This window comes from Caretta caretta, chromosome 8 (genome assembly GCF_965140235.1).
Source record: "Caretta caretta isolate rCarCar2 chromosome 8, rCarCar1.hap1, whole genome shotgun sequence".
NCBI classification, from domain to species: domain Eukaryota; kingdom Metazoa; phylum Chordata; order Testudines; family Cheloniidae; genus Caretta; species Caretta caretta.
Genome location: NC_134213.1, coordinates 40,708,980 through 40,781,068, shown reverse-complemented (window position 1 = coordinate 40,781,068; position 72,089 = coordinate 40,708,980).

Here is a 72,089-nt window from a genome sequence, read left to right as displayed (position 1 = left end):
AGATCCGGCGGGCCTGGGGTAGAGGGTGGGTGGGGTGCGCCCTCGCGCAGGGCTCGGCTGAGATAAGCCCGAGCAGCGGGCATCAAAATGGCCTTCACCTCCTGAAGTATGCGCCGGGGGGTACGAGGTCTGGAGAGCCCCATGCGCCAAGCGAGAGTCAGGGGATCCAGCCAGTCTCCTCGGTCATAGTCCAGGAGGTCTCCGACTCTCATGACTTCCGCCAGGACCAAACTCTGGCGCACTGAGCGGGACTCCGCCGCCTGCACACAGAGCTGGGGGTTGTGTAACAGGGGCTCCACGAGGAGATCTGCTCCCACGGTGGCCGCCACGGACCTGGTCGTTGAAAACAGTTTCCAGGTCTGGAGGAGGTCCTGGTAGAAGACCGGCAGCCCGGAGAGGTCTCGCGGAAAACCTCTCGGACAAAGATAAAAGAGCTGCCGGTCGTATCGGCGCCCTTGGAAGCGGCGCAGGAAGGCGTGCGCCAATATGCTCCACGTCGAACTACCTGCACTATAAAGGAGCCTCTGCAGGGCCTGGAGGCGGAAGACACGGACCTGAGTGTGCAGACACTTCAGGCCCTGCCCTCCTTCCTTCAGGGGTAGATGAAGAACCCCAACAGGGGTTCCTGACCAAAAGAACTCTAGAATCGATGTCCGGAGGTTGGTCAGGAAACCCGGGGCCGGGACCAGGGTGTTGAGCCGGTACCAGAGCATGGACAGGATTAATTGGTTAAGCACCAGTGCTCTCCCTCGGAGGGAGAGACATCAGAGTAGCCTCGTCCATTTCCACAGCCGCTCTATCACCCCGCCTTCTAAATTTTGCCAGTTCTCCGGCGGAGAAGGGTGCGTGGCAGAAAGGTAAATGCCTAGGTAGAGCAGTCAACCCGCTCTCCACCGGATGATCTGAAGTGCGGGTGGGAGGGAGCTCACCTGCCGCCAGTCCCCCACCGCCAAGCCAGAGCTCTTGACCCAGTTGACTCGGGCGGAGGAGGCTGCTGAATAGATGGCCTGGCAAGCCTTCACCTGCGCCAAGTCGCCCGGGTCCTGGACCACGAGGAGCACGTCATCGGCGTACGCCGACAGGACCAGCCGCAGCTCCGGCTCCCGCAGCACCAACCCTGTCAACCTCCTGCGGAGGAGACAGAGGAAGGGCTCTATTGCCAGAGCGTTCAGCTGGCCCGAGAGGGGGCACCCCTGCCGTACTCCTCGCCCGAAGCTGACCGGTTAGGTCAGGGTCCAGTTGAGCCTAACCAGACACTCCGCGGAAGCCTACAACACCCAGAGAAAACTCACAAACTGAGGTCTCAATCCAAACGCCTGCAGAGTGCCCAGGAGGTACCCATGGTCCACTCTATCGAATGCCTTCTCCTGATCAAGAGACAGGAGGGCGAACGACAGACTGTCTCTATGTCCGAGTTCCAAAAGATCTCGGACTAGAAATAGGTTGTCAAAAATGCTGCGACCCGGGACAGTATAGGTCTGGTCTGGGTGGATCACTTCCGCCATCACAGACCCTAGCTGCAGCGAGATTGCTTTCGCTATGATTTTGTAGTCCGTGCTAAGGAGTGAGACGGGATGCCAGTTTCGTAAATCGCGGAGGTCCCCCTTCTTCGGCAACAAGGCGAGCACTGTTCGCCTGCACGAAAGAGGGAGGACCATGCCCTGCAAAGACTCAGCCCAGACAGTGGCTAGGTCTGGGCCAAGGATGTCCCAGAATGCGCGGTAGAACTCCACGGTCAGCCCGTCCATGCCCAGAGATTTATTGGTGGGCATGCGACGGAGGGCTTCCAAGAACTCGGCCAGGGTGAGAGGCAGCTCTAGTCGGTCTCCGTTGCCCATGCTGACTGTGGGGAGTTCCTCCCAGAGCACCCTGCAAGCGCCCACATCGGTCGGATCCGGGGACAAAAGGCTTGTGTAGAAGTCACGGGCCCTCCCACACATCTCCACCGGATCCGTGAGAGGGGCGCCGTCTTCTGCTAGAAGGCAGGTGACGTGTTTCTTGGCCCCCCTCATTTTCTCCAGGGTGTAGAATAAACGGGAGCCGCAATCCATCTCCCGAAGGAGGCGGATGCAGGATCGAACAAAGGCACCTCGGGCCCGATGGTCCTCGAGGGCCCGGAGCTCCTCCCGCTTCTCCCGCAGCTCAGCTCCGCAGAGGAACGGGTCCTCGGTGCTGGCAGCCAGACACCTCTCCATCTCTAAGACCTCCCATTCCAACTGCTCTATCGCTGCATTTCTCCGTCGGCTGGTGCCCCGGGTGTAGTCACGGCAGAAGAGCTTGGCGCGCACCTTCCCTAGATCCCACCATCACCGCGCCGAGGGAAAGGCACGCCGCTGCTCTTGCCAGGCCAGCCAAAACTCCCGGAAGGACGTCACGAAGCCCTCATCCTCCAACAGGCTGTTGTTAAAGTGCCAATAGGCCAGCCCCGGCCCCTCTGCATGGAGGGAGGCTGTTATGGTGGCTAGATGATGGTCAGAAAATGGGGCCGGCTGAATGTTGGAGGAGTGGGCCTGTGAAAGATGGAAACGGGATAAATAAATAAGGTCCAACCGAGAGTGGTGTGACCGATGGGCCTCCACCTGGACAAAGGTGAACGTGGAAGTGTCACCTGGGCGGTGGTCACGCCAGACGTCTACTAGGGAGTGATGTTCGGCTATTTCTCGGAGAATATTCACAGCGGCCGGGCTCAGCTCAGCCCCTGAGTGGTCCCGTTCCTCGAGGGTGGTGTTAAAGTCCCCTCCCAGGACTAAGCACTCATGAGAATCTAGGGTGCTGAGGAAGTCGGACACCCGCTGATAGAATTGCGGCCGCTTCGGGCTCGTTGTCGGGGCATAGATGTTAACGAGGTTGACCATGAGCCCCTCCATACGGACTCGGAGATGCAGCAGGTGGCCCGGCACGGCCTCAGTGACCCTTAGCACCTCGGGCCGTAGGTTGGGGGAGAACAGGGTCGCCACTCCAGCTTGTCGAATCGTGAAGTGGCTGAAGTAGACCCTGTCCCCCCACTCCAGCTGCCAGCTGTCCTCGGCGGTTGGATCCGTATGGGTCTCCTGCAGGAAAACCAGAGTACCCCCCTTCCTGAAGGTAAGAGAGCACCTGGGACCTGCGGAGAGCCATCCTACAGCCCCTGGTGTTCAAAGTTGCAATAATGAGGGGCGTCATGCGGAGGGCTGGGTGGGTGGGGGTTCCTTGTTGGCGGGGGTGTTCGCAGCCCTCAGCGGGTCACGCAACAATCCGTGACCCATCCCGTAAGTGAGTAAATCGTCACGGAAGCTGTGGGCCCGCCCGTAGGCCGCGGCGCCGTGCCTTCCTTTCCCTTTACCCTCTTTTAAAAGGGCCCTTGTTGCTTTGAGGATTTGATCAAAGTCCCCCCATCGCTGGAGAGCTAGCTGTACCCTGTTGCGGGAGCCACGGATGTCTTCTAAAAACTCTCGCAACACTTTTCACAGCTCATGGGGGGGTGGGGTTGCAATTTCCGAGTCATTCCCTGGTGGGGCTCTTGGTGCAGCCTCGTGGTCCGCTAAGGCGGGCAGGCAGGGTGCAGACCACCGACGGGGCGTCTGACAGGCCAAAGTTATTAGGTCCGTCTCAAGCCTTGGGGTAAAAGAGGATGGCGGAGGGAAAATTGCAGCTCCTAATGGGTCACGGCAGGAAAATGCAAAGGCTGCTCCTTGGGGGGGATCCGCAAAAAACGGGAAAGAAATAACCCCAGGAGCGGCAATAGCATTGCAGGAGGAGGTGGATTGGGCAGGGACGGGGTGGGGGTGGGGGCGGGGGCAGAGGCTCGGCTCTGGGCTTCGGGAGGCAAGCAACTGAGAGGTGGTGCCTCCCGAACAGATTCGAGGGTTAAGGGGGTGGGGATGCTAAGTGCAGGCTCTGTGGTGGATTTGGCAGCCATGGCATCAGGTGGTGGACCACCTTCTGCAGGGTGCTCGCCCGGGAAGGCGGTTAGGGGGAGGGAGCATGGGGAAAGGGGGACTGGGGTAAGGTTGCCCAGCTCGAGGCCAGCTGGCAGTAGGTCATTCTCTCCCTGGGTGACCGGGGTCAAACCTAGGGCCTTGATCTCCTCATACATGGAGAAGAGGTCGTCTTCTGCCACCCCTGGGGTCTCCCTCTGGCGCCCGCTACCACGGTCGCTTTGGGGTTTGCAGGGGGTTTGGGTGATATTCAGGCAGAAGGGGCTTCCTCAGGGGTCTCAAAGGGGAGGGTCTCCCATGGAGGGGAGATTCTACCTTCCAGTGCTATTTTGTCTTCCATTCCCGACACCGGCGGATGGATCTCTCTCGTGGGCATAGCGGAAGGCTCAGTGTCAGTGCCTCCCTTCCTGGTCTTCGGGGGGGTCTCCACATCAGATGGCTGCAGCGGAGCTCAAGCCTTCCGCCTGCCTCGCTTTCCCTGGACTAGGGTCCAGCCCTCCATAGCATCGTCCGGGGGCTGGTTAGCAGGGGTCGTGTCGGGGGGCAGAGGCGATGGTTCAGGGGCTCGGGGGGGTAACGGTGAGGCAGCATGGGGGGGGCAGTTCTCCTTGGGGCAGGCCCTCTCCTATGCCCGGTAATATCTTTGCTGCACCCTCCTCCATAGGCTCTGCTGGATTGTTAACAGCAAGGGCGGGGCTCCCTCACTCATCTGGGCGTTGTAGGGGAGGTGTCTCTTGGGCCCGGGCAGGAGCAGTGGTGGATTGAGCAGGAGGAGAGGTGGTTGAGCAGATCTCGGGTGTCCAGAGGCATCGGCAACGAATGAGCCGATGTCCTGCCGGGTCTCGGGGCTCTCGGGTGTCCCTCCCCGCCAGGCCAAGGGGCAGTCTCTTCGGACATGCCCCGCTGATAGGCAGAGGTAGCATCGGGCCTCTCCTGTGGAATAGTAGACCCGATAGTGGGCTCCCTGGTAGGGGACTAGGAAGGACCCCTCGAGCGCCTCTCCGTCACGCACTGCCGGCAGCGGTAAAAGCTGCACTTGCCGGAGGAACGAAAGGACGTGACGGAGGGTGGGGTCCTTGCAGCCCAACGGGAGAGGGCTGATGACGGAAACGGGTTTCCCCAGGGTGGAGAGAGCGGGTAACAGGGCAGCATTGGGTAGAAAAGGAAGGACGGAGGTCCGGACTAGGCGGACACCCGGGTCTTCTAGCGGCTCCAGGGGGACAAACATCCCACCCCTCCACTGCCAGGCCCTTCTCCACTGCTTCCTGGGCGGCAGCCTCCAATGCTAAGAAAAAGACGACCTTCCCGTACATTTTGAAGGCAGCCACAATAACCGTGGGTCCTACCACCCTCACCAACGCCTGCACGTATGTCTCCACGTGGGGCGAGGCGGGCACCAGGAGGCGACGGACACCATGCTTCCTGGTCATGGTGGGAAAGGGGCCCCGGCCGCTATTGATGGTAGCGGAAGCAGTGGGTGGGCGAGATGACGAGGTGGCAGGCATACGCCCTGGGGGCCGGGGGAGGGATGCTCGCAGAGCTGGTGGAGGGAACAGCGGGGAGGGACGCCATGGTCGATGACGAGGCCACAGCGGTGGGGGCAGCCTCTGCCATGGAGGGCTTCGTGGTTGTAGCGGAGCCCTTCCCCTTCTTCGCACCCTGGCCTTTCTGGCTAACCGGGGGGGCTTTCCTAGAATCTGGGGGGGCGGTGGGCAGAGCAGTGGCAATAGTCACCCCAGTGCCTCCGGCTGCCGATGCCCCAGCGGGGCCGGTGGCAGGTGTTTTGGCAGCAGTGGGGGGGGAAGGCTTGGGGCTTGGGCAGGGGGGTAGGTGGGGGAGGGGCAACTGGGGTTGTTAGAGGGGCCTCACCCCTCTCATTCCCCGCCATCATGAGCAGGGAGAGACGGGGAGACACCAGAAGGAGGAGAGGGAGGGGGAAGCAGATTAACCATTTCTCCCTGTTAGGCTGCAGGCGGAGGGGGGAAAATGGATTGGACTGGACAGGGGGAGGAAACAGGAATTGGGGTCAGGTAGTAGGGGCAAACTGTGGGGTGGACAGTTCGGGGGGGGGGGAGGACGTGAACCCACGTGCGTTTGTCCAAAGAGTCTCATTTAGTCGGCTGTTGTTTCTGGTCTGGAAGGTGGAATCAGGGCGAGCAGCTGAATCCAGAGGCAGATGGCAAGTTGCCAGCAAGGACGGACGGCGGGGGGGCCGTGACGGTTATAGTAGTGTGGGGGGGGCACCGATGGATCGGGGGGCAGCTCCATGCCACAACCCCTGTGCCCCTACAAACGCAGTCAAGACACAGTCAAACCTCCCCCTACACGAGAGTACAGTTCAAAAGTTACTCGGTCTTACGGCCCCCTCCGCGATGGTTCGTAGCTTCCCTGGGCTATTTCTCTGTTGGCTGTCTTCTCTCCTGGGCTTTGTGGAGCATTCCAGAAATGCCAAACAGATAAGAGAAGTTCCTCTTGGCCGGTACGGGTCCAAACAAACAGCAAACGGTTGGGTCTGGGGGCTTCCACTCCCCTCCTCTGGGGAGTGGGTCGGCAGTCTTCCCCCCGGGGGTTTCAGTTGGAGCAGTAGCAGCGTCCGAGGACAGGCGTGGGGTGGCTGGCAGCCGACCAGCACTCGAATGGCAGCAGAAAAACAGCAAAAAAAACACAAAAATGAAGGAAAAGCGTCTGGCTCGGTTGCGGGGGAGGAAGCTGAAGCAGGGGCAAAAAGTAAGAAAAGCCCAGGCCAGGGGGCTATAGGAGAGTAATAGAAGGCAGATATATAAGCCCCAGGCTAAGCAGGTCCCTTTTCCCTGGGTAAGGGAGCAGGGAAGGTTCAGGAACCTTCTGGAGACAATTAAGACGGGCTGATTAGAACACCTGCAGCCAATCAAGAAGCTGCTAGAATCAATTAAGGCAGGCTAATCAGGGCACCTGGGTTTTAAAAAGGAGCTCACTTCAGTTTGTGTTGTGTGTGTGAGGAGCTGGGAGCAAGAGGCACTAGGAGCTGAGAGTGAGAACGCGGACTGTTGGAGGACTGAGGTGTACAAGCATTATCAGGCACCAGGAGGAAGGTCCTATGGTGAGGATAAAGAAGGTGTTAGGAGGAGGCCATGGGGAAGTAGCCAGGGGAGTTGTAGCTGTTAAACAGCTGTTCCAGGAGGCACACTAGACAGCTGCATTCCACAGTGCCCTGGGCTGGCACCTGGAGTAGAGGGCCGGCCCGGGTTCCCCCCAAATCCTCCCAACTCCTGGCCAGACACTAGAGGAGTCAACCTGGACTGTGAATTCAGAAAAACGGCCAAGCTGAGGGCTGCAGTGATGCTCCAAGGCGAGCAAATCCGCCAAACTGCAGAGGCAAAGATTGTAACTTGCTAACATTAAGCTGTAGTCACTAGAAAGCCTGGTTTGTTTGGTTTTTAACCAGACCTGTCCCTTTTTCTCTTGCTTAGGATCACTTTAAGGCTCTGCTCTTTGATAATAAATTTATTCTTGTTCTATTCAAAACTGAGTGCTGGGGGTCGGAGTGAAGTGTGAGTCTTCAGCTCACCTGCCAGGTTGATGTGTGCCCTATCTCTATGCAGGCAGTGAACCTACTCATTTCTGTAAGTGTCCAGAGAGAGGAACTGGACACTGCAGGGTGACATCTTGGGGAACTCAGGAGCTGGGGTTCACTGCCTTGTTCATAGTAAGGCAAGGCTTAGACTGACAGAGTGCTGCAGAGTTTGCTGGCAAGGTGACAGTGTGGCATGGTTGGGAGCTGACACAGCTTAGCCGCAGCAAACTCTCCCTTGCTGAGGCAGAGGGGTAACACTGGGGTTCACAGTTCTGGGTCTCCTGAGGTTGAGACCAGGGCTGATGGCCGAGCTAGCTGCTTGGCTTCATCAGAGAATAGAATCTCAGAACACAGCCCTTCAAAGGCATTTGATTTCTGGAAAGCAAATCAAGGTCCACTCTCCCTATCATTATTCTTTTCCCCATTCTATGCTGTAATTTGCTGTTTGTTGTTGCCAGCAGGGTGTTGCTGTGTGACTCTCAGTTCAGCCACACATGTGTAAGTATTATGGCCAGAAGCTCCAGAGGAAAAGAGCTCTCTACTTCCTCTGTAAGTGAAAAGGGAAAAGTGCTGCCATAGGGAGTGCTGCCATAGTCTGTGCCATTTGGATAGACTACCAACCCACAATTCACTAGTGACACTTGAAGGGTCACCATAGCTACACATGATCCTGGATTTTTGGGTGTAGTGGGCTACTAAAGCAGCTTAAAGAAAGGAATGTTCTTACTTTGTGGTAAAGAGCTTATTTCCAAGTAGCTAGGATTCGGGTCAAGAGTTCTAAGTACAGAAAAGGCAGTAGCATTCAATAGCTATTTCTGTTCTTATCTGGGTAAAACAAATTGATGAGAATCATATCATATGATAATGCATTCTGCTAGCATCTCAGAGGATGTTAGAGAGCAGCCACTCAACTTATACATTTAAAAAACAACAAATCTGGATAACTTGCGTCTAAGAGTTTTAAAAGAGCTGGTTGCAGAGCTTGTTGGACATCAATCCCTGAACTTACTGAAAGTTTCCCAGTATCACCACTAGTGGCACTCGTTATGGGGATGAATGGTTATGAAAACCAATACCCCAGTAAAAGAAAAAAGGTTGTCCCAATCCCATAGGACCAAGCCCCAGACCCAGGTCAATATACAAATCAGATCTTACCCACAAATCACGCTGTTGCCAGTCCTTTAGAACCTTAAAATCTAAAGGTTTATTCATAAAAGGAAAAAGATATAGTTGAGAGCTAAAATTGGTTAAATGGAATCAATTACATACAGTAATGGCAAAGTTCTTGGTTTAGGCTTGTAGCAGTGATGGAATAAACTGCAGGTTCAAATAAAGTCTCTGGAGTACATCCACAGCTGGGATGGGTCATTCAGTCCTTTGTTCAGAGCTTTGGTTTGTAGCAAGGTTCCTCCAGAGGTCAGAAGCAGGATTGAAGACAAGATGGAAGGTTTTTTAGGGCCTTTTATATTCTCTGCCCATGGAAGGACAACCATTTGTTCTTACTGTGGAAAATCACAGCAGCAAGACAGAGTCTGGAGTCACATGGGCAAGTCACATGTCCATGCGTTACTCAGTTTGCAGGCTGATGCCATTGTTTACATGTTAGTTTGAAAGTTCCCAGGAAAGCTCAGATGTGCATTGGCATCTCCCAAAGTTCATTGTCAGTTAAGTGTTTCTTGATTGGGCACTTGCTGAGAGTAGTCCTTTCTCAAGAAGCTGACCAAGTGCTTCACTGAGGCTACTTAGAATCAAAACACATTGAGATACAAGTACATAGTCAATATTCATAACTTTAACTACAAAAATGATAGACACATACAGATAGCATAACCATAATCAGCAAATCATAACCTGTCCATAGACACCTTACTGGACCTCCTTTGTATAAGCTTTGGTGCAACTATAGGACCTTGGTTGCAACAATGATCTATGCGGTCACAGTTCATGTCAATAACATCACAATTAGAAATCTCACATTGGTACTTTCTTTGCATTTTGTGAAATCTACAGTGAAATTGTTCTTAAAATGAGCATGTGCTGGATCATCATCTGAGACTGCTATAACATGAAATATATGGCAGAATGCAGGTAAAACAGAGCAGGAGACATACAATTCTCTCCCAAGGAGTTCAGTCACAAATTTAATTAACGCATTATTTTTTTAATGAGCATCATCAGCATGAATGCATGTCCTCTGGAATGGTGGCCGAATCATGAAGGGCCATACAATTGTTTAGCATATCTGGCAGGTAAATACCTTGCAATGCCAGCTAAAAAAGTGCCTGTTCTCACTTTCTGGTGTCATGGTAAATAAGAAGAGTGCAGCATTGTCTCCTGTAAATGTAAACAAACTTGTTTGTCTTAGCGATTGGCTGAAGAAGAAGTAGGACTGAGTGGACTTGTAGGCTCTGAAGTTTTACATTGTTTTGTATTTGTGTACATTTGTAAGTTTCACTTTCATGACAAAGAGATTGCACTACAGTACTTGTATGAGGTGAAATGAAAAATACTATTTCTTTTGTTTATCATTTTGCAGTGCAAATATTTTTAATACAAAATAATATACGCTTTGATTTCAATTACAACACAGAATATAATGTATATGAAAATGTAGAAATACATCCAAAATGTTTAATAAATTTCAATTGGTATTCTATTGTTTAACAGTGCAATTAAAACTGTGATTAATCACGATTAATTTTTTTAATCATGATTAATTTTTTTGAGTTAATCTCATGAGTTAACTGTGATTAATCAACAGCCCTACTGCATACATTTAGGAACAAAGAATTCAAGCCACACTTACCAGATGGGGGACTCTGAAAAAGATTTGGGGTAAGGAGGGGTGGATAATCAGCTGAACATGAGCTCCCAGTGTGACGTTATGGCCAGAAGGGATAATGTGATCTTTGGGTACATAAATAGGGGAATCTTGAGTAGGAGCAAAGAGGTTATTTTACCTCTGTATCTGACACTGGTTCAACTGCTGCTGGAATACTGTTTCTGGTTCTGGTGTCCACAATTCAAAGGATGTTTATAAATTGGAGAGGAGTCAGAGAAGAGCCATGAGAATGATTAAAGGATTAGAAAATCTGTCGTATAGTGATAGACTCAGGGAACTCAATCTATTTAGCTTAACAAAGAGAGGGGTAATGGGTGACCTGATTAGTCTGTAAGTGCCTACATGGAGAACAAATATTTGACAACGGGCTCTTCAATCTGGAGAGAAAGGTTTAACATGATCCAATGGCCTGAACCTAGACACTTTCATACTGCAACTATGGTGTACATTTTTAATAGTGAGGGTAGTCAAACATTGGAACAATTGACCAAAGGTTGTGGTGGATGCCAATTTTTGAATCAAGATTGGATGTTTTTCTAAGAGATCTGCTCTAGGAAGTATGTGGGGGCAGTTCTCTGGCCTGTGGTATACACAAGGTAAGACTAGATGATCACAATGGTCCCTCCGGGCCTTGGAATCGATGAATCATGGCTCCCCACCCAAGGGGACATGGGTGATAATGCAGAGTGAAGACTGCAGCAAGGGATAGTAGCAGAGCTGAATGGACTCCAGGGAACTCCTGCCTACTGAGCACCTCAGTCAAGCTGAATCATTAGCTGGGTCAGGTGGTGACATCTGTAGGCAGGACCAGCTGCCTTGGGACTGGAGATAGAGCCCCAGAGACATTTAGATGCTGCTCTTTCTTATCCCAGCCATGAATGGGGATTGATGGATGGGTGAGGAGGGGCAGCCAAGGGGCTAGCACCTGTGGGACACTCACTGATGGATGGGAAGGGAGTTACACAGACTGAGGCCAACATTATTGGAATCAGGAGGGGAACAACAGATAAGAATGGCCATAATGGGGCAGACCAAAGGTCCATCTAGCCCAGTATCCTGTCTTCCAAAAGTGGCCAATGCCAGATGCCCCAGAGGGAATGAACAGAACAGGTAAACGTCAAGTGTTCCATCTCCTGTCACCCATTCCCAAGCTTCTGGAAAACAGAGGCTAAGGGGACCATCCCTGCCCATCCTGGCTAATAGCGATAGATGGACCTATCCTCCATGAACTTATCTAGTTCTTTTTTGAACCCCATTATAGATTTGGCCTTTACAACGTCCCCTGGCAATGAGTTGACTATGCATTGTGTGAAGAAGTACTTCCTTTTATTTGTTTTAAACTTGCTGCCTATTAATTTCATTCGGTTGCCCCTAGTTCTTGTGTTATGAGAAGGAATAAATAACACTTCCTTATTTACTTTCTCCACACCAATCATGATTTTATAGACCTCTATCATATCCCCCCTTAGTCTTCTCTTTTCCAAGCTGAAAAGTCCCATTCTTATTAATCTCTCCTCATATGGATGCTGTTCCATACCCCTAATCATTTTTCTTGCCCATTTCTGAACCTTTTCCAATTCCAATATATCTTTTCGGAGATGGGCGACCACATCTGGAAGCAGTATTCAAGATGTGGGTGTACCATGGATTTATATAGAGGCAATATGATATTTTCTGTCTTATTATCAATCCCTTTCTTAATCATTCCCAACATTCTGTTCACTTTTTTCACTGCTGCTGCACATTGAGTGGATGTTTTCAGAGAACTATTCACAGTGACTCCAAGATCTCTTTCTTGAGTGGTGACAGCTAATTTAGACCCCGTCATTTTATATGTATACTTGGAATTATGTTTTCCAATGTGCATTACTTTGCATTTATCAATATTGAATTTCATCCGACATTTTGTTGTCCAGTCACCCAGTTTTGAGAGGTCCTTTTGTAGTTCTTTGCAGTCTGCTTGGGACTTAACTATTCTGAGTAGTTTTGTATCATCTGCAAATATTGCCACCTCACTGTTTATCCCCTTGTCATGGTTCCTTCCCCACCCTGAATTCTAGGTACAGATGTGGGGACCTGCATGAAAACCTCCTAAGCTTACTTTTACCAGCTTAGGTTAAAACTTCCCCAAGGTACAAATTAATTTTATCCTTTGTCCTTGGAATAACCACTGCCACCACCAAACTCTAACTGGGTTTACTGGGAAACATAGTTTGGACACATCTTTCCCCCCAAAATCCTCCCAACCCTTGCATCCCACTTCCTGGGAAAGGTTTGGTAAAAATCCTCACCAATTTGCATAGGTGACCGCAGACCCAAACCCTTGGATCTGAGAACAATGAGAAAGCATTCAGTTTTCTTACAAGAAGACTTTTAATAGAAATAGAAGTAAATAGGAGTAAAGGAATCACCCCTGTAACATCAGGATGGTAGGTACCTTACAGGGTAATTAGATTCAAAACATAGAGAATCCCTCTTGGCAAAACCTTAAGTTACAAAAAAGACACACAGACAGAAATAGTCATTCTATTCAGCACAATTCTTTTCTCAGCCATTTAAAGAAATCATAATCTAACACATACCTAGCTAGATTACTTACTAAAGTTCTAAGACTCCATTCCTGGTCTATCCCCAGCAAAAGCAGCATACAGACAGACACAGACCCTTTGTTTCTCTCCCTCCTCCCAGCTTTTGAAAGTATCTTGTCTCCTCATTGGTCATTTTGGTCAGGTGCCAGCGAGGTTACCTTCAGCTTCTTAACCCTTGACAGGTGAGAGGATTTTTCCTCTGGCCAGGAGGGATTTTAAATGGGTTTACCCTTCCTTTTACATTTATGACACCGCTTTTCCATATAATTTATGAATATGTTGAATAGGATTGGGCCAAGTACAGACCCCTGGGGGACAACACTATTTACCTCCCTCCATTTGGAAAACTGACCATTTATTCCTACCTTGACATTCCTTTCTGGTGTTATCTGGACTGGTGATCTGCTAGGTCACTCCAATCCTTGACTCTGGGAGCCAGCCTTACTCTGCTCTGCTGTGAGAACTCCCACTCCTGGCTGTTCAAGTGTAGCCTCTGGCATGTAAGCTGCTCCCAGCTACTTGCAACCAGATGACACTAGCCAATATCTCCAGTCCCAGACACAACCCTAGGAACCTCCATGTTGCAGTGTCCAGTTATGCCCGCTGGACACTGCAAGCTTATATGAGTTCATCAATTTAACAAAGAAATTGATATGTACCAGGTTTGTTATTCCAACGGAAGCCTCTGGCACACTTCAAACCAAATGCACTGCTTCAGTTAGAATAAACAAACAAATTTATTATCTATAAAGATAGATTTTAAGTGATTATAAGTCAAAGCATAACAAGTCAGATTTGGGCAAATGAAATCAATGCAAAATGCATTCTAAGCAGATCTTAACACTTTCAATGCCATTACAAACTTAGGAATTGGCTACAATTGCAAGTTAGAGTGCATTAAAGCAGACCTGGGTGCCCTAACTCATGACGCGTCCACTCTGGCAAGGCACATAGAGCACTCGGACTCCGCAGCTGGAGCGCTACTGGTCATCCACCTCCATGAGAAACATAATGCTTGCTGCGTCCTGGCTGGAGCACCACGGTGCCAGTGTGGACGCCCTGGTCTATTAATGCACTCTGATCTGCCTCCAGAAGTGTCCCACAATGCCTGTTCTAGCCACTCTGGACTCTACTTTGAACTCTACTGTCCTGCCTTCAGGTGACCAACCATCAGACCCACCCTTTAAATTCTCTGGGAATTTTGAAATTCCCCTTCCTGTTTGCCCAGCCAGGCATGGAGTGCTCTGAGCGAATTTTTCCAGGTGACCATGCCTCCACGCACCAGGCCATCCCCAGTATGCAGCAATGGCGAGGTGCTGGACCTCATCAGTGTTTGGGGGGAGGAAGCTGTCCAGTCCCAGCTGCACTCCAGGCACAGGAATTACGATCCCCCTCCCCGCCCCCTCCCTGCAGCCCTTGTCCCAAAACTCTTTCCTTTGTTCCTCCATGTCACCGCCAACCTGCTTTCCCCAACATCCAGGTTCTTATTGCCACTAGCTGCCTCCAACACCTATAGCTTCACCACACAGCCCTGCAAACTACAACCTTTACCCACTGCACTCAACCCCCATCACCATGCATTTTAGCCAGCCTGAAGTGCAGCACTCATTGCACGGCACTCCAGACAGGAAGGTTGAGTATGACAACAGGACATACGCAAATCTGTGATTGTCCTGTTCCCCACCCCACCTCCTTCCTTCGTCCCACAAAACACATGCCCTTTCTGTTTCCCAAGCAGTTGTGTTTCTTTTCAATAATTGAATTTTCTTTTCAATAAATAAATTTTTTGGCTTTGAAAACATTCTTTATTATTGCATTAAATAAAAGATACTGTAGCCCAGGAAAGCAACAGGCACTGCAAGTCAGTGCATCATACGTAGCAAACACAGATTCCTATTAATGTTGGAACCACTGCACTTCACTCCTGTGCAGGGCACCAAACATTACTGGTGGCTTTCAGCCTCAAATTGCTCCCCCAAGGCATCCCTAATCCTTGCAGCCCCACACTGGGCCCCTCTAATAGCCCTGCTCTCTGGCCATTCAAATTCAGCCTCCAGGTATTGAACCTCCGAGGTCCATGCCTGAGTGAATCTTTCACCCTTTCCTTCAAATGTTATGGAGGGTACAGCAAGCGGATATAACCATGGGGATGTTGTCATTGGCCAGGTCCAGCTTCCGATACAGACAGTGCCAGTGGCCCTTTGAATGGCCAAAAGCACACTCCACAGTCATTCTGCACCAGCTCAGCATGTTGTTGAACCGCTCCTTGCTGCTGTAAAGGCTCCCTGTGTACGGTTTCATGAGCCACAGCATTAAAGGGTAAGCGGGGCTCCAAGGATCACAATGGAAATTTCGACCTCCCCTATGGTGATCTTCTGGTCTGGGAAGAAAGTCCCGGCTTGCAGCTTCCTGAACAAGCCTGTGTTCCGAAAGATGCGTGAGTCATGCACCTTTCTGGACCAGCCTGTGTTAATGTCAATGAAACGCCCATGGTGGTCCACAGGTGCCTGGAGAACCATAGAGAAATCCCCCTTCCGATTTATGTACTCAGAGGCCAGGTGGGTTGGTGCCAGAATTGGAATATGGGTCCCATCTATTGCCCCTCCTCAGTTAGCGGAATCCATTTGTGCAAAGCCAGCCACAATGTCATGCACGTTACCCAGAGTCACGGTTCTTCTGAGCAGGATGCGATTAATGGCCCTTCAAACTTGCATCAACGTGATTCCAGCAGTTGACTTTCCCACTCCAAACTGGTTAGCGACCAATTGGTAGCTGTCTGGAGTTGCCAGCTTCCAGACTGCAATAGCCACCCGCTTCTCCACCAGCAGGGCAGCTCTCAATCTTGTGTCCTTGAGCCGCAGGGTGGGGGCAAGCTCAACACCCAGTCCCATGAAAGTGGCTTTTCTCATCCAAAAGTTCTTCAGCCACTGCTTACCATCCCAGACTTCCATGACAATGTGATCCCACCACTCAGTGCTTGTTTCCCAAGCCCAAAACCAGTGTTCCACTGTGGTGAGCATGTCCGTGAATGCCACAAGCAACCTCGTGTCATATGCGTTATGCGAGTCAACATCATCGTCAGACTCCTTATTGTCAGTTTGTAGCTTAAGGAGTAACTCGACTGCAATTTGTGACGTGCTGGCGAGACTCATCAGCATATTCCTCAGCAGTTCGGGCTGCATTCCCGGAGACCGAAAGGGAAGACAGAGCACGCAGCACAAAAAACATTGAAAGATGGCACCAACTGTGGACGGAAACACAGGAATTGCTGGGATGCGAAGTGATGCATCACAGGGAATTGGGACAGGACCCAGAATGCCCCAGACCCTCCTGCTCCCTTCCCACAAGCCACAGTGCCAGAATGGGAAGAGGTGCTCTGTGGGATAGCTGCCCATAATGCACCGCTCCCAATGCCACTGCGAGCGCTGCAAATGTGGCCATGTCAGTGTGCTTGCAGCTGACAGTGTCAACACACTGCAGTGCTTTCCCTGCTATGATCTCCGAGGACAGGTTTAACTCACAGTGCTCTACATCTGCAAGTGTAGCTATGCCTGTAGATGCTTCTCACCACAGGCTGGCTAGTTGCACTGCAGTCAGACTCCCCTTTGGTCAGCGCTTCAGTCGCTTGGTGGTGGTGGTGTCTGTAGATGTAGGTGGAAGAGAAAGAGAGCATAGCAAATGTCTCTCCCTTTTATCATGTCCTTTCTTCCCTCATGGCTTTCCCCCCATCACTTCAGAGTCAGGTGAGCATTACTTCATCACAGTTCCAAAATTACCAAAGGAAGGGGGGTGATTCCCTCGAGAGTCTAACAGATTCTTTGTTGCTGCCTAGGCCAGCATCTTTTGTTCTTGTGAAGCTGGGCTGGGTTTCTCCCATACCTGCCCTGATGAGGTGTGAACTGCCTCTTTGCTCTCAGAAAGTTTTTGTCTGGGCTTGCTTTAAGCCATGAGGATATGTTTTCAGTCTCATAATTACATGCATGAAATTATAAGCTATAACATTACTATAACATTATTGTAACAATTACTGTAACATTACTATAACAATGATGCTCAGTGCATCATAAGCCATCCAAAGACACCCAACATGACAAACTTTGCATTGGATACCACACAATCATTTTAAAGGGATGAACATGGGGGTTCTCAGTGTTCCCCTGAGCTACACAGTGTCACACCTAGCCTTTGTTTCCAATCTTTTAATCAGTTACCAATCCATGAGAGGACTTTCCCACTTATCCCATGACAGCTTACTTTGCTTAAGAGTCTTTGGTGAGGGACCTTGTCAAAGGCTTTCTGAAAATCTAAGTACACTATATCCACTAGATTCCCCTTGTCCACATGCTTGTTGAACCCCACAAAGAATTCTAGTAGATTGATGAAGCATGATTTCCCTTTACAAAAACCATTTTGACTCTTCCCCAACAAATTATGTTCATCTATGTGTCTGGAAATTTTGTTTTTTACTATAGTTTCAACCAGCTTGCGTGGTACTGAAGTCAGGCTTACTGGTCTGTAATTCCTGGGATCACCTCTAAAGCCCTTTTTAAAAAGTGGTGTCACATTAGCTATGCTCCAGTCATTTGGTACAGAAGCTGATTTAAATGATAGGTTACATACCACAGTCAGTAGTTCTGCAATTTCACATTTGATTCCTTCAGAATTCTTCGGTGAATACCATCTGGTCCTGGTGACTTATTGCAGTTTAGTTTATCAATTTGTTCCAAAACTTCCTCTAATGATACCTCAATCTGGTACATTTCCTCAGATATGTCACCTAAAAAGAATGGCTCAGGTTTGGGAATCTCCCTCATATCCTCAGCCGTGAAGACCAATACAAAGAATTCATTTAATTTCTCCGCAATGGCCTTATCATCCTTAAGTGCTCCTTTAGCATCTCGTTCATCCAATGGCCCCACTGGTTATTTCCTGCTTCTGATGTACTTAAAAAAAACTTTTGCTATTACTTTTTGAGTCTTTGGCTAACAGTTCTTCAAATTCTTTTTTGGCCTTCCTAATTATATTTTTACACTTCATTTGCCAGAGTTTATGCTCCTTTTTATTTTCCTCACTAGGATTTAACTTCCACTTTTTAAAGGATGACTTTTTGCCTCTCGATGATTCTTTTACTTTGTTGTTTAGAATATCATAGAATCATAGAATCATAGAATATCAGGGTTGGAAGGGATCTCGGGAGGTCATCTAGTCCAACCCCCTGTTCAAAGCAGGACGAATCACCAACTAAATCATCCCAGCCAGGGCTTTGTCAAGCCTGACCTTAAAAATATCTAAGGAAGGAGATTCCGCCACCTCCCTAGGTAAGGCATTCCAGTGTTTCACCACCCTCCTAGTGAAAAAGTTTTTCCTAATATCCAACCCAAACCTCCCCCAATGCAACTTGAGACCATTAATCCTTGTTCTGTCATCAGCTACCACTGAGAACAGTCTAGATCTATTCTTTTTGGAACCCCCTTTCAGGTAGTTGAAAGCAGCTATCAAATCCCCCCTCATTCTTCTCTTCTGCAGGCTAAACAATCCCAGTTCCCTCAGCCTCTCCTCATAAGTCATGTGTTCCAGTCCCCTAATCATTTTTGTTGCCCTCCACTGGACTCTTTCCAATTTTTCCACATCCTTCTTGGAGTGTGGGGCCCAAAACTGGACACAGTACTCCAGATGAGGCCTCACCAATGTTGAATAGAGGGGAACGATCACGTCTCTCGATCTGCTGGCAATGCCCCTACCTATACATCCCAAAATGCCATTGGCCTTCTTGGCAACAAGGGCACACTGTTGACTCATATCCAGCTTCTCGTCCACTGTAATCCCTAGGTTCTTTTCTGCAGAACTGCTGCCGAGCCATTCGGTCCCTAGTCTGTAGCGGTGCAGGGGATTCTTCCATCCTAAATGAAGGACTCTGAACTTGTCCTTGTTGAACCTCATCAGATTTCTTCTGGCCCAATCTTCTAATTTGTCTAGGGCCCTCTGTATCCTATCCTTACCCTCCAGCGTATCTACCTCTCCTCCCAGTTAAGTGTCATCTGCAAACTTTCTGAGGGTACAATCCACACTATCCTCCAGATCATTAATGAAGATATTGAACAAAACCAGCCCAAGGACTGACCCTTGGGGCACTCCACTTGATACCGGCTGCCAACTAGACATGGAGCCATTGATCACTACCTATTGAGTCTGACAATCTAGCCAACTTTCTATCCACCTTATAGTCCATTCATCCAGCCCATACTTCTTTAACTTGCTGGCAAGAATACTGTGGGAGACTGTGTCAAAAGCTTTGCTAAAGTCAAGGAACAACACCTCCACCGCTTTCCCCTCATCCACAGACCCACTTATCTTGTCATAGAAGGCAATTAGATTAGTCAGGCATGACTTGCCCTTGGTGAATCCATGCTGACTGTTCCTGATCACTTTCCTCTCCTCTAAGTGCTTCAGAATTGATTCCTTGAGGACCTGCTCCATGATTTTTCCAGGAAGTGAGGTGAGGCTGACTGGCCTGTAGTTCCCAGGATCCTCCTTCTTCCCTTTTTTAAAGATGGGCACTACAGTAGCCTTTTTCCAGTCTTCCGGGGCCTCCCCAAATTGCCATGAGTTTTCAGAGATAATGGCCAATGGCTCTGCAATCACATCCACCAACTCCTTTAGCGCTCTCGGATGCAGCGCATCTGGCTCCACATGCTTGTGCTCGTCTAGCTTTTCTAAATAGTCCCGAACCACTTCTTTCTCCACAGAGGGCTGGTCACCTTCTCCCCATGCTGTGCTGCCCAGTGCAGTAGTCTGGGAGCTGACCTTGTTCGTGAGGACAGAGGCAAAAAAAGCACTGAGTACATTAGCTTTTTCCACATCCTCTGTCACTAGGTTGCCTCCCTCATTCAGTAAGCGGCCCACACTTTCCTTGACTTTCTTCTTGTTGCTAACATACCTGAAGAAACCCTTCTTATTACTCTTAACATCTCTCTCTATCTGCAACTCCTGGTGTGATTTGGCCTTCCTGATTTCATTCCTGCATGCCCGAGTAATATTTTTATACTCATCCCTGGTCATTTGTCCAATCTTCCACTTCTTGTAAGCTTCTTTTTTGTGTTTAAGATCCGCAAGGATTTCACTGTTAAGCCAAGCTGGTCGCCTGCCATATTTACTGTTCTTTCGACACATCGGGATGGTTTGTCCCTGTAACCTCAATAGGGATTCTTTGAAATACAGCCAGCTCTCCTTGGCTCCTTTCCCCCTCATGTTATTCCCCCAGGGGATCCTACCCATCAGTTCCCTGAGGGAGTCAAAGTCTGCTTTTCTGAATTCCAGGGTCTGTATTCTGCTGCTCTCCTTTCTTCCCTATGTCAGGATCCTGAACTCGACCATCTCAGGGTCACTGACTCATAGAATCATAGAATCATAGAATATAAGGGTTGGAAGGGACCCCAGAAGGTCATCTAGTCCAACCCCCTGCTCAAAGCAGGACCAATTCCCAGTTAAATCATCCCAGCCAGGGCTTTGTCAAGCCTGACCTTAAAAACCTCTAAGGAAGGAGATTCTACCACCTCCCTAGGTAACGCATTCCAGTGTTTCACCACCCTCATAGTGAAAAAGTTTTTCCTAATATCCAATCTAAACCTCCCCCACTGTAACTTGAGACCATTACTCCTCGTTCTGTCATCTGATACCATTGAGAACAGTCTAGAGCCATCCTCTTTGGAACCCCCTTTCAGGTAGTTGAAAACAGCTATCAAATCCCCCCTCATTCTTCTCTTCTGCAAACTAAACAATCCCAGCTCCCTCAGCCTCTCCTCATAACTCATATGTTCCAGACCCCTAATCATTTTTGTTGCCCTTCGCTGGACTCTCTCCAATTTATCCACATCCTTCTTGTGGTGTGCGGCCCAAAACTGGACACAGTACTCCAGATGAGGCCTCACCAATGTCGAATAGAGGGGAACGATCACGTCCCTCGATCTGCTCGCTATGCCCCTACTTATACATCCCAAAATGCCATTGGCCTTCTTGGCAACTAGGGCACACTGCTGACTCATATCCAGCTTCTCGTCCACTGTCACCCCTAGGTCCTTTTCCGCAGAACTGCTGCCTAGCCATTCGGTCCCTAGTCTGTAGCTGTGCATTGGGTTCTTCCGTCCTAAGTGCAGGACCCTGCACTTATCCTTATTGAACCTCATCAGATTTCTTTTGGCCCAATCCTCCAATTTGTCTAGGTCCCTCTGTATCCTATCCCTCCCCTCCAGCGTATCTACCACTCCTCCCAGTTTAGTATGGGAACTCCAAGGTTCCCATCCACTTTTGCTTCCGCTACTAATTCTTCCTGGTTTGTGAGCAGCAGGTCAAGAAGAGCTCTGCCCCTAGTTGGTTCCTCCAGCACTTGCACCAGGAAATTGTCCCCTACCCTTTCCAAAAACTTCCTGGATTGTCTGTGCACTACTGTATTGCTCTCCCAGCAGATATCAGGGTGATTGAAGTCTCCCATGAGAACCAGGGTCTGCAATCTAGTAACTTCTGCGAGTTGCCAGAAGAAAGCCTCGTCCACCTTATCCCCCTGGTCTGGTGGTCTATAGTAGACTCCCACCACGACATCACCCTTGTTGCTCACACTTCTAAACTTAATCCAGTGACACTCAGGTTTTTCTGCAGTTTCATACTTGAGATCTGAGCAGTCATACTGCTCCCTAACATACAGTGCAACTTCCCCACCTTTTTTGCCCTGCCTGTCCTTCCTGAACAGTTTATATCCATCCATGACAGTACTCCAGTCATGTGAGTTATCACCAAGTCTCTGTTATTCCAATCACATCATAATTCCTTGACTGTGCCAGGACTTCCAGTTCTCCCTGCTTGTTTCCCAGGCTTCTTGCATTTGTGTATAGGCACTTGAGATAACTTGCTGATCGTCTCTCTTTCTCAGTATGAGGCAGGAGCCCTGCCCTCTCGCGCGCTCCTGCTTCCTCCCGGTATCCCACTTCCCCGCTTTCCTGAGGGCTTTGGTTTCCTTCCCCCGGTGAACCTAGTTTAAAGCCCTCCTCACTAGGTTAGCCAGCCTGCTTGCAAAGATGCTCTTCCCACTCTTCGTTAGGTGGAGCCCGTGTCTGCCTAGCACTCCTCCTTCTTGGAACACCATCCCATGGTCAAAGAATCCAAAGCCTTCTCTCTGACACCAGCTGCGTAGCCATTCATTAACTTCTACGATTCGACGGTGTCTACCCTGGCCTTTTCCTTCCACGGGGAGGATGGACGAGAACACCACTTGCGCCTCAAACTCCTTTATCCTTCTTCCCAGAGCCACGTAGTCCGCAGTGATTCACTCAAGGTCATTCTTGGCAGTATCATTGGTGCCCACGTGGAGAAGCAGGAAGGGGTACGATCTGAGGGCTTGATGAGTCTCGGCAGTCTCTCTGTCACATCGTGAATCCTAGCTCCTGGCAAGCAGCAGAGTTCTCAGTTTTCCCGGTCAGGGTGGCAGATAGATGACTCAGTCCCCCTGAGGAGAGAGTCCCTGACCACCACCACCTACCTCCTTCTCTTGGGAGTGGTGGTCATGGAACCCCCAACCCTAGAACAGTGCATCTCATGCCTTCCAATTGGTGGAGCCTCCTTCTGTTCCCTTCCCTCAGATATAGCATCTAGTCCACTCTCCGCATTAGTACCTGTGGAGAGATCATGAAAACGGTTACTTACTGTATCTGCGTTGCTGGTACATGGATGCTCCCCTTTCCTTTTCTGGAGGTCACATGCTGCCAAATTTCTTCACCGTCCTCCTGTCCCCACAATGCAGCCTGCTTTGAATCGTCAGAACGTTGTGCCTGTAGAAGCATATCTTGAGGTCTGTTCAGGAAATCTTCAGTTTCTCTTATGCAACGCAGGGTTGATACCTGTTGCTCCAGACCTTGAACCTTCTCTTCCAATATGGAGACCAGCTTGCACTTTGTACAGACAAAGTCGCTTCTGTCCTGTGGAAGAAAGACAAACATGGCACATCCAGTGCAGGCCACAACAGCTGAACACCCCCCATCCATATTACCTTCCTTCTACGAGCTTCCTCAGGAGTTGTAGTAACTACTCAGAGAAGCCGGCAAGATGTAAGCCTCAGCGGGCTCTCCCCAGGCAGATCCCGGCAAACTCCCTCTGTTAGCTGCTCTGCTGTTCGCTGCTCAGCTGGTTCGCTGCTGACTGGCTTTTTATACAGTCAGGCCCACTCAAGGCTCACCTGGAACAAAGCACTCCCAATTCATACTTTTCATGGTGGCATTTTTTTGGTTCTCTTACTTTGCTTTTTAATTTGGGGTATACATTTAAGTTGAGCCTCTATTATGGTATCTTTAAAAAGTTTCCATGCAGCTTGCAGGCATTTCAGTTTTTGCGCTGTACCTTTTAATTTCTGTTTAACTAACTTCCTCATTATTGTGTAGTCCCCCTTTCAGAAATTAAATGCTCCAGGGTTGGGCTGTTGTGGTGTTTTCCCTGCCACAAGGATGTTAAATGTAATTATATTTTGGTCACTATTACCAAGCGGTCCAGCTGTATGCAACTCTTGGACCAGATCCTGTGCTCCATTTAGGACTAAATCAAGAGTTGCCTCTCCTCTTGTGGATTCCAGGACTAGCTGCTCCGAGAAGCAGTCATTTAAGGTGTCAAAAAACTTTGTCTCTGCATCCCGACCTGAGGTGGCATGTTCCCAGTTAATACGGGGATAGTTGAAATCCCCCATTATTATTGAGTTTTTTAGTTTAATCTCTAATCTAAATTAAGCATTTAATTTTTAGTTTAATCTCTAATCTAATCTCCCTGAGCATTTCACACTCACTATCACCATCCTGGTCAGCTGGTGGGTAATACATCCCTACTGCTATATTTTTATTATTAGAGCATGGAATTACTATCCATAGAGATTCTATGGTACAATTTGGTACATTTAAGATTTTTACACTTTCCTTCACATATAGTGTCACTCCTCCACCAGCACAACCTGATCTGTCCTTCCTATATAGTTTGTACCCTGGCATTACTGTGTCCCACTGGTTACTCTCATTCCACCCAGTTTCTATTATATCAATATCCTCATTTAATATGAGGCACTCTAATTCACCCATCTTATTATTTAGACTTCTAGCATTTGTATATTAACACTTTAAAAATGTGTCACTTTTTAGCTGTCTGCCATTACATGATGTAACTGAATGGCATTCTTTTTCATTTGACTGTTTCTCATCAGATTCTACCAGTATTTTATCATCTTCCATCTTCTCCTCTTTACTCGGACATAGAGAATCTCCATTAATAGATCCTTCCCTAAGGGATGCCTCTGGCCATACCAGGTGCTCCTCCACACCTGTTGGCTTTCCCTCAGCCCTTACTTTAAAAACTGCTCTATGACCTTTTAAAGTTTAAGTGCCAGCAATCTGGTTCCATGCATTGGTATAGATGGAGCCCATCCTTCCTGTGTAGTCTCCCCCTTTCCCAAAAGTTTCCCAAGTTCCTAATAAATCTAAACCTCTACTTCCTACACCATCATCTCATCCATGCCTAACTTTCCCTGAGCGTGGAAATAAAAGTATTTCAGAGAATGCTACCATGGAGGTCCTGGACTTCAATCTCTTACCTAGCAGCCTAAATTTGACTTCCAGGATCTCTCTCCTATCCTTCCCTATGTCTCTAGTACCTACATGTACCATGACTACTGGCTCCTCCCAGCACTACACATAAGTCTCTCTAGATGTCTTGAGAGATCTGCAACCTTTGCACCAGGCAGGCAAGTCACCATGTGGTTCTCCTGGTCATCACAAACCTGGCTATCTGGATGTTTAGGAGTGGGCTTTTTAAAGCCCTGGTCTTCCTGAGTAGCCCCACCCCCTGGTTAAGGGTTGATGGGTGCTAAAGGGCTTCGGGATCTAAATCTTGTTAAGATGCTCTCAGCCGTGCCTAGCAGGCTACTAGACTCCGCACATGGTCCCCCAAACAAACAGACCACACGGTACATTTCAGTCAAGCAGCAAGCACACCACAAACACAAACACACACACTACAGACAGCAAACTTCCCCAAGGATCACATAATCACTCCTCCTTCCCTTGGAGAACTCCCTCACAAAACTCCCCAGTTAGCCACTCCTGTTCGTTAGTTCGGAGGGACTATTCTACTCTTAATTTGCATCTCTAGTCTGTGTTTTCCCATGTCTGACTCTGTTCCCTTCATGAAGATCCCCTTGTCTGTGCACAGCTTGCCATGCTGGTGAGTGGGAAGTTTTGCCTCTTGGGGCACCAGGGAGGGGGGCTCTGAGTTGGGCTCAAGCTGGTTTAGCTATTAGTCAAGAGGGACCCTAGACATAGAATCATAGAATATAAGGGTTGGAAGGGACCCCAGAAGGTCATCTAGTCCAACCCCCTGCTCGAAGCAGGACCAAATCCCAGTTAAATCATCCCAGCCAGGACACACTGAACCCAGCCCTGAGCGCAGCTGTTACCCACCCGGCAGAAGGGTTACACATGCCTTTGTCACCCCTGAGTCAGGGTGCTGCTGCTGCTTGCTCAGACTGGCACAAGCTGTGGATCTCTGCACACATTTCATTGGCTTCTGGTGCATTTTCAGGTGCAGTTCATACAGCTGTTTGACCTATAATCTCCCTAAAGCTTGGGTCTTGTTTACCCAAGAGACTCAATTCCCTCCTTGCACTCTGCTCTACAACTTCTTCTGGGATGTGGTGTTCAAGTTAACACCACATGTCACCTCCCGGTACCCAGTGTGAAATGGGGATAAGGGGACTGCCTGGCCTCCCAGGAGATGAGAGCACCACTAGATGTTGGGCTGGAAGGGTCAGCATGAACTGGTTACTGATAGAAAGGAGGAGACAGGGTGAGTTGGCAGAGCTGCTCACTGTCCAGCCTCACTGCCATTTAGTGTCATTACAGCAGCTACTTAAGTGTCCGACAGCACTGGATTTAACTCCTTTGGCCTTCGCCCATTGCAGCCTCCCCACAACTGCTTTCTCGGCATTCAAGATGAACTCTCATTCTCTTGCTCTCATACCCAGCCTCAGCAGATTCCTCAGCTGCAGCCCCCATGGCCAGCTGTACCTGTCTGTATAATCTTAAGTCACTCCCCATTAGCTGAGCTGGTGCTCTCACATGAGCTGACAAGGAGGCAGCCAAAGGTTAATGTTCTTGTGGTTTCCGTGCCAAAGCCGGTACTCCCTAAATAACACTGAATTACAATATACACAGCTAGTGACTTTCAGACCCAGCTGTCTGGACTCACTCCAGGGCTGCCTCCCTGCAGTTAGCATTTCGGAGATCCTGAGCTCTCATCCTCCTTTCCCTGAGGGCGAGGTCCGTCCATGTCTTTTCTTCATTGCTCATTGAGGGTGGGGATACCCTTCCCTTCCTCTGCCTCCCTCAGGGGGGGCTCCTGGGCCTCTGTGAAAATGGCTGGACCAGCCCCCTAGTAACTCACGGGAAGCACTGACTGTCCAGATTGCTGCTAGGTAACCAAGCAACCAAAACTGCATCATTCCAGAGATTCCTAGGCTACAGAGAGAACAACTTTATTCAAGAAAGTGAAGTAGCAACTCCAGCCGAAGAAACCACCTCCCAACTACTTCTTGCTGACAGATAACTGGTCAGGGAAGCGCCCAAGTGTCTGTCAAAAAGACCACAGGAGGAAAGAGCCGTTATTTTGCTCTCCTGCCCTAGCCTGCTCTTCCCTACACAATGGTGGGGAAGTTGTAACTGCTATTATTTCTATCGCTGTTTTATTTTATTAGGTATGAGCTGCTGCTGCCTTCTCCCAGCCGTAGGCAGCCAGAGGATCATCCTTCCAGATAGGAGGAGAACGAGGGCTGGTGGGGCCGCCATGGCACTGGGCTCTGTCCATGAGAACACGGTGACTTCGGTGTCAGAGACTTCGGTGGATGGGAAGCAATTGTAAGGGCCACCGCTGCATGCTCTGTGTTTCTAGTTGCTCACTAGCTTTTAGTCTGACTTGTTTGCTTGTGACAGTTCTACTGCTTGGGGCATTTGGGGGCCCTCTGTGTTTCTTCAGCTTTACACAGCTGTGGCTCTACTGAAACCACTGCAGTAACAGCAATGTCAAACCGAAGCAATGATGTGCTGAACCAGGCGCCTTGCTCCTTTTGGGAACATGGGCTGGCATCTGTCTTGAGGGTTTTAGTTGTCTCACAGATGGGTGGGAAATTTCTCCATTCTTGAGAATATCTCCTCTTTATTGTAATTAATTGAGCTAGTTTTGCCTCTTGCTCTGGTGTGATTTTTAATTTGTTGTTTGCGGAAGAGCTATGAAGGCCCTAATGCAGAGAGGGGCTCGGGAAGGCCCCAAACAAGCATCCAGAGAAATTGCTTTCTGGACTTAACTATGCAGCACTACCAAGAGGAGGCTCATGCCATGCCTTCCAGATAGTGAGGATAGCCCAAAAACATCCCAGGGGCAGGAGATTCCAGCACTCTAGCTGCCTCATCAACTAGAGAGAGGCTCCAGCATACATTGTTGTTGATTATTATAACCCCGGAGGTAACAATGGAATTTAAAATAGGTACTATCACTCCTTGTTAGGATAAAATAGATAAAAAATTCAATGCATTTGAAGGAGAAATAAAAATAGTGTCTGATAGCACAAATATTCCTGCATGTGAGACCGCAAGCTCTAAACCTCTCACAGTCACCTTGATTAAGAACCATCTTAATTTACACAGAGATTGAAGCTCTAGAAAATGTATCCAAAAATGGAATCCTCTGAGTATTAAATCTAATTGCAGGGGCTTGGAGGGATTTATATGTAGGTGCCTTTTTATTTTTATTTTTTTGCCCCCTCCCCTTTAGATCACAAATCCAAAACTACTCTAAGAGTTAGTAAAGTTTCTCAGATCCTAGTAAAGCGTATGAATCCTCACTTCAATTCAGGTCTGAAATTGGCCACACTCTGAATATATTAAAAGTCTGATCCTGCCTTTCTTGAGTTTAAGGGGAGTTTCCCATTGACTTCAATAGGAGCAAGATCAATTATTTCTTTGGTTTCTTGAGTGAGAATTAGATTATGTTGCATATTAATTTGGTTTGCAATGAGCCTTGACTATAATTTTCTCCCAGCAAAAGAGGATTCATATATTTCCATAAATTCCCATATGTTCCATATATTCATAGACATTATCTACATTTCCAGATCTGGCCAGACAAAAGTTGGTTCCCTTTATGGATGAATTATTTTTCAGTGGTGATGATGTTTCTAATTTTTTAAAACAAGATTACACATTTGAACAAATGAGCCAAAAAATTCTTTTAGGTGAAGCAGTCTTTTTTTAGTGGTAAAAGTACCTTAAAAAAGTAGAAGATTGTTTGGAAAGTTTGGGAAAAGTATAGGAATAACTTTCAGTCATCTTATATTTTACTTAAGTTCTAGAATGTTATTCTTGCTTTCTGTATCTGAGCTGTTCTTTGAAACGTCTGAATGCATCTTATCATTGGTGTTCTACTTAATCTTTGATTGGCTAAATGTTTGTATTGCCAGAGACCTAATAGTACCTTTTGGCTTTGAATGGTTCTTCCCGGGACATACAAAAGCGGTATTGGACAAGCCTCGGCTGATGTAAACCAGCCTTGGTCCACTGATTAGTGGTACCCCTTGTAACATTCTATACCTTGGGGGACTGCCCTGTAACCTCCATATTCCTCATTTATATATAATTGTGATCTTGCATATAAAGCATACCATGCAAGGTATCAGGGGAAAGGTTATGATCTGCTGAAAGTCATTTCTCTATCCATATATGTATATCATTAATGCATGTGAAGTTATGAGAATTGTGCAGCATGGTTGTCAGTAAAACATGCATAAACTGCAGAATCGGCCAGATATTAGCTCCCCAGAGACAACAGCAAGGAAAGTAAGCAACGCCTGGGCGGGTGTCAAACAACCATCAACAGCCATTGTCCAGCAAGGGAGTTACAATTCAAGGACTCACCTGCATAAGGCCACACCAGGGGAATTGCTCAACTTTGCCTGGGGACTTAGCAATGCCCACCAGACATGCCCAGGGCCGGTGCAACCACTAGGCAAACTAGAGGGCTGCTTACGGTGCCAAGTGGTTGGGAGGGCCAAAAAGCGTGCTCGAGGGAGGCAGTGGAGTGGAGGTGAGCTGGGGCAGGGGGGCGCGGGGAGGGTGGCCCGCAACAAGTAATGGGGGGGTGCCAGGGAACCGCTTCCCGCCCCAGCTCACCTCCTCCCCTGACCACGCTGCCCCTGCTCTAATTCTCCTCCCTTCCCAGGCTTGCTGTGCCAAACAGCTGATGGGCGCCACAAGCCTGGGAGGCGGGAGAAGTGGAATGGTGCCGGCATGCTCAGGGGAGAAGGCGGAGTGGAGGTGAACTGGGGCAGGGAGCTGCCGTGGGGGGGCTGCCCGGGGGGGCACTGCAGGGCTGGGAGCTGCCACAGGGGAGGCTACCTGGGTGGAGTGGGAAGTGGGGAGCTGCCACAGGGCTCCCTGGGCTGGAGTGGGAATGCAAGGTAGAAGTTTCACCTAGGGCGCAAAATATCCTTGCACTGGTCCAGGACATGCCTCTACTTGTGTTCTCAAAGCACATGGGATAAGAGTATTAAACAGAACACAGAGGACCCATGCTTCTCCTTTCTCCTTCCCCCACCTATGCTGCAAGCAACAAGGACACTCAGAAGACTGAAGACTCCAACAGAGAACACTGACCCAGGTTTCAAGGGTGAGATCTGTGTACTATGAACTGGATGTGACATTCCCCTCTGGTGTTATCTGGACCGGTGATCTGCTCCAATCCTTGACTCTTGGAGCCAGCCTTATGCCGCTCTGCTGTGAAAATCTCCATTCCTGGGCTGTTCACATATGGCCTATAGCATGTAAGCTGCTCCCAACTACTTGCAAGCGAATAACACTAGCCAATATCTCTGGTCCCAGACACAACCCTAGGAACCTCCGTCTTGCAGTGTCCAGTTATGCCTGTGGAACACTGCAAGCTTATATGAGTTTGTCAGTTTAACAAAAAGAAAAGGAGTACTTGTGGCACCTTAGAGACTAACCAATTTATTTGAGCATGAGCTTTCGTGAGCTACAGCTCACTTCATCGGATGCATACCGTGGAAACTGCAGCAGACTTTATATACACACAGAGAATATGAAACAATACCTCCTCCCACCCCACTGTCCTGCTGGTAATAGCTTATCTAAAGTGATCATCAGGTTGGGCCATTTCCAGCACAAATCCAGGTTTTCTCACCCTCCACCCCCCCCCCCACAAATTCACTCTCCTGCTGGTGATAGCCCATCCAAAGTGACAACTCTTTGCACAATGTGCATGATAATCAAGTTGGGCCATTTCCTGCACAAATCCAGGTTCTCTCACCCCCTCACCCCCCTCCCAAAAACCACACACACAAACTCACTATCCTGCTGGTAATAGCTCATCCAAAGTGACCACTCTCCCTACAATGTGCATGATAATCAAGGTGGGCCATTTCCAGCACAAATCCAGGTTTTCTCACACACCCCCCCACCCCCATACACACACAAACTCACTCTTCTGCTGGTAATAGTTGTTCGTGTCTTGTGTTGGAGAGCTGCCGAGCAGCCTCTTGTTCATATTCCGACCTATTCACGATGACAACAGCACCTCCTTTGTCAGCCTTTTTGATTATGATGTCAGAGTTGTTTCTGAGGCTGTGGATGGCATTTCTCAGCCATGCGGAACGAAATGCCATCCAGCGAGAAACTGCTGAATTGGAATTCATTTGCAAATTGGATACTATTAATTTAGGCTTAAATAGAGACTGGGAGTGGCTAAGTCATTATGCAACGTAGCCTATTTCCCCTTGTTTTTTCCTACCCTCCCCCCCAGATGTTCTGGTTTAACTTGGATTTAAACTTGGAGAGTGGTCAGTTTGGATGAGCTATTACCAGCAGGAGAGTGAGTTTGTGTGTGTATGGGGGTGGGGTGTGTGTGAGAAAACCTGGATTTGTGCTGGAAATGGCCCACCTTGATTATCATGCACATTGTAGGGAGAGTGGTCACTTTGGATGAGCTATTACCAGCAGGATAGTGAGTTTGTGTGTGTGGTTTTTGGGAGGGGGGTGAGGGGGTGAGAGAACCTGGATTTGTGCAGGAAATGGCCCAACTTGATTATCATGCACATTGTGTAAAGAGTTGTCACTTTGGATGGGCTATCACCAGCAGGAGAGTGAATTTGTGGGGGCGGGGGGTGGAGGGTGAGAAAACCTGGATTTGTGCTGGAAATGGCCCAACCTGATGATCACTTTAGATAAGCTATTACCAGCAGGACAGTGGGGTGGGAGGAGGTATTGTTTCATATTCTCTGTGTGTATATAAAGTCTGCTGCAGTTTCCACGGTATGCATCCGATGAAGTGAGCTGTAGCTCACGAAAGCTCATGCTCAAATAAATTGGTTAGTCTCTAAGGTGCCACAAGTACTCCTTTTCTTTTTGCGAATACAGACTAACATGGCTGTTACTCTGAAACCTGTCAGTTTAACAAAGAAATTGATATGTACCAGGCTTGTTATCCCAAGGGGAGTCTCTGACATGCTTCAAACCAAACACAATTCTTAAAGTAGAATAAACACACAGGTTTATTAACTACAAAGATAAATTTTAAGTGATTATAAGTCAAAGCATAACAAGTCAGATTTGGTCAAATGAAATAAAAGCAAAACATATTCTAAGCTGATTTTAACACTTTCAATGCCCTTACAAACTTAGATGCTTCTCACCACAGGCTGGTTGGTTGCTCTTCAGCCAGGCTCTCCCCTTTGATCAGCACTTCAGTCTCTTTTTGTGGGGTCTGTAGATGTAGGTGGAAGAGAGAGGAAGAGCATGGCAAACATCTCTCCCTTTTATCATGTTCTTTCTTCCCTCTTGGCTTTCCCCCCCCTTCAGAGTCAGGTGAGTATTACCTCATCACAGTCCCAAACTGGCCAGAGGAAGGGGGGTGACTCACTTGAGAGTCCAACAGATCCTTTTGTTGCTGTCTAGGCCAGCATCCTTTGTTCCTGTGAGGCTGGGCTGGGTTTGTCCCATACCTGCCCTGATGAGGTGTGAACTGCTTCTCTGCTCTTGGAGAGTTTTTGCCTAGGCTTATTTTAAGACAGGAGGATACATTTTCAGCCTCATAACTACATACATTAAATTATAACATATAAGATTACTGTAACAACAACACTCAGTGCATCATGAGCCTTCCAAAGACACCTGACATGACAAACATTGCATTTGCACACAATCATTTTACAAGGATGAACATGGGGGTGCTCCCCTGAGGTACAGAGCGTCACACTGGAATATCCAGTGGGGTGAGAAAAACTGCTTAATCAAGATGTTGCCCAGTCTAAAAGGGTTGAGAGTTTAGACTTTGTGCTTATATTTTCTTTTCTTTTGGTAACCACTCCTACTTTTTTTTCTATCACTTATAATCACTTAAAATCTATCTTCTGTCATCAATAAACTTGTTTAACTGTTTATCTTTGCCTGTGAGTTTGCTTGAATTGTTTGGTAAGGATGTTTGCTCAGGTTTACACCCTGGGCTGGTAAATATCCACTTTCCATCGATGAAGTGGTGAACCAATTAATACATTTGCACTGCTCATCTTGAGCAGTGCAAGACAGTATATTTCTGAGGTACAAGGCTGGAAGCGGGGGGGATTTGTCTGGTGCCTTTCTCTGTGTGATTCATGAGTGGCTCTGGGAGCATTCGTACAATCTAGCTGGATGTGGGGCTCCACATGTGGTAGTGATGAGTGATAACAGCACCAGGAGGGTCATGCTGCTTGTCATTAGCAAAGCATTGTGAGAGACAGCCCAGGCTGGAGAGTTAAGGGGGCATAGCAGTCCCACAGTCCCAGGCTACACCCCAAGGATTGTGCCATACCCTTCACCTCAGCTTCAGGGGAGCTATGCCAAGGTGACCAGGCAGCTAGGGCTGTGGCCCACAAAAGGTACTAGAATGGGATGGAATGAATATTGTATCAGCACTAATAGAAAGCTAAACAAAGACAAATAGTAAATAGGTTCTCCAGGACCTTTTGGCTTTCTTGGGGAGAAGCTGCACTGTGAGGTGCACAAACACACATGTGCAGGCAAGTGGAACCAGTCTAAAACTAACTGTGTCAACAGGAAGCTTAAAGGACAACCCATAAGGACATCCTGCCCCTTGTACTGATGAGTTTGCTGCCTTCTTTTGCAGAGCCCACAGTGGGAAGGAGCTCTGGGGCTCACAGTTTCTCCGAGACACCCAGGTACTGTCCATGGTGTGACGTTATTGAAATGAACTGGGACCATATAGATCATTGTTGCAACCAAAGTCCTGTAGTGACACCAAATCTTATATAAAGGGGGTCAAATAAGGTGTCTAAGACTAGGTTATGGCTTGCTGGTTATGATTATGCTATATGTATATGTGTATCATTTTATAGTTGAAGTTATGAATATTGGCTCTGTACTATCTGTATTTCAAACTTATGTTATGCTTCTGGGTGACACCCCAGACAAGTTGGTGTCAGCTCTGCCTAGCCTGCTTGATGGCCCATTAAAGACCATCAGCTGTACAATTGACCCTTAGTACGGAAGAATCCCATGCACCACTACTAGGGACTGGTATGGCTAGGGACTAGACTAGGGACCGAATGGCTCGGCAGCAGTTCTGCAGAAAAGGACCTAGGGGTTACAGTGGACGAGAAGCTGGATATGAGTCAACAGTGTGCCCTTGTTGCCAAGAAGGCCAATGGCATTTTGGGATGTATATGTAGGGGCATTGCCAGCAGATCGAGGGACGTGATTGTTCCCCTCTATTCGACATTGGTGAGGCCTCATCTGGAGTACTGTGTCCAGTTTTGGGCCCCACACTCCAAGAAGGATGTGGAAAAATTGGAAGTAGTCCAGTGGAGGGCAACAAAAATGATTAGGGGGCTGGAACACATAACTTATGAGGAGAGGCTGAGGGAACTGGGATTGTTTAGTCTGCAGAAGAGAAGAATGAGGGGGGATTTGATAGCTGCTTTCAACTACCTGAAAGGGGGTTCCAAAGAGGATGGATCGAGACTGTTCTCAGTGGTAGCAGATGACAGAATGAGGAGTAATGGTCTCAAGTTGCAGAGGGGGAGATTTAGGTTGGATATTAGGAAAAACTTTTTCACTAGGAGGGTGGTGAAACACTGGAATGCGTTATCTAGGGAGGTGGTGAAATCTGCTTCCTAAGAGGTTTTTAAGGTGAGGCTTGACAAAGCCCTGGCTGGGATGATTTAGTTGGGGATTGGTCCTGCTTTGAGCAGAGGGTTGGACTAGATGACCTCCTGAGGTCCCTTCCAACCCTGATATTCTATGATTCTGTGACCCACTGAGGGAAGGCAGATACACCTTGTGACTCAGCAAGGCATGCAGGGACATGCCTATGGACAGAACTCTGAGGTTTTTCCATGCCATGTGATGTACAGCTTGTCTTTGGAACAAAGAAAGAAAGACCACATGGCAAGAGAATATAAAAAGCTGCTGCAGCTCCTCCATCTTGTCTTCAATCTTGCTTCTTACCTCTGGAGGGACTTTGCTACACTGATGCTTTGAACAAAGGATTGATGACCCATCCCAGCTGTGGATGTATTCCAGAGACTTGATTTGAACCTGCAGTTTATTCCATCACTGCTACAAGCCTGAACCAAAAACTTTGCCATGACTGTGTGTAATTGATTCCATTTAACCAATTCTAGCTCTCATCTATATCTTTTTCCTTTTATGAATAAACCTTTAAATTTTAGATTCTAAAGGATTGGCAAGAGCATGATTTGTGGGTAAGATCTGATTTGTATATTGACATGGGTCTGGGGCTTGGTCCTTTGGGATCGACAGAACCTTTTTTCTTTTACTGGGGTACTGGTTTTCATAACCATCTGTCACCATAATGGGTGGCACTGGTGGTGATACTGGGAAACTGGAGTGTCTAAGGGAATTGCTTGTGTGACTTGTGGTTAGCCAGTGGGTAAAACCAAAGTCGTCTCTGTTTGGTTGGTCTGGTTTGCCTTGGTGTGCACAGAAACCCCAGCCTTGGGCTGTAACTGCCCTGCTTTAAGCAATTTGTCCTGAATTGGCACTCTCAGTTGGGTCCCACCATAACCAGCATCGTTACACATGGCCAAAAGCTTTTGTGTCTAGAAGGGCAATTCTGAGGCAGTTTGTCAGGGCCAGGCCTTACAGCCGTTGTCTGTACTATCTAGGAAGGCTGGTCAGAAAACAACAATTCTGTTTTGCAAAATATTCTGAAGTTTCAAAGTTTGTTTTCATTCCACTGAAGAATTAAAAGGAGAACTTTCAAAATCTGAGAGAGCGGGAAAGACTCTGAGTCAGGGTCTCTCGCTGGTCTGATATATCTTTCTGACCAAACTGTCAGCAACCCAATATGTTTCTGTGAAACATGTAATTTTTTATGGGGAAAAGTTTTTCAAGAATATTTTGTCCAGCTCTGCATCCTCTATTGGGTTACTGCACAGTACTCTGCATGAAGCTACCCGAATGCTGCTCTGAAAGCACAGCTGGAGCAGCTGCCTCCAGACGTGGCAGGATTAGCTGCAGGGAAGTCTATTACATCAGTTCTCAAATAACTGCACAGATTCCAGGTGCAATACAATCCAATTGACTTTGGCCTTATCTAGACAAGAAAAGTTGCACTGGATTAACTAATCAATTTTAAATTGATCTACTTAACCAAGAGCAAACCACTAATATGAATGCATGTACGCAAGTTTAACCCTGGCTTAAATTGGTTTAGCATTGAACCCTACGTCCACTTTCTGCCATGATGCTGCTTATACCAAGAATCCACTTCTACTGCAGCCAGCACCAACCTTCTCATTCCTCTTCAAACTATACTCCACTCAGCAAATCAATCAGTGATAGCCCTATCCATTAAGCTGTTGCAATTTATTAATAACAAAGATACTTGCTGCACTGTGTCACAGAAATGCCTTGCAATGCCTTGCCTTGTTCTTTGCAAACAACTCTGACCACATACCTGACAAAGTCACTACACCGAACACATGTCTTGCAGGGTATTAATCCAGCAGGATAAGACATAAGGTGTCTGCAGTAGGCTTGTAACTTATCAAGACTCTCACAATCATTGTGACAAGTATGTGTGGGTAATATTTAAGGAATAATGTAGCTATACTGAAAGTATACTTTATGGTATTGATATAAAAATTAGTCACTAGGTGATAATATGTCTCGGTGGTGGCTAATTCATATAGGAGGGAGTTGTCACCCTTCCCTAATTAGTCGGCGAAGTAATGCATGATTCAGTTGTCCAGCCTTGCTCCATCCCAAGACTATTGATGCAAAACCATCAGAGACAACTGCAAACAATTAAAACCACTTGAAGGTAAGAAAAAAACATTGCAACAGATAGATGTTCATCCTGTCTATCAATCCAGACAGAAGATTATTTCAGTGTAATAGAGTAGGAGGAGGAAAGACCTTCTGCATCCTTTCAATGAGAAGACATCTTGGGGTGGGGGATCTCATGGAAAATTGGATCCTGGTTCCTGTGAGCTAGCTAGCTCTGCAATAGACTGAACTTTGGGGAGAAAACTAACTGTATTAGATAGGAAAGGTAACTATTAAGTCTCTACTCAGGTTTGCATTTTGTGATTTTTGTTTTGTATGGTAACCATGTGTTTCCACCACCCTCTCTTGTTTCTAGTTAACTCTCCATTCTGTCTTAATGAACCCTACTTTTATTTTATTACAAGGGCTCCCAAGTGCTATATGATTTTACAGGAGGGATGACTTGAGGTAAAACTGGTAAACTGGGGTACATTGTGCCTTTGGGAAAGAGGATCTGAGAATTCTGTGAGAAGCCAGTGTCAGGGGCTGGAAATCACAAGGGAATGATTCAAAGAGTCTCAGAGTCTGAGGTACACCTATTGTTAACCTGCAAGGCAAAGACAGCACTGACACAGACCAGAGGGGAGTGCTTGAGTGGCTGAAAGGCTGGTGGTCCTGTTGGGATCCTGGAAGTGGGTGGGCGGAAGCCTAAGCGGAGGATCCAAAAGGTCCAGTATCTCTGAAAGGCTGGCGGTGTCAAGCAGTTGACTGTGAGGGTGGGTTGCGGACTGCCCATGGGCACAGAGCGAGCTGTTCAGTATTGGGGCTGAAGGTCAGAGATCAAGCCAGGGCCAGGCCAAGTCAAAATCACAAAGTCAAAGTCTGCTATTAAATTGAGAGTGTGAGGTGAGAATCAGGGTCAAGGCAGGCCAGTATCTTTCACCTGGGTCAGCAATGGTCTTAAGCCAGAGGCAGTAAACCAGGATCAGAGTCAGAAGCCAAGCCTAGGTCAATAACCAGGAGTCAGAGATCAAGGCAAGAAGCAGCGAGCAGGATCTAGCCTGAAGCACACCAGAGTTCTGCATTACTCAGACAACTCCCAGAAATGGCTTCTTGGTTCATATGGGAAGTGCCAGCCAATCAGGGAATTGTGGAGAGCTGTCTCTCATGCCCCTTAAGGTGAGACTTCCTGCAGAACTTAGCATCTCAGTTTCTCTGGGGGGCAACCTTACCTGAGTCCCTGGTGGCAGTGAGAAAGTGGTGCCTGCCTTGGCCCCTGGTTCTAAGGCTGTAGATTCTTACATCACCCCCTCCTCAGGCCACCCTCTTCAGGGTGGAACCAGGTGGGCTTCTCTGGATGAGCCTCATGAAACTCTTCCTAGGTCAGGGGCATGGATATGGGAAGTATGTTTGCAACAGTGCTCTGTGGGTCCATATCCTTCCCAGTCTACTAAGTAGTACAGGCATCCTTGGGTGCATTTGAAATCAATGATGGCATGCACCTTGTATTCTTCATGGTCCTGGACCTTGACCAATAGAGGTGAAGTAGTGATTCAGTCAGGGATGGAGTTATCAACGTAGGGTTTTAGGAGGGATATGTGGAGCATGGAGTATCTTGAGGGATCAAGGAAGCTATAATTTGAAAGTGACTGGGTTGACTTTCTGGAATATCCGGAAGGGTCCCAGGAACTGGCAGGCCAGCTTGCTGGAGGGTCTACTGGATGGAGGACACTTCAAAGCAAGCCAAACTTTCTGGCCTACAGAGAGGGCCAGGACCTTCTGGTGCCACTGGTCAGTGTACCACTAGTACACTCTCTTTGCGTTCTCTAGATGGTCCTTAAGTTCCTTCTGATATGATGGATTTGTTGGACCCAGTTTATGGTGGCTGGGTTCAGTGATGCTGCTGGTAGCACAAGTTGGAATCGGGGTTGGAACCTATAATTTGCAAATAGGGAACTTGGTCCTGTTAAGGCATGATCCTCATTGTAGCAGGAAAACTAAGCAAGTGATAAGAGGTTTTACCAGTTATCCTGGTGATAGCTAGTGAATCATCTGAGGCACTGTTCCAGTACTTCATTCACCCTCTGGTATGCAGTGGAGGTAGAGGCATGGATGTTCAATAGTTGTGGGTCTCAGTCAGGTCCTGAAACCCATGAAGATGAATTGCATGTCTTATCAAGAGTTGCCTGGTAACTTCAGCAGAGGGTAGGCAGCTGTAGAGGATGAAGTGGGCCATTTTCATCACATGGTCCTTGACTGTCAGTGTGACCATCAGAGTCTGGAAGCTCCAGGATGAACTCCAGTGAAATCAATGTCTAGGCCTTGCTTGGTGTTTCTAGGAGTACCAAGGGGCTTGGCTCAAGGTGTATTGGGGCAGGCACAAAGCTTACATGAATCCACAAAGGCTTGAATTTCAGCCCTCATAAGGGGCCAGTAGAAAAAGTGGGAGGCTGTGCAGGAGGTCTTACAATAACCCAACGTCCTGCCAGTAGTGCATCATGACAAAGATTTAGTATCTTGAGGCAGGGACACCACGGATGAACATACATGCCCACACTGAAATATGGGCAAGCAGGTCCTCCTTTGAGGTGGGCTGAATGAGGGAGATCATACCTTGGTGAACTACCACATTGAGATTACTGGGTTTGAGGAGTTATGATAGTTTAGCAGGTGGTTCCTCACCTTTCTGTTAATACTCTCCTTTTCATGAGAAGGCATTGACCTTTCTATTTCAGGATTCAGGTTGGCAGGTGGTGGTGAACTTGAACTAAGAGAATAACAAAAGGCCCATTTTAGCTGCCTTTGATTTAAAGCTTAAGCCTTGTGGAGATACTTGAGGTTTTTATGGTCTGTGAATGGTGCCAAGCCCCCCTGAGGTAGTGTCACCATTCCTTAAACATGGTTTTAATTGTGAGCAGCTCCTACTTCTGAGTGCATTCTACACCAAAAAATTAAAAATTCTGCGCACAATATTTTAAAATTCTGCAAACTTTATTTGTCAAATAAATGTGGAGGCCCCAGCATGGAACTGGGGAGCACAGACCACTGGCTGCACAGAGGTGGGAGATCACTGTGCAGCTCCCCCCAGGACACAGATTTAGCAGTGAGGCTGCACCCAACCTTGACACAGCGCAAGGACCAGGCCTGCCTCAGAAACACCCCAGGGCCCTGCCCCTCCATGCCAGGTGTGGGCAGGCAGGCTCAGCAAGGCATGATCCAAGTGTGGAGGGGCTTAGTGTGGGTGGATCCAGGTGTGGGTTGAGAGGGCTCTATGTGGGGCAATCTGGGTGGGGGCAGCTCAGTGGGGGATCTGAGTACAGGGGGGATCTGGATGCACAAGAGCTTGTTGGGGGGTTCTAGATGCAATAGTAATGGGACTGTGCGGGGTGGGGTTGAGGTGAAGGTGGTTGGGGCTCAGTGGGAAGAGGGGTCTGGGTGTGGGGGGGACAGAGCTTGGAAGAGGGGTCTGGGTGTGTGGGGCTCAGTGGGTGGTCCAGATGCTGGGAGGGTGGGGCTCATCGTGGGGGTGAGGGTTGGTGGAAGGGTCTGGGTATGAGAGGGTTTGGATGCATAGGGGTTGGGTGGATGGGGGAGCACTCCCTGTACAGTGATCCCTCCCCTGCAGCTGAGGAGCGATGGGTGCAGGAATCAGGGAGGGGGTGGAGTTTGTAGCGATTTCTGCAGCTGGGTGAGAAATCTGGGGGTGAGTCTGATTCATCCCCAGGTGCCATGCAGGGGAAGAGGAAGTTCCATCCTCCTTGGCCCAGGTGGGACTAGCAGCAGAGCCCGGCGCAGGGTAGGATCCACGAGCCGGGTTTTCCCCAGTCCTGCCCCTCGCCTTTCAGTGATTTACCTCTCTGGTGGCTGCCCTGGGCACCCAAAAGAAATCTTCAGGGGACATAAATTCTGTGCACGTACAGTGGCGCAGAATTCCCCCAGGAGTAAGCAGCTTATTATTTAGTATTGCATAATTTCTTTCCACTCGGGTGAGCTTGTGGGAGTAAAGTGTGCTGGTGGCAAGACTTGCTGGGATATGAGCTTCTGCAAGAGTACTGCCCCAAGGGCCAAATTGCACACATCAGTCTCCACCATGAAGATTGGATTGGGTTGGGGTGCACTAGGATGGGGGCCATTGTGAAAGCAGACTTGACCTGTATTAAGGCATGCTGGCCTTCCAGTGACTGAGTGAACTGGAGAGTCTTACATAGGAGTGAAGTCTGGGGAGCTATTTTTCCTGAGAAGTTAGCAATAAACCTCCAATAAAAATTGGCAAAACCCAGGAAGTGTTGTAATTCATGGGGGTTCTGGGGAACTACCATGTATCAGATTGCTACTGTCTTTTGGAGATCCATCTGAATGCCCCCTAGGGAGATGATGTAGCCCAAAAATTCAATGAAATAGTGGTCAAAGAAACATATTTCCAATTTGGCATAGTGCCCATGATTCCTCAGCCTTTCTAGAACATATCAGACATGATGATAGTGTTATTCTCTGAAAATACTAGAATATCATCAAGAACACATGATGACATTGAACCAGTATGTTTCTGAACATTTTGGTCAAAGTGTTGGAAAGTTGTGGGGACACTGGTTAAGCCAAATAGCATTATTAAATATTCAGTGTCCACACTGGGTATGAACGTTGGTTTTTCACTAAACCCCAGATCTTATACGCACCAAATTTGTAAGCTCCCTGAAGGTCTAGTTTTGTCAACATGCACGAATGGCCAGCATCATCTATCAGTTCTGGGCTAAGTGGCAGAGAATACCAGTTGCAGATTATGACCTGATTTAGGACTTGATAGTCCACACAAAGGCACAACAACTGATCCTTCTTCCATCCAGTTCTGGTTGGGATCTGGTTTATATTCATATCCAAGGGCTGCAAATCTATGGGACAATCATAATCCCAGTGTAGGGAGAGGATGCCCTCATTTTCCCCCTCAAAAGCATTGGCATTTCTTGGAGAGATGGGGTTGTGGGCTCAAGGGAATTTCTTTCTGACAGGTCCCACCTTTCCTGGGTTTCCCCACAGGTGGAAATGTCCCTTTCTGAGAAACAGAGATTGGCTCACTTGGGGGTTGCAGGCAGGTTTCTTGGCAATAAGTGGAAGAGAAGTTGATGATCTTCCTCCTCCAGAAGATATGCGTGTAGTACTACTCCAACCATGGTATACTAAGTATTGGTGGGAAGGGCAGAGAGTAGATCACATTGAAGTATGGTAACTCATGGTGCTCTCCCACTCTGGTCTCTAAGAAAACAGCTTCATGAGTTTTTGGATCAGATGACAGAGGTGACCCATCAGTTGGCCCAAAACTTCACTGGGCCTGGTAGAAACACAGGGGAATTTGTTGGATCTGGGCTGCCTTTCCAACTATAAAATTATAGGTGGTGCTGGAGTCAGTCATGACTGATAGCAGGGGAATTGACTTTCATCCCCATAGGACAGTGGTCTCCAACCTTTTTATGCACAAGATCACTTTTAGAATTTAAGTTCAATCCAGGATCTACCACACCCCTTCCCCAATGCCCCGCCCAGGTCACTCCATCCCCCCTCCCTCTGTCACTCACTCTTCCCCACCCTGACTCACTTTCACTGGGCTGGGGCAGGGGGTGGGGGTAGAAGGGATGTGGGCTCTGGCTTGGGGCCAAGGGGTTTGGAGTGTGGGAGGGGGCTCCAGCCTGAGCCTGGGGCAGGGGGTTGGGGTGCAGGAGAAGGTGAGGGGTGGAAGCTCTGGGAGGGAGTTTGGGTGCAGGAGGGGGCTCTGAGCTGGGGCAGAGTGTTGGGTTGCAGGAGGGGGTATGGGGTGCTGGGTCCAGGAGAGGGCTCAGGGCTGGGACATGGGGTTGGGATGCGGGAGGGGGTGCACGCTTTGGGAGGGAGTTTGGGTGTGGCAGGGTGTTCAGGGCTGAGGCAGAGGGTTGGGGTGCAGGCTCTTGGAGGAGATCAGAGTTGGGGCAGGGGTGCAGGAGGGGTGCAGGCACTGGTAGGGAGTTTGGGTGCAGGAGAGGGCTCAGGACTTGAGCAGGGGGTTGGAGTGTGGGAGGGGGCACGGGGTGTGGGCTCCAGAAGCAGCCAGCCAGTCCCTGTAGCCCCTAGGCAGGGGGGACAGGTGGCTCCGCATGCAGCCTCTGCCTGCAGGTACTCTTCCCTCTAAGCTGTGCGCGTGTGCGTGCGCACACAGATCCTAAATCCCACGCACATGGCAAAACACTGCATGCAAAAAAATGTGCACAGAAGCCCAACAATTTGCACAGAAGAAATTTTTTGCACACACAGCCCGTCAAAAAATAATGGGAACATTGTAGCTGCAGGGGCAGTACCTGCAGGCAATTGGCCAGTTTCCAGCCAATGGGAGCTGAAGAGTCATCGCCCAGGGCGGGAGCAGTACACAGAGACCCCTTGTCCGCCCTCCACCCTACCTAGAGGTCGCAGGCAGGGACGTGCTGTCCGCTTCCAGGAGAGGCACAGGGCCATGGCAGGCAGGGAACCTGCATTAGCCTCACTGCACTCCTGGACTTTTAGCAGCCAATTTCCCGGTTTGGCTTCAGGAGCCTCCGGGAGATTGAGCCCAATTCTGGGAGACTCCCGGTGAACAGGGAGGGTTGGCAACCCTAGTTGCACGGCATGGGTCTGTGACTGAGCCCACTACTCATGCAGGGCAAGCACTTCATCCATGGCCTGTGCTCACTAGACCTGCAGTGGGAGGTTCTCCGTCTGTAAGCAAGCAGCTCATTCCTGGGAATTTGGGGCCCCTGGGAAATGCGAGTGGAAGATGCACCTGCCCCTTCCATCGTCTGTTGAGGGATTGCTGGAAGGGGTAAGTCTGAGGTTGTCTGAACAATCTGTTAGGGTCGGGCCATCGGTGGCCCGCGAGCACAGTGTGTTGTTCAGTATTGGGGCTGAAGGTCACAGGTCAATCCAGGGCCAGGCAAGGTCAAAACTACAAAGTCAAAATCTTACCAGATTGAGAGTGTGAGGTGAGAATCGGGGTCAGGCCAGGTCAGCATCTTTCACTGGGGTTAGCAATGGTCTTAAGCTGCTGACAGTAAACCTGGATCAGGGTTGTGAGCCAAGCCTAGGATGAGAACTGAGAGTCTAGGATCAAGGCATGTTACAGCGAGGAGTGGCTAGCGGCGCCTAAAACAGAAGCACACCAGAGTTTTGCATTGCTCAGATGACTCCCCAAAATGGCTTCCTGGTTTATATGGGGAATACCTGCCAATCAGGGAATTGTGGAGAGCTGTTGCTCATACCCCTTAGGGAGCAACTTCCTGCAGGGCTTTGTCTCTCAGTTCCTCTTGGTGGCAACTCTACCTGAACCCCTGGTGGTGATGAGGAAGTAGTACCTCCTGCAGACCCTGGCTCTAGGCCTTGGGTTCTTACAAAGATACCTTGTTATCACAAGCAAAGACTCTGTCTCTGGAGCCAAGGGGTTACGAGAGGACCCGAGATTCACCAGCTTCCTCCACAACATGTGTGCATGGTGCTTCTGTGTTTGGCTGTTCCCTGTGTCTGACTTCTTAGGTCTTATGCTGCTTAGATCAAGGACTGTGTCTTATTTCTATGTTCTATTTGGAGCCAAGCATCCTCCAATGCTTAGCTAATAATAATAATACTAAATCTGTAAGGTGTGGGGTGGAAATATTAAAATCCACCAATGTCAAAGGTGTCTCAGGAATTCTAAAAGTCACCAGAATTAAGGCCCAACTGATCCCAGATCCTCTAGGAAAGAGATGCAAGAAAAAGACATGGACAGTGTGACTTCATGAGGGGGCTCAAAAATCTAAGATTTAAAACAACTTTCCTAGAAAGGGAATAGCGAGAGGCAGCTAAACCAGATCACGCACAGAGTCAGACAGGACTTGGAGGAAAACATAATGGCCAAACAAGCAATGTGAGCTAATGGTATAGTCAAGGGAGTTTAGCAGAGTAAGAGGAGTCTCTATAAATATATCAGAGGGAAAAGAGAAAGTGGTAGTAAACAAGGAGCGGGGTAGGGGGCAGAGAATCAATGACCACTAAAAATCATTGAGAAACCGAGGTTTTTTCATCTTTAAAAGAAAAGAAGTTTGGGCACCCAAGGAGTACCGCTAGTTGCTATAGGCTCCCCAGGGGGAGCTGGGCAGGTGGTGACTGGCCTCTCCAGCAGCTGCCTCCTGAGTGAGCTCTGAGGTTGGGCTCTTATACTTCCTGTCCAGCCTCTGACTCTCTGGGGGGCGGGCTTGGAGCACTCTGGCTCCACCCACTCTGGTGTCCGGTGGAGCTCATCCCCGACTAGGGCACCAGGGGACGACACCACCTCCCTACAAACAGGCAAATGAATATTTGGACAGCTGAGTTTATACAAAACAATGGGCCTGAATAACGTACCCTTAAATGTGAAGAGAATCAGCAAGTCAGCTACAGCTACTTCATAGCGTTTAAGGCTGGATGGGACCATTACACCTTCTCATCTGACCTCCTGCACCTCACAGGCCATTACATTGCGCCCAGCTACCCCTGTATTGAGCCCAGTGACTTTAATTAGACCAAAGCATTTCAGTCCTCAGGAGACAGAACTATTGAGAGCCCCAGGCAGTGAACAGGTGGGACTGAGGGGCTCCAGTGCCCAAGGCCCCTGCACTGGCAGGGAACTGATTAGGTAAGGAGTGTTCAGATGACCCCAGCAAGCAAATCTCAACCCATGCTGTGAAGGAAAGTGACCCCCCACACACAGATCCCTGCCAGTCTGACCTCGGGGAAATGCCTTCCCAACCCCAAATTGGGCAATAAGTGTGACCATGTGAGCAAGACCCACCAGCCAGGCACCTAGAAAAAGGTGCACCACTTCAGAGCACTGGTACATCCCAATCAGTGTTCCATCTCCAGCGGTGGCCAATCTCTGATGCTCAGAGGAAGGCAAAAATAAGCTACTGACACATCTAGCCAAGTATGCATCAGGGAAAAAAATCCTTCCTGACCCCAGCAGGTGACTGCCTGAAGCCTTAGGACATGAGACCGGATTATAGTCAGTCTTAGTGCAGATCTGCAAGTGTTCTGAGCATGTTGTTAGCAATGTAGGCAAACCTGTTCCCCCTGTGGCCCAGGAAGGAAGGGGATGAACAGGAGCACACACAGATTCGCAGGCCCCTAGAAGGAGCACAGACGACACCCAGCCCAACTCCCTGCATGCACAGAATCTCTCATAAAAATTGGACGAATGAATATCTTTCATACAAGAAAGAATCTCTTTTTAAAGCCCACAAGTGCTGGTGAGTCTGCTTCTTCCCCAGGTAATCTGTTCCAGTGTTTAGCTACCCTCCCTGCGAGAAAACTCCATCATATTTCAAGGTTGAATTTGTCCGATGTTAGCTGCCAGCCATAGGATCTTGTTCTGCCTTTGCCAGAAAGGTTGAATCTCCCCTCCCACACACACACACACTATCAGATCTCTTTCCCATGTGTCAGCGCCAAGACACAGCAATCGTGTCACCTCTCACCCTTTCTTTGATAAGCTGAATAAAGTGAGCTGCTTAAGTCTCCCATTGTATGGCTTATTTTCCAGCCCCTGGATCATCTTTGTAGCCCTCCTTTGAATTCTCTCCAGTATTTCCACTTCCTTCTTGATGTGCCGACACTAGAACTGGACACAGTACACTAGTAAAAAGAAAAGGAGTACTTGTGGCACCTTAGAGACTAAACAATTTATTTGAGCATGAGCTTTCGTGAGCTACAGCTCACTTCATCGGATGCATACCGTGGAATGTTTCCATACAGTTTCCACGGTATGCATCTGATGAAGTGAGCTGTAGCTCACGAAAGCTCATGCTCAAATAAATTGGTTAGTCTCTAAGGTGCCACAAGTACTCCTTTTCTTTTTGCGAATACAGACTAACACGGCTGTTACTCTGAAACCAGTACACTAGTAGAGGTCTTACCAATGTTACATACAGAGGCAAGATCAGTTCCCCACTTCTACCTGCAATTCCCCTTTTCATTCATCTGAGGATCACATTAGCCCTTTTTGCCACAGCATCGCATCGAGAGCTCATACTGAGGTGGTTATCTACAGTGACCACTAAGTCCTTCTCTGAGTCACTGTTTTCCAAGACAGTCTCCCATCCTGTGGCTGTAACCTGCATTCTTGGTTCTCAGATGTATTATCTTGCATTTGTTTGAGTAAAAACATATTTTGTTGGATTGCAACCATTTAACTAGGTGATTCAGATCATTTGGTAATGGTAACCTGTCCTCCTTATTATGTACTACCCGTATGAATATTTATGTCATCCACAAACTTCAGCAGCAAAGATTTTACCTCCTTGTATAGATTGTTAATAAAATTATTGAACAGCGTTGGACCAAGAACTGCTCCCTGGTGGACTCTGCTAGCAATAGTTCTGCTCATTCATATCTCCTCAACAACTATATTCTGAGATCTGTCAATGACCCAGTTTTTAATCCATAGAATGTGTGCCATGTTAATTCCATATAATGAAATCAAACTTTTTTAATCAAAATGTCATGTGGTATTAAGTCAGATACCTTTGTGAAATTCAAGTATATTAGATCAGACCTGTCATCTTGTCAAAAAAAGACAGCAAGTTTATTTGTCAAGATCTACCCTCCAGGAAATTATGCTGACTGATATTAATTATATTTTTAGCCTCTAATTCTTTGTTGATAGAGCCCCAACTTAACCATTCAATATTTTATCTTGGCTTGACATCAGGCTAACATATGTCCCTGCATTGTCTGTTTTACCCTTTTTAAAATATAGAAATAAATATTGACAATTCCTTTTGAAAAGACATGAAGAATGAGAGGAACTAAAAGATTGGGAAAAAAACAAATGTAGTAATAATCTTCACATAGAGAAAGAAAAGTGATCCTGACAACTACCATCCAGTTAGTCTAACTTCAGTCATTAGTAAAATAATGGTACAAATACTAAGAAAGAAAATCTCTAAACACGTAGAAGATAATGGAACCCCAATGAATAAACAGCATTAGGAAATAAGGACACATCATAGCAGAGAAACTGGCTTTAAAAAAATAAGAGCATGTAATTGGCTGCAATCCTGCAAAGACTTGAGCATGTGAATAACTTCAGTCATGAATAATCGCAATGAAATTCAGTGAGACTAGTTTCAGAGTAACAGCCATGTTAGTCTGTATTCACAAAAAGAAAAGGAGTACTTGTGGCACCTTAGAGACTAACCAATTTATTTGAGCTACAGCTCACTTCATCGGATGCAACATCCGATGAAGTGAGCTGTAGCTCACCAAAGCTCATGCTCAAATAAATTGGTTAGTCTCTAAGGTGCCACAAGTACTCCTTTTCTTTCAGTGAGACTAATCACTCGGGTAAAGTTACTTGTGTGTAAGTGTTTGCAGGCTTGAAGCATCTGTGGATAAAGGGAACGCCTTTCTGCAGATGTAATATATATGTGTCTAGATTGAGCTATACTGATGTACACCAGCTGAGGCTCTAGCCCTTCACAGTGTCATGCAAATGTACCGTATTTGTAAAATTAATTCAAAACTTAAAAGGACGATATCTGTACAGCTTCCCTAAGTGAGGCCTAAAAGGGAAGGGGGAAATGATAACTGTCTATGTGTATCTGAATGATGTAAACATGGAAGAGGAGGAATAATTTAGCATGGTACACAGTGGTGTAATGTGCTGTGCTGTACTGGGATGAAAGCAGAAAAAGGAAATGTATGTGAATTACAATGTCAGAAAAACCTCTGCAGCTGAGCTAGACCGGACACTGGTGCTGGGAGCCCCATCCCTGGAGACATTTCAGACTAGACTAGACAAATCATTAGGGAATGCAGAATGGGAGAAAGCCTCCCTAGGCAAGTCTGATAACCCAACCTCCTATGGTTCAGTGGTAGGTGGATTTTAATTCCCGATGCTCCCATTCATTCAGGACAGTCACATGACATCAGCTGCTCTAGTGGAGAACATAAGAACGGCCATATCCGGTCAGACCAAAGAGCCATTTAGCCCAATATCCTGTCTTCCGACAGTGGCCAATGCCAGGTGCCCCAGAGGAAATGAACAGAACAGGTAATCATCAAGTGATCCATCCCCTGTTGCCCATTCCCAGCTTTTGGCAAACAGAGGCTAGGGACACCATCCCTGTCCATCCTGGCTAATAGCCATTGATGGACCTATCCTCCATGAATTTATATAGTTCTTTTTTGAACCCTGTTATAATCTTCACCTTCAAAACATCCTCTGGCAAGGAGTTCCACAAGTTGACTGTGCATTGTGTGAAAAAACACTTCTTTTTGTTTCCTTTAAATCTGCCACCTATTAATTTCATTTGGTGGCCCCCTAGTTCTTGTGTTATGAGAAGGAGTAAATAACACTCCCTTATTTACTTTCTCCACACAAGTCATGATTTTATAGACCTCTATCATATCCCCCCTTAGTTGTCTCTTTTCCAAGCTGAAAAGTCCCACTCTTATTAATCTCTCCTCATAGAGGAGGAGAGCTGTTCCATATCCCTAGTCATTTTTGTTGCCCTTTTCTGAACTTTTTTCAATTCCAATACATCTTTTTTGAGATGGGCGACCACATCTGCACACAGTATTCAAGATGTGGGTGTACCATGGATTTATGATATTTTCTGTCTTATTATCTATCCCTTCCTTAATGATTCCTAACATGCTGTACGCTTTTTTGACTGCCGCTGTATATTGAGTGGATGTTTTCAGAGAACTATCCACAATGACTCCAAGATCTCTTTCTTCAGTGGTAACAGCTAATTTAGACCCCATCATTTTATATGTATAATTAGGATTATGTTTTCCAATGTGCATTACTTTGCATTTATCAATATTGAATTTCATCTGCCATTTTGTTGCCCAGTCATCCAGTTCTGAGAGATCCTTTTGTAGCTCTTTGCAGTCTGCTTGGGACTTAACGATTTTGAGTAGTTTTGTATCATTTGCAAATTTTGCCACCTCACTGTTCACCCCCATTTCCAGATGATTTATGAAAATGTTGACCAGCACAGATCCCAATACAGATCCTTGGTGGACCCCACTATTTACTGCTCTCCAATCTGAAAACTGACCATTTATTCCTACTCTTTTTTTCCTATCTTTTAACTAGTTACCAATCCATGAGAGGACCTTTCCTCTTATGCCATGACAGCTTACTTTGCTTAAGAGCTTTTGGTGAGGGACCTTGTCAAAGGCTTTCTGAAAATCTAAGTACACTATATCCACTGGATCCCTCTTGTCCACATGCTTGTTGACCCCTACAAAGAATTCTAGTAGATTGGTGAGGCATGATTTTTCTTTACAAAAACCATGTTGACTCTGCTCCAACAAATTATGTTCATATATGTGTCAAACAATTTTGTCCTTTACTATAGTTTCAACCAGTTTGCCAGGTACTGAAGTCAGGCTTACCAGCCTGTAATTGCTGGGATCACCTCTGGAGCCCTTTTTCAATATTGGCCTCACATTAGCTATCCTCCAGTCATTTGGTACAGAAGCTGATTTAAATGATAGGTTACAGACTACAGTTAATAGTTCTGCAATTTCACATTTGAGTTCCTTCATAACTCTTGGGTGAATACCAATTTAGTCCTGGTGACTTATTACTGTTTAGTTTATCAATTTGTTCCAAAACCTCCTCTAATGACACCTCAATCTGGTACATTTCCTCAGATATGTCACCTAAAAAGAATGGCTCAGGTTTGGGAATCTCCCTCACATCCTCAGCTTTGAAGACCGATGCAAATAATTCATTTAGTTTCTCCGCAATGGCCTTATCCTCCTTGAGTGTTCTTTTAGCATCTCAATCATCCAGTGGCCTCACTGGTTGTTTAGCAGGTTTCCTGCTTCTGATGTTCTTCTGATGTACTTACTGATGTACAGACGTACTGATGTAAGTCTGATGTACTTACTTCTGATGTACTTTTGCTATTCCTTTTTGAGTCTTTGGCTAACTGTTCTTCAAATTCTTTTCAGCCTTCCTAATTATATTTTTATACTTCATTTGCCAGAGTTTATGTTTCTTTCTATTTTCCTCACTAGCATTTAACTTCCACTTTTTAAAGGATTTCTTTTTGCCTCTCACTGCTTCTTTTACTTTGTTGTTTAGCCACGGTGGCACTTTTTTTATTCTCTTACTTTGCTTTTTAATTTGGGGTATACATTTAAGTTGAGCCTCTATTATGGAATCTTTAAAAAGTTTCCATGCAGCTTGCAGGCATTTCAGTTTTTGCGCTATACCTTTTAATTTCTGTTTAATTAATTTCCTCATTATTGTGTAGTCCCCCTTTCAGAAATTAAATGCTCCAGGGTTGGGCTGTTGTGGTGTTTTCCTTGCCACAAGGATGTTAAATGTAATTATATTATGGTCACCATTACCAAGCGATCCAGCTATATTCAACTCTTGGACTAGGTCCTGTGCTCCATTTAGGACTAAATCAAGAATTGCCTCTCCTCTTGTGGATTCCAGGACTAGCTGCTCCAAGTAGCAGTCATTTAAGGTGTCAAAAAACTTTATCTCTGCATCCCGACCTGAGGTGACATGTTCCCAGTCAATATGGGGATAGCTGAAATCCCCCATTATTACTGAGTTTTTTAGTTTAATCTCTAATCTAATCTCCCTGTGCATTTCACAGTCACTATCACCATCCTGGTCAGCTGGTTGGTAATATATCCCTACTGCTGTATTTTTATCATTAGAGCATGGAATTACTATCCATAGAGATTCTATGGTACAATTTGGTACATTTAAGATTTTTACTCCATTTGATTCTACGCTTTCTTTCACATATAGCGTTACTCCCCCACCAGCAGAACCTTTTCTATCCTTCCTATATATTTTGTACCCTGGTATTACTGTGTCCCATTGATTATCCTCATTCCACCAAGTTTCTGTGATACCTATTATATCAATATCCTCATTTAATATGAGGCTCTCTAGTTCACTCATCTTATTATTTAGACTTCTAGCATTTGTATATAAGCACTTTAAAAACTGAATGTGCCTTTTTTCATTTGACTGTTTCTCATCAGATCCTACCTGTATTTTTTCATCTTCCATCCTCTCCTCCTTACTAGCACATAGAGAATCTCCATTAATAGATCCTCCCCTAAGGGATGCCTCTGGCCATACCATGTACTCCTATGCACCTGTTGGCTTTCCCCCAGCCCTTAGTTTAAAAGAGCTCGGGGGAGAAATTCTAGAACTCAAGGTACATGAAACACTGGTGATCATGTTGCAGCATAAATGTGACTTAAGACTAAAGTAGAAATGAAGGGGGGAAGAGAGGACTGAAACAGAAGAAGAGGATGGAATGGATAAAGAGCCCAAAACAGTGAGAAAAGAGGAGATGTAGGAGCATAGTGGGTATTGTCCTGGGAAGCAACTAGCAGATGAGATTTTGGAGCTAAGACTGCAGGCCCCCATGCTCTCCTATGTGGAATACACTCAATGGTGGATTAGCCACGGGGCTGATGGGGTCCCCAGAAAATTTGGGGTCCCCAGAAAAATGGACACTCCTGCACCTCAAGCCCAGTCCTTGGCAGAAGCTCCAGGTAGCGGGGCAAGCCCCAGCTCCTGGACCCTGGTTGCAGCCCCAGGACTGGAGGAGCTCTAGCTCCCTGCCACAGCCTCAGGGCTGGGGGAGCTCTCACTCCTGACTGCGGCCCTGGGCCGTAAAGGGTCGGGGCAGATCTTCTCTGGTCTTGTGGCCACAGCGGTGGGAGGCATAAAGGAGCAAATGGGAGCCCTGGGCCCTTTTAAATTGCCAGGTCAGGGCAGCTACCCCTTTTTCTCCCCCTTCCCCTCCCCCCATCGGCAGCCCTGTGGGGGTCGGGGGGGGCAAAAGGGGCCATGACGTTAAAGTGCTGCCGTGGCAGCGCTTTAACATCGGCTGCGTATGGGCCAGTACTGGCGTCCACTTTTTACTGGTATGCCGTACTGGCCCGCACCAACCCACTTTCACCCCTGACCATGACCTTTCTGTTCAGCCAAGGAGAGGAAAGATGGGCACCAGCCTATGCTGTGGGAGGCCTCACTCTTCCTGAGTGAGAATGTGGAGGGTAAAACCACTTTCACTCATTTTCTGAATGCTCTGGGGAAAACTGACATTTCCCAATGGGCAAATTACAAGGAGGGATTTTTCTTGAAAAATGAGGAGATCTCCAGCCAGCTCACTCTAGAAAATCTTACCTTCTCACGACACAGCAACAGGGCAGAGTTCCACTCCTGTGCTCTTACAAGGTCCAGGTTCCCACCACTGTGCGCCACTCTGCTGACTGAATCACTGACTGAATCAGCCCCAGCTGGCCAGCCGAGAATCCCTGCAGGCCAGGGAGCTCTCCACTGGCATAAAACAGCGTAGCTAGTTCCTGTGTTGACAGCTCCCCCCAACACACACACCCAGACTAGAGGGTGGGAGAGGCATGCTGGGGTGTGCTGGACAATTCACAACCGGCCTAACGTCCCATAGAGACTGTGGCCGGTTGGTGTAAGTTAGATCTGCCCCTATACTGCTCTAATTGACACCAATGGGTAAGGACTGGCACTGATGCACCAAGATAAGCAAGGATGCATAACATGCTCTTTGATGCCATTCTCCCCCCATCTCCTGCCCTGAGTGTATCTTGGTGCACTGAGCAGCTGGGCCTGCAGTCCACAGCTAGGCTCTAAGGCCATACTTAAGCACTCAAATAAGTGACCTATTTTTCAAAAGTACTGAGCACCCACACACACACTCTCCTGACTTCTGGGAGAGTCCATCTGGAAACTGGGCCCCACAGGAGCCTTTGCTGGGCTACTTCAGAGCCCAGTGTTAGATACCCACTTGGTAAATGTTTGTAAGAAAAGCTCTTCTGCTCAACAGCCAAACCCTGAGCCCATCAGTCATGGGCCAGTGAGCTCCCCATCCACAGGATGGGCTTTCAAGCATAACACTTGCCTAGCATAGCCACTCCTGAGGTCTCTAAGGAGAACAGAAGCAGTATGAAGAACTGTTTTTGCAAGGGGAAACCCTTTCGGACATCTTTATCCCCCTGAAAGAACAAAGAAAGGCACAAACCTGATACTTCTAACCCTCTTCAGGTCACCATTAAGCTAGGTGGCAGTGTGGCAAACGTGTGGACAGCAGAGAGGATTGATTTCTGATGCCAGCGCATGTGTGGGAGCACTGCTGTTAGAGGCCACCCTAGCACTAGCGGAGGGAGATCTCTTTGAGTGGTAAAGGCCTGTGCTTTGCAGTGGAAGGGCCAGCATTTGAGTCCTGGCTCCACAGGAGCATGTGGGTCACCTGGGAAAACACCCTGGTAGGGTCCCTAGTTCCGCCTGCCTGAGAGGCCACAGTGAGGCACCACTCACAGTAGATTGTGCACTAGTTTAAATATGATCATGTGTGCTCTGCTGCAAGACTCAGGTTCAGCCCCCCTTCCGGGGGTGGGTCAGACGCACCTCTGGGCAGGGCTGGTTTAGGCAGAGTGGTGGGGTAGCATTTATTTCAAATAAATATTTTTCTAATCCTCATGGTTGCAAAGAAAAGTTTGAAAATGTAACACAAGTGTAACCGGTGCAGTGCAGTCTGCCTGAGTCTGCAGAGAGCCTGAGAAAGCAGCAGCAGCACACCCTCCAGCCAGGGAGGAGCCAGCCAACTTACACCCACTGCAGATCAGAACAGGCCCCCAGCGCTCTGGGGCGCCTGGGGTCATGACTGTTCTGTGTCACAATATGGAATTTTCTCTTCCTTGGTGGCCATCAGATGTGCTCTGGGCTCCACTCCATCCCTCTGACATTTTGGTTCCAGGGGTCAGTTGGGGGGGGGGGGGGGGGCAGAAATGATGGTACCAGAATGGGATGCCACTCACAGCAGATTGTGGAGATCTTCACTATATGATCATCCTTCTCCTCCCTGCCATACTTTGATCAGCAATGAAACTGTTAGCAGTGCTGACATTTAAACAACCATCACTGAGATGATGTATTCCCCCATCTATGAGCTATTGCTTCAGGCTCCCTGCAGACTCAGGCATATGTCACTGCACCAGTTACATGTAGGACATGTATTCTAGGTTTTCTTTACAAGCCTAAGGCTATATAATTGACTTTTTTAAAGATGAAGGCTGAAATGCAGGAGAACAAGATAGCAGTCTAAGGCTATGTCTGCACTGGTAACCGAACAACAAAACTTTTGTCTTTCAGAAGTGTTAAAAAAACCCACACACGCATCCCAAAAGACAAAACTTTTGCTGACGACAAGCGCCGATGTGAACAGCGCTTTGTCATCAGGAGTGCTCTCCTGTCAACAAAGCTAATGCTGCTCATTGGGAGTGGAAGTTTTTTGTTGGCAGGAGAGCCGACAATCAGCGGCTACACTGCATGACTGCTAGTGGCACAGCTGTAACACACAGCCATGTCGCTAAAAGCTGCGTAGTGTAGACATACCCTACACAAATGTACAGATCACTGATCGGGTGAGATCCAGCCCCATTCAAGCCCTGGGTTTACTTTGGAATTGTGTCCACAGCACCTGGCTTTGTTCCATTCTGCTTGCACTGAGATAGCCATCAGTGTAGTGAGACAGGGCAGCTCTACGAGGTGTCAGCAAATCAAGAGATTTGTATTTAATGACTGCATTAGTATGGAGAGGGAAAGATCTCTGCCAGAGGTGAGAGAGGCCCTGAGCACCCTCTTTCTGCTAATGGACAAACAGGAGGGTTGGCAGCCTGGCTTTGACCAGCCCACTTGATTGCTATATTGATTGTCCAGGCGTATCAGCATGGACAGTGAAGAGGCAGAGCAGCAACAACTAATTTCCATATAAAATGGAAGAGAAAATACAGGAAAGGAGCAGGGTGATGAGAGAAGTAAAAGCGTCAACGTGGCTTTCTGGGCATGGCAAGCACTGGGTGTGCCTGGCTTGGTCTCTCCCTTCACTGTTCCAGCAGGTCTTTCTCTCTCTCCTGTGCCTCTAGGCAGCATTTTCTGGAGACCTCCCATGGCAGCAGTGGGACGGGAGCAGCTCCCCAGTGGTAGCAGTGCTGTGAATGCTGGTGTGGGAGTGCAGAGGCACTTGAGTACTGTGTTCCGTTGGCCTCCCAGTAGCAGTGCTAGTGGAGTGTGATCCCTACACTGCATTGGCTGGGAGGGGCTTGTGAGAGGACTTGAGGCTCTTGTCCAGTTACCTTGCACAGGCAAGGGCAGTGCCACAGAGAAGGGGATACGTGGCTGTTTCTTGTCCTCTCCCAGGTGTGACCATGGAGAAGGCCACAGCTCAGCAGCTGGAGCTTGCCAGGCAGCCAGCGAGCACACAGCTATGCAGAGAAGTGCTGAGATGGCGCAGTCACTCTCTACAGATGGATTTTTTAAATTAAGCTTTAATTTCCTCTTCTTCTGATCTCAATCCCTCCCTCTATGTTTTAATGAGCTCACTCCCCCAGCATATCAAACAAGCCTGATCCCTAGTGCTCCCTCTTTGCAATTCCCAGTGGCTCCGAACCAAGAGATGTGCTGTTTAATTTTGCCAGGTTTCCAGCTTACACTGAAGCATTTAAAAAAAAACAAAAAAAAACCACCAGAAGGCCTGTATTTCTCCCAGCCTATTGATAGAGCACGATAGGTATTAAATTCTATAATTCTTTCACTGGCCTTTAAGCAGCCTCACTGTTAATATTTAATGATGAAAGATGCTGGTAATCAGCCCTGCATCCCAAGTGTCTGAATGCTTTATGTTCTGCCTTTGGGAGCCTGATTGTGAACCCAGCCCTCCAGAGCTTCCTACCCCAACTTAATAAACTTTGCCATTCAGGCATCAGCTTCCCCCCAGAGCCTCATCAATCTTCCACAGATGTCCCTAATGCCAGGCCCAAGATGAGTAGGCATGAGAAAGGGGGGAAAAAGGTAAGGGGAGGCCAATAGGAAGCATTGGCCAGCTTCTGTGCTACACCTAAAGAGACACAGCCAAGGAACAATGGGGCAAAGGTGGCCTAAGACCCTCTTGTGCTTCCTGAATTCTGGGCTGCTCCAGGGGCTGCTCTAATTGACACCGGCCTGGCATGGCTGCCTGTGGACTGCACTGCAGCCCAGAACTACCACACTGCAAAGGGCTTTGACCACTTCCTCTCCTGCCCTGGCATGTCCCCTCCCATCCCAACCACGGCCTTACCCCAGGGGCTGCAAAGGCAGGTGGCACAGATCTGTATAGACTGGCCCTGTCCTGCTACTCCATGTGGGGCATACTCCTGGGGCCACCCTGCTTCTATGACCCCCTACATCACTGGGGGATTAAACAGAGGCCATCACAGGGGCAAGAATCTGTCCCTTAGTCCTCAGCAAATGCATTATTTATGGGGCTGAGCTGGGATTGCTGAGATGCTCCCTATGCATCTGGGTATCCATGTGTGGTGCACTGGAGCAGAGGTGGGCTGAGCTACTTGCATATATTTTAAATAACTGGGGCAGGGGAACAGGATGGAGAAAGCTGCCAGCTGAAACAAGAATGAACCTGAGCCTCTCCATTCTGAGAGCAGGTCTCTTCCAGCAGGCAGCCTGAGGCCTTGCCATCCCACCCAGCGAGGGGCTTTCCCATCTCTCACGCCAGCCTGGGTCTCACTGAGATTCACCGCTGCCCGCTCAGCACTGGGATCTTGGCTCAGGATCCTGGCTGTCAGGTTCCAGGGTTTGATAGCATGTTGGAGCTCACCAGTGGGGGGCAGCTACACCACAGATAGTACTGCCTTGGGCTGATTGGCCTCAGGCAAAGTGAGAAGAGCAATGTTCCAAAGAGAGCTACCTTTACCTGCTAATAGTACTTACATATTGCAGCACTATTCAGAGCTGTGTGCAAACATGATCTAATTAACCACTGGGATGATTTTACAGATGGGGTAACTAAGGCAGACTAGTTGAGGTGCAGTTACAGTAATAAAAGCCAAATACACCCATGCATGATCTGTAGGATGACGTGGATTGCACCCTCAGCAAGTTTGCAGATGACACTAAACTGGGAGGAGTGGTAGATATGCTGGAGGGTAGGGATAGGATACAGTGCGACCTTGTAGCAAGGTCAATGACTCACCACCATGGCACCTCCTGCTGGTCATCCTGGGAATTAGCTCCCCAACATATGGAGCACCTCCTTCTGCCAGTGGCTTGCCTGCCTCAGACTCCCATGTCCCTCCCAGACTCCAGTGCCCCTTTACCTCAGGGTTCTGCCCCAGCAGTACCCCCACACTCTGGGTCTCCACTCCTAGGGGAACCCCCAACCCTCTAATCCCACCTTGCCTCAGTAGCTACTGCCAGTCACCATCTAGCCCCCTTTCACTGGGGCAGACTGCTGTCTATAATGGCCATTCATCATTGGCAAGGAGTTAGGACCTGCTGCCTCTGGCTATCCCCAGGCTGTCCCTTTGCAGCCCCAGTACCTTTTGTAGGCCTTCAGCCTGGGGGTTCACCAGGCTGGAGCTCCCCAGCACCCTTTGCCTTTCCCAAGCACTGCTCCACTTCAGGTACCTCCCTCTCAGGCAGCTAGCCCTTCTCCCTCCAGGGCTGGAGAGAGACTCCTTCAGCTCTGGCCCCCAGCCCTCTTATAAGGGCCAGCTGGGCCCTGATTGAGCTGGCCACAGCTGTGGCTGCATCCCCAATTAGCCTAGCTTGGCTGCTTTTAAACCCCTGCCGATCAGAGTGGGGCAGCTGCCCCACTACAGACCTAGACAAATTAGAGGATTGGGCCAAAAGAAATCTGATAAGGTTCAACAAGGACAAATGCAGAGTCTTGCACTTAGGACGGAAGAATCCCATGCACCTCTACAGACTAGGCACTGAGTGGCTGGGCAGCAATTCTATAGAAAAGGGCTAAGGGGTTACAGTGGATGAGAAGCTGGATATGAGTCAACAGTGTGCCCTTGTTGCCAAGAAGGCTAAAGGCATTTTGGGCTGTATAAGTAGGAGCTTTGCCAGCAGATCGAGGGACATGATCATTCCCCTCTATTCGGCATTGGTGAGGCCTCATCTGGAGTACTGGGTCCAGTTTTGGGCCCCACACTACAAGAAGGATGTGGAAAAATTGGAAAGCGTCCAGTGGAGGGCAACAAAAATGATTCGGGAACTGGAACACATGACTTATGAGGAGAGGCTGAGGGAACTGGGATTGTTTAGTCTGTGGAAGAGAAGAATGAGGGGGGATTTGATAGCTGCTTTCAACTACCTGAAAGGGGGTTCCAAAGAAGATGGATCTAGACTGTTCTCAGTGGTAGTAGACGAAAGAACAAGGAGTAATGGTCTCAAGTTGCAGTGGGGGAGGATTAGGTTGGATATTAGGAAAAAACATTTTCACTAGGAGGGTGGTGAAGTACTGGAATGGGTTACCAAGGGAGGTGGTGGAATCACCTTCCTTAGAGGTTTTTAAAGTGAGGCTTGACAAAGCCCTGGCTGGGATGATTTAGTTGGCGTTGGTCTTGCTTTGAGCAGGGGGTTGGACTAGATGACCTCCTGAGGCCCCTTCCAACCCTGATATTCTATGATTCTATGCAGTGCTGTTGTATACGTACACCACCTTACTGCACAGACTGCAGGGTTTAAGCTGTGACTTTTCTGACTTTGCCACTTTCACTATACCAGTATAGTGAAAACCAGTGACACCCCATACCCCTTAGTGTGGATGCAGTTCTACCAGTACAAAAGTGCTTACACCAGTATAGCTTATTTGGGAAACAAAATACGCTGTACCAGTGTAAGGCACCTTTATAGGGCTAAAGTGGCAACCACACTAATCTACTTAGACATCTGTAAGGCATTTGACTTGGTACCACATGATATTTTGATTTAAAAAAAACCCTCTAGGATGTCATTCACTCACTCCGCGACTTCGGCAGCACTTCGGCAGCGGGCCCTTCAGTGCTGCCAAAGACCCGGAGCGACTGAAGGACGTGCCACCGAAGTGCCGCCAAAGACCCGGAATGACTGAAGGAACTGGTTCTTCAGCTTCTGGCAGCTCATCACTGACTGTATACATGTAGGAACAAAGAACTTACAGGATGGGGGACTCTATCCTGGAAAGCAGTGATTCTGAAAAATATTTGGGGATCATTGTGGATAATCAGCTGAACATGAGCTCTCCCTGTGATACTATGGCCAAAAAAGCTAATGCTATCCTTAGACGCATAAATGGGAATTTTGAGTAGGAGTAGAGAGATTATTTTATCTCTGAATTTGGCACTGGTGTGACCGCTGCTGGACTCCTGTGCCCAGTTCTGGTGTCCACAATTCAAAAAGGATGTTGATAAATTGGAGAGGGTTCAAAAAAGAGCCATAAGAAAGATTAAAGGGCTAGAAAACCTGCCTTATAGTGATAGACTCAGGGAGCTCAATATATTTGGCTTAACAAAGAGAAGGCTCAGGGGTGACTTGATCACAGTCTGTAAGTACCTGCATGGGGAACAAATATTTAGTAATGGGCTCTTTAATATAGCAGTAAAATGTCTAACATGATCCCATGGCTGAAACTGAAGCTAGACAAATTCAGACTGGAAAGAAGGCATACATTTCTGAGTGAGAGTAATTAGCCATTGGAACAATTTACAGAGATTGTGGTGGATTCTCCATCACTGGCAATTTTTCTAGTGAGATTGGGTGTTTTTCTCAAAGATCTGTTCTAGGAATGATCTGGGGGCAGGTTTCTGGCCTGTGCTATACAGGAGGTCGGACTAGATCATCATAATGGTTCCTCCTGGCCTTGGAATCTAGGAATGTATTAATCACACGAGGGCTTATACTGGTATAAATATATCAGTCAATAATAATACCCCTAACTGACGTCATTGTAAAAGTGTAATTTTTGTACTGTGGACCAGGCCTAAGATATGTTTTACTGCATTCACTGGAGTGAGTCTTGCGTAGCCAGCATGACTTTGGGAGAGGGAGTTGGAGTCTCTTCTTACCTGTCCATCATCAACAAAAAGCAGTTAACTGAGGCCTGATGTACACTTAAAATGTAGATTGACCTAGCTACGGTGCTCTGGGGTGTGAAAAATTCACACCCCCTCAGCAACATTCTTAACCTGACCTAAACCCTAGTGTAGACGCAGCCAGGTCAACAGAGGACCTCTTCTGTTGAGCTAGATACCACCACTCAGATGGACAGATTACTTACATTGATAGAAAACCCTTTCTGTCCCTGTAGTAAATATCTGCATGATAACACTACATTGGCACAGCTGCAGCACTGGAGCTGTGCCGCTGGAGCTCCCATAGAGCAGACATGGTCTAGAATTTTGTCTACACTGGGAAAATGAGATGTGTTCAAAAACGTGTTAAGTAATATGCTCCTCCTCTGGAGTTTAAACACGAGCAACTAAAGCTCTAGACAGGTTTCAGAGTAGCAGCCATGTTAGTCTGTATCCGTGAAAAGGAATACTTGTGGCACCTTAGAGACTAACAAATTTATTTGAGCATAAGCTTTCGTGAGCTGAAGTGAGGCAAAGTGAGCTGTAGCTCATGAAAGCTTATGCTCAAATAAATTTGTTAGTCTCTAAGGTGCCACAAGTACTCCTTTTCTTAAAGCTCTAGACTCTGCTTAGAGGACAAAGAAAGTGATGTTAATAACATGTTAGGTACATTAGCATGTTTTCTAACACCTTATTTTCCCAATGAAGACATAACCTGAGGGTATGTCTGCACTTCAAGCTGGAGATGTACATTCCCACTTTAGGAGACATACCCGCCTTTGGTCTCATTGAGCTAGCATGCTAAACAGAGAGTGTAGCCCTGGCAGCATGCAGGGCTAGCTGCCTGGAGTATGTACTTAATGTCTTGGGCAGTATGAAGGTGGGGTGACTAGACCCTCCCACAGCTACACTCTATTTTTAGCATGATGGCTCTATCAGAGCTAGCACAGGTACACCTTCTGGAGGTGGAGCGCACACCTACAGCTCTGAGCATAGACTTACCCTTAGGCTCGGGTGGGAATGTGCAGGGAAAGGAAAGAGACTTGCCCAAGGCCACATAGCAAGACAATGGCTGAAGCAGGAATTGAACCTTGGTTTCTAGACACCCAAATCACTGCCACATCCACTAGGCCATGCTGCCTGCAAAGAGCACATGCCAATGCATGAGGCTCAGTGGAAAAAACAGCAGTCTGCCAGATGCCCCATTTCAGAGTGACAAACAGCAGCTGTGGCTCTCAGACCAACGGAGGGAGTTGGGCAGGGGTGAAAGTGAGCCGGTACGAGCCGGTACGGCGTTCCGGTAAGGACCCGCACTGACCTGTACCCAGCCCACATTAAAGCACTCCCTGCCCCTTTTGCCTGCCCGGTCAGTGGCCCTGCCGGTACGGACCCTACCAGCAGGGCTGCCAATGGGGTAGGGATGTGGGGGGGACAGCAACATTAAAGCGCTGCCACGGCAAAGGACTGTCATTAAAGTGCTGCCGCAGCAGTACTTTAACATCGCTGCCCCCTCCCCCCATCGGCTGCCCTGCTGCTAGGGTCCGTACTGGCAGGGCCACCAACAGGGGAGACAAAAGGGGCAGGGACATTAAAGCGCTGCCGTGGCAAAGGACCCCATAGCACTTTAACGTCCCTGCCCCTTTTGCCCCCCCCCGGCCGCCACCGAGCCTGGGGGGGCCAGGGGCAAAGGGAGCAGCTGTCCTGGGGCCAGTGATTTAAAAGGGCCCGGGGCTCTGGATGCCGCTGCTGCTACTGCAGCTGCAGCGTCCGGGGCCCCGAGCCCTTTAAATCAGTGGGAGCCCCGGGCAGCAAGGGCCACGCAGCATGGAAGGGCTGGCTGGAGGATGCTGACCCCCCCAGCCTTGCCCCTTCCACTAGAGGCCCCGCCCCTTCTGGGGGCCGGAGGCCCCCCCCACCAGTAAGTGTCCTCAGTTACTTTCACCCCTGGAGTTAGGGGGCATGAGAGCACACTCGCCGCCTCCCTGCCCCTCAGTGCTGGCACTCTCTCCCACATCTCCCCTCAGCACTGGCTCTCACCCTTCTGCCCCATCTCCTGGCAGGATGAGTTCTCACCCCACCTCATCTCCTGCCTGAATAAGGACTCACCTCCCCATCTCCTGGAAGCTGTAATGTGCTGTGTTTAAGATCACTGTAAGGGCTCAAATGTTACTAGGAATCTTTTATTTCCATCTGCTCATTCTGACTCTTAACATCAGACAAACACAAAGCAAGAGTCTGTTTCTAGCAGCAAATGGTGCAGGAGGATGCACTGTAAACAGACTAATGAGATTAGTGCCAGTGAGAATAGCCCATGCTATTACATCTCTCTTCGCAAAATGAGAGAATCCTTCTGATACAATTTACTAGCATCATTAGCAGGGCTGCTGCTGCAGAATCCCTCCCTCCCCTTGGTTCAGCCCTCTTGCTGCAGAAAACTTTCAAGTTTCAAATATCACAATTCTAACCTTATGGTTGGGAACTATGTGCAAGTAAGACTATGTCATGTTCCTGAGTCTGAGGCTATGTCTACACTCCATCATTTGCAGCAGCTCAGCTGTGCCTCTGTACTGCTTCTGGTGAAGATGCTCCAAGCCAATGGAACAGAGCTCTCTCATCGGCTTAATAACTCCTAGCTCTGCGAGAGGCAGTAGCTATGCCAATGGGAGAAGCTCTCCCGCTGACTTAGCGCTGTCTACACTGGCGCTTAGGTTTGTATAATTTAAGTCGCTCAAGGGGTGGATTATTCACACCCCTGAGTGACATAAGTTATACTGAAGTAATTTGTAGTGTAGACATAGCCTGAGAGATTTAAACTGCTCACATTCATATGAATGGGTGCTGATGCTGGAGTACAATGATGACAATGTGTCAACTTTATTACCTATTTCACTGATGATCATTTTAGCAGAAACATCAGTTGATGTATTTATCTCATAATCCCAAACTGCTTCCCAAATCTTATCAGCTGACTGTAGCCCCAATTGTCCCTTGGACAGCTAAGCTTCCCATGACAACCTGGAGAATGCAGTTATGCTTCTTCTCTTGAGCCATCTGCAGCACATGAAAGATTGAAAGTTAAGGAGACTAAGGTTGATTTAATATGGAAATAACTAATACTAGGGATACTGCACTCACTGCAGTGTTCATTGTCATACTCAGTTCAAAAATAATCTTCACTGCTGAAGTTATTAGAATGTGCTGTAGACTCTGCAGCCTGGCCCCCAGCATGCTGCAAAATGTAGGTCCCTCTTTCAAAGAAAGCACTGGATCTTGATCATTGATAATAAAACTACAGGAACTCAAATGGGGTTTCTATTTCTGGTCTGCGCTTGCATTTCCTGGTGGTTTGGGCAGTGCCTCTCAGTTAAATGGCTCTGAAGCAGCAGCTTCTGGAACTGTTGAGGCTCCTGCTCCACTGCAGCCTGCTTCAGCTGTTCCTTCTGTAATCAGGGTCTGAATGAGCTCTCCCCGACAGCTAGTTGGGGAGGGGGAGAGACTTCAAGAGCAAACTGTATTCACATGAACACACCTACTCTGCATAGGTATCTAGCAGACAGGAGCTATGTAGCTCAAAGTTATCAACTTTGGCTGGTGTTAGGTTACAAATCACTTTAGTACTGAATGCAGGGGAATGAAATGTTATCAATATTGTTATCTTTACTGTATGAGTAAAAGGGAGCAGAACTGTGTTGAGCCCGTCTCGATTGAGGGGTCACCCTCAGTTGAAAGGGACTCGTTAAGCCAGAGACTCGAATGCCAGACCCCTGTGAAAGTAAAAGGGGTGGGGACAGGTGTCCTAGCCAGGAAGTGTAGACTCTCCCGTCAGGTTTAACCTGTTCCTCTCCCCTGTTCAAAGATAAAGCTAAATAGGCTGTGTTAGGAGTCTTTTGTTATGTTATGCAATCCCTAGAGCTGAAAACTGAAAGTCATTAGGTGCAGACAGTCACTAAGAGTTGGACGGACTCTCAAGAGGTCACAGCAGAGAGGCAGGTGGCAGAAGCTGATAGGCGAGAGGAACGGTGGCTGACAAGAGGGCAAGTGGAAAGGAACAGCAGTTGGCAGGCGGTCAGCCAGAGCAAGCAAGGTGCCTTCTTCTACAGATGAGAGGTGAACTCACGCAGCTGCACCTCTGAATCCGGGGTCCTCACTGACCAAGGACACCTACTGAGAGTGGAGTATGGTGTGGGAGCAGAAAGGGGCACAGAAAAGGAACTGTTCATTATAGAGCTTGAGAACATGAGGCAGAAAACACTGCCCCACACACGCTGGGGTGGGTGGGTGTCCTGCTCAGTTTTATGATTCTGAATCCTGCTTGCGGCATTTTCCCTATTTAATGTTGGATGACTTCCCTCCTTTCATTAAAAGTTTCTTTCCTATACTCAGACTCTGTGCTTGCAAGTGGGGAAGTATTGCCTCTCAGAGGTGCTCAGGGGTAGTGTGTAATTTTCCCAAGTTACTGGGTGGGGGCTCAAGATGGTTGTGTTTTGTATTGTTGAAAAGGAGCCCCTAGCTATTGAACCTGGCCCCGGGTGCTGCTCCACCTGGCAGAGGGGTTACACTTCAGAAGGTGCTGCCAGGCCTGCTGGGTTTGCTGCTGCTGCTGCTGTAGAACTGAAGCCTGGGTTAGCTGCTGCTGTCCCCACTGCAGGGGGCGGGAGGACCTCTTCCATTGTCCCCTTTGTGTAGGTATCCAGAAATGACAGGAGGTATGAATAGACATTCTTCTTCCACCACTCAACACAGCACATGCTCGCTCCCTCGCTCTCACACACCCCTCAAATTCAGCTCCTTTCCTCAGGCTTTCATTTATGTTTAACTTAAGAACAACAGAACTTAGCCTGAACTGGCTGTTGTAGAGGATGGTTCACTGCAAGAGCTCCTTGCTCTCACCCTCATCCTGCCCTTGCTTTAAAAGGTCTCCACCTTTTATTTTTTCAAATTGTAGCTAATAAGACCCATCTGGTGTGGCTGCTGGGATGAATCAGCAGAGCAGCCCTGCATCTTCATGTGAGTGTGGTTAGATGTTTCACTTCGTGTGTGTGTTCTCCCTGTGTGCTGCCCCAGCTCTGCGCAGACAGCTGGCACAGCAGACCTTGAGTGAACCGCCCAATGACCACAAGATCCATTAAGGTATGAATTAAGGCACGAATTAAGGCATCAGGCCACGTTTATTGTCGACAAAGCATGGTACTAGTATCCCGCAGACTCTACCAGACCACTAATACATGTATGCCCGTAACAATGGACACAGCTTAGTGAATGGTGGGACTTTCCATTCCCCCCTTGCCTAGACCAAGACACTCTCTCAGAGATACCTCTTTATACCCTGATACAAACAAGTTACGTACTGCCCCTCTGACATAGTTAGTTATTGCCCCCTGACATGCTAGTTATCACCCATCTCCTTGTACCTGTCGTTTTCATAAAAACATCTCTATTCATCATACTGTCATCCTGACCTAATCTTTTAGGAGGGATCAGTGTGTTCCTGTTATCCTTGGGGAATGTTTTTGTACCATCCTTGATATTGGGGTGTTCTGGTACCACCTGATATTGGGATGTGTTGGTGTGAGTGCTCTTTGCCTAGCACTTCTTAGGAATGTGTGTGTCTGCAATACCCGCCCCGCTCTTGCCGGGTTCTGTGAACCTGCAAGCAGGCAGAGCCTGAGGTTTGCTCACCGCCTGACTTTTGCTAACTTTGCTTTATATCAGCAAAGCCTGCCTGCTGCTTTAGCTCAGGCCTCATGCCAGGCCTCTGATACAAGGGATTATATCTCAGGCTTTGAGATGCTTCTTCCAGAAATGTGTGGAGGAAAATTCCAAACAACTCTACTGCGGTGGCTGTGGCGAGCCAAATCCATCCTGCCAGATCTGTTTTGAAATTGGTCTGTAAAGCAAAAAAAATCCAACAAGCAAAACACATCCTTAAAAAATCACCTTCCAGTGGGGACGAAAATTCTGATTGTGATGCTGGCAGACCAGGTGCCAGCTCATGCCAAGGGCCTAGTCTCAACTGAACACTGACAAATACAGAGCTGGGACCAGTCTGGCTCACCTGTGGTAATATTATTAAAATAGGTATTAGATTATAAAAATGTGCCTCACTTTTAGACTTTATGAAGTGCTTTTAAACTTCTGCATGTATTAATCTCACTTATGATACCCATGTCCCATGTTATAAGGTAATATTTGTGTTTGCTCTGTAACTGTAAATCACCGATCAGGAAAGAAGCATTAGCTAGTGTGAAATACTAGTTTCCAACAGGAGATATTATCTTCTGCCAAACAAAGGAGGCCCATCAACACCAGCTACTACGGCAATGTATAAAACATTCCATTTGCGAATACCTGGATGATGAAGGGTGATCACTTGCAGCCTGCATGGATTTACCAGGAACAAATCATGCCAAACCAACTTGATTTCCTTCTTTGACAGCGTAACTGGTTTGGTGGATAGGGGAAAAGGGCATGGACTTAATATATCTGGACTTTAGCAAGGATTTTGACACAGTCCCACATGACATTCTGATGAGTAAGATGGAGAAATGCAGGTCTGGCAGAGCTACCATTAAGTGGATACAGAATTGGTTAAACAACCATAAGCAATAAGTAAGTTGTCACGGTTCCTTCCCCACTCTGAACTCTAGGATACAGATGCGGGGACCCTCATGAAAGACCCCCTAAGCTTATTTCTACCAGCTTAGGTTAAAACTTCCCCAAGGCACAAAGTCTTTGCCCTTGGATTAGGTAAAATGCTGCCACCACCGAGTGTTTTAGACAAAGAACAGGCAAAGGACCACTTGGAGTTCCTATTTCCCCAAAATATCCCCCCAAGCTCTTACACTCCATTTCCTGGGGAGGCTTGAGAATAAACAAGATGTGCACAAACCCCTTGGATTTTTAAGACCCAAAAAACGCAATCAGATTCTTAAAAATCAGAACTTTATTAGAAGAACAAAAAAAGATAAGAGAAAACTCTGTAAGATCAGAATGGAAGATAATCTTACAGGGTAATCAGATTCAAAACATAGAGAATCCTTCTAGGGCAAACCTTAAGTTACAAAAAGACACAAAAACAGAAATACACATTTCCTTCAGCACAGCGAATTTACAAGCCCAAACAAAGAAAACCTAATGCATTTTCTAGCTAGATTACTTACTAACTTTACAGAAGTTGAAGGACTTGCATCCTTGATCTGTTTCCGGCAAAAGTATCACACAGACAGACAAAAAACTTTTTATCCCCCTCCAGATTTGAAAGTATCTTGTCCCCTCATTGGTCATTTTGGGTCAGGTGCCAGCGAGGTTACCTTAGCTTCTTAACCCTTTACAGGTGAAAGGATTTTGCCTCTGGCCAGGAGGGATTTTATTGCACTGTATACAGAAAGGTGATTACCCTTTCCTTTATATTTATGACATAGGTCTTAATGGAATGATGTCAGATTGGAGAAAGGTCTGAAGTGGGGTTTCACAGGGATCTGATCCAGGCTCAGTGTTGTTTAACATCTTTATTAATGACCTGGATATAGGAATAGAGAGCATGCTGATCAAATTTGCAGATGACACAAAGCTGGGTGGAGAGTTGTCAATACTTTGGAGGACAGAGTTAAAATTCAGAGGGATCTTGATAAACTGGAGAACTGGGCTATCGACAACAACATGAAATTCAACAAAGACAAATGGAAGGTGTTACACTTACGGAAGAAAACCCAAATTCAAAAATACAGAATGGAGGAAACTGGCTTCACAGCAGCACTGCTAAGAAGGATCTGGGAGTTGTGGTGGATCACAACCTCAACATGAGTCACCAATGCACTGCTGTTGCAAAAAAAGGAAATGCAATTTTAGATTGCATTAAGAGAGGCATAACATGCAAGTCATGGAAGGTGATAGTACCGCTTTATTGAGCACTGGTTAGGCCTCAGCTGGAGTACTGTGTCCAATTTTGGTCACCACTGTATAGAAAGGATGTAGAGAAACTGAAAAGGCACCAGAGGTGAGTGACAAAGATGATGAAAGGGATGGAATACAAGCCATGTGAACAAAGGCTGAAGGAACTGGGTATGTTTAGTTTGGAAAAGAGGAAATTAAGGGGGGATATTATAACGGTCTTTAAATATTTGAAAGGTTGACCTGAAAGAGATGGAGAAAAGTTGCTTTCTCTTGCCATAGAGGGCAGGACAAGAGGCAATGGGTTCAAACTACAGCATAGTAGATTTAGATTAAATCTCAGGAAAAACTTCCTCACTGTAAGAACAGTAGGACAATGGACAGACTGCCTAGGGAGGTTATGGAAGCTTCCTCATTGGAGGTTTTCAAAAGGAGGCTGGATAGCCATCTGTCTCTGATGGCTTAGACATGAAAAATCCTGCATCTTGGCAGGGGTTGGACTAGATGACCCTTGCGGTCCCTTCTAACCCTATGGTTCTATGATTCCATGAACCATTGTGGAACATCATAAGAATTGCCATACTGAGTGAGGCCACTGATCCATCTAGCCCAGTATTCTGTCTTCTGACAGTGGCCAATGCCAGGTGCTTCAAAGGGAATGAACAGAACAGGTAATCATCAAGTGATCCATCTCCTGTCACCCATTCCAGGCTATGGGCAAACACAGGCTCGGGACACTTCAGAGCATGGTTTTGCAGAGGACAAAAGACTGTTGATTGCTCTCCCCACCCCATGATGAAGACGTGCGAGTGAATTGCTCTCAACACCTGAATTTGCAACTCAAAGCAGAAGAGGGCAAGGAATAAAAATCCCTAAGAAAGAGGAACTGTATTTTTATGCTGCTTGGACTTGGAGGGCAAGGATTACTAGGCATAAGCAAAAGATCCTCAGTGCTTGGCCTGTGTTAGCCCTAAACGACATATAGGACCTAGACAAATTGGAGGATTGGGCCAAAAGAAATCTGATGAGGTTCAATAAGGATAAGTGCAGGGTCCTGCACTTAGGACGGAAGAACCCAATGCACAGCTACAGACTAGGGACCGAATGGCTAGGCAGCAGTTCTGCGGAAAAGGACCTAGGGGTGACAGTGGACGAAAAGCTGGATATGAGTCAGCAGTGTGCCCTTGTTGCCAAGAAGGCCAATGGCATTTTGGGATGTATAAGTAGGGGCATAGCGAGCAGATCGAGGGATGTGATCGTTCCCCTCTATTCGACATTGGTGAGGCCTCATCTGGAGTACTGTGTCCAGTTTTGGGCCCCACACTTCAAGAAGGATGTGGATAAATTGGAGAGAGTCCAGCGAAGGGCAACAAAAATGATTAGGGGTCTGGAACACATGAGTTATGAGGAGAGGCTGAGGGAGCTGGGATTGTTTAGCCTGCAGAAGAGAAGAATGAGGGGGGATTTGATAGCTGCTTTCAACTACCTGAAAGGGGGTTCCAAAGAGGATGGCTCTAGACTGTTCTCAATGGTAGCAGATGACAGAACGAGGAGTAATGGTCTCAAGTTGCAGTGGGAGAGGTTTAGGTTGGATATTAGGAAAAACTTTTTCACTAAGAGGGTGGTGAAACACTGGAATGCGTTACCTAGGGAGGTGGTAGAATCTCCTTCCTTAGAGGTTTTTAAGGTCAGGCTTGACAAAGCCCTGGCTGGGATGATTTAACTGGGAATTGGTCCTGCTTCGAGCAGGGGGTTGGACTAGATGACCTTCTGGGGTCCCTTCCAACCCTGATATTCTATGATTCTATGATTCTATGATATAGCGCTTGCTTATTATAGAAGCTTCTATTACTTTTTGAACTTTAAGACTGGAACTCATTTGTGTCTGTATGTTTACCTGTTTTAACCCTATACAAACTCCCTTTCCTATTTAATAAATCTTTATATAGCTTTTTATAGGATTGGCTACAAGCATTGTCTTTAGAATGAGATATAAGGTGGGGTTAACCTGGGGTAAGTGACTGGTCCTTTGGGACTGGGCACAGCCTGAATATTGCTGTGATCTTTTCTGTAAGGGACCACCTATCACAAAGGCAGGCTCACAGGGGTGATGAGATATGTAAGAGTATCCAAGGGGACTGTCTGTGACTCCATGTTAAGGCTGTTATAGTGCCTTAGAGGTTCACAACTGATAACTGGTTGGTGAAATCTAAGTACAGAATTCCCATCCAGTTTGGGATTTGTGCCCTGCTTCTTAACAACCTGCCCTGTGGCTGGTACCCATGCACTTAAGTCACTTCAGGAGAGCTTGACACTGATATTTATCCATGATCTGGAAGACAATGTACAATTTTTGCAAGATTTGACGATGCCATAAAAATTGGAGGAGTGGCAAATAACAAGAAGACAAATCAGTTCCACAGAACAATGTGGCTTGTTTGATAAGCTAAACTCATTCAAACAAGTTTTCACACAGCCAAATACAAGGTCCTATATCTAGGAACAAAATGGCACTTCCAGGATGGCGCACTAAAACCCTAGAAAGCAGCAACTCGGAAAAAAATTGAGTGATCACGGTGAAATCAACTGGCCAGAAGTTCCCAGCGCACTGCTGCAGCAAAGAGGATGAATGTGACCTTTGCACGTATAAATGGGACTATGGAGTAGGAGTAAGGAGGTGGTACCACCACTGTATATGGAATCATGGCCAATGGGAGCTGTGGGGATGTCGCTTGTGGACGGGGCAGGGCGCAGAGCCACCTGGCCACGCCTCCGTGTAGAAGCCGCGGGGACATGCCCCTGCTTCCGGGAGCTGCCTGAGGTAAGTGCTGCCTGGACCTTGCACCCCGACTCCCTCCCACACACCAACCCTCTGCTGCAGTCCAGAGCCCCCTCCCACATCCTGAACCCCTCATTTATGGCCCCACCCTGGAATCCATGCCCCCAGCCCAGAGCCCATACCCACTCCCTCACCCTTAAACTCCTTATTTCTGGCCCCACCCCGGAGCCTGCACCCCCAGCCAGGCTCTGTCCCTCCTGTGGATGAGGGGAAAGCAGTGGACATGTTATTCCTTGACTTTAGTAAAGCTTTTGACACGGTCTTCCACAGTATTCTTGCTAGCAAGTTAAAGAAGTATGGGCTGAATGAATGGACTATAAGGTGGACAGAAAGATGGCTAGATTGTCGGGCTCAACAGGTAGTAATCAATGGCTCCATGTGTAGTTGGCAGCTCGTATCAAGCGGAGTGCCCCAAGGGTCCGTCCTGGGGCCGGTTTTGTTCAATATCTTCATTAATGAATCGGAGGATGGTGTGGATTGCACCCTCAGCAAATTTGCAGATGACACTAAACTGGGAGGAGAGGTAGATACACTGGAAGGTAGGGATAGGATACAGAGGGCCCTAGACAAATTGGAGGATTGGGCCAAAAGAAATTTGATGAAGTTCAACAAGGACAAGTGCAGAGTCCTGCACTTAGGATGGAAGAATCCCATGCACCGCTACAGACTAGGGACCGAATGGCTCAGCAGCAGTTCTGCAGAAAAGAACCTAGGGGTTACAGTGGACGAGAAGCTGGATATGAGTCAACAGTGTGCCCTTGTTGCCAAGAAGGCCAATGGTATTTTGGGATGTATAAGTAGAGGCATTGCCAGCAGATCGAGGGACATGATCGTTCCCCTCTATTCGACATTGGTGAGGCCTCATCTGGAGTACTGTGTCCAGTTATGGGCCCACACACTACAAGAAGGATATGAAAAAATTGGTAAGTGTCCAGCGGAGGGCAACAAAAATGATTAGGGGACTGGAACACATGACTTATGAGGAGAGGCTGAGGGAACTGGGATTGTTTACTCTGCAGAAGAGAAGAATGAGGGGAGATTTGATAGCTGCTTTCAACTACCTGAAAGGGGGTTCCAAAGTGGATGGATCTAGACTGTTCTCAGTGGTAGCAGATGACAGAACAAGGTGTAATGGTCTCAAGTTGCAGTGGGCGAGGTTTAGG